Genomic DNA, 67052 nt, shown 5'->3' with positions numbered 1-67052 from the left:
GCTGCCCTCCCGCCGCCCGCAATAACAAACATCCCACTTACCGCTCTCGCCCCCCCCCCGGGGCTCGGCACCGCGGGCAGCCGGTACCCGGGGGACGCGGGTCCCCCCGGGGCAGCGCCCGCGGCTCGAGCCGCCCGTCGCCGGGGGAGAAGCGGCGCGGGGGGACCGGAGCGGGAAGAGCCCGGGGGATGCCCGGAGGAACCCCGCTCTGGCCCCGACACCCCCGCAAGGCCCGGGGGTGCCAGCCCCGGCCGCCGCCCCTCCCCCCCCGCGGCCCGCGCCCCCCCACTCACGGCGCGCAGCTCCCCGGTCCGGTCCTTCATCCTGCCGCTGCGCCCGGCCGCCGCGCGAGGGAGGGGCGGGAGCCGCGCGTGCGCGGAGCGAGGCCGCCACCGGGACCGGGGCGGGGGCAGCGGCGGACGGAGTGGGGGAGGGGGGTTCCACTGGGGCCACCCTCGGGGCCACCGGTCACATCGAGCCCTGGATGTATCCAGCATCCACGGGGTGGCCAGTGCTGGGGTGCTCCTGGTGCGGGGCTTGGGCCTCGTCCTCCCAATACTCCTGGAACAGGCTCCAGAGCCACCAGTTCAGGGGGTGGCTTTGCACAGGAGCAGCCCTGGGTGTCCTAAACAAGCCAGGTGAGAATCAAACAGAAATGTCATCGTAGAATCAGCCTGGTTTGGGTTGGAAGGGACCTTAAAGCTCATCCAGCTCCAACCCCCTGCCACAGGCAGGGACACCTTCCACCAGAGCAGGTTGCTCCAAGCCCCGTCCAACCCGGCCTTGAACACTGCCAGGGATGCCCCAGCAAAACCCTACTCCTGTTCCCTGCAAAATGTCCAGCCATCCAACTCCAAGTGTCTTGGCAAAGATCTCTTCCCATGCTCCTCCAGGTTCATGCGCTGTGCAGATAATCCCTGGAACCAGAAGCCTATGTCTCAATGAGAAACGGCCTTAGCAAACCCTACTGAGGTTTAAATGTCCCTGTGGGAAAGCTAAGATGCCTGGGGCCCTGACTGATCCTAGAGAATGAAAATGGCAAGAGCTTGTAAGTATGGCAAGAGCTGAGACAACGGGCAGAGCCGCCTCTGACCCCAAGAACTGAGACATGGGCATCTCCAGGGCTCTTGGGAGAGCAGCCCTGCAAAAGCCCTGGAGATGGAGGGACCAAGCGGAGGAGGCTCAGGCCGCTCCTCCTTCATGCTGTAAGCCACAGGGACCACAAAGAAACAAAAGTCAGAGGCACACGTGGCTTGAGCAGCGGCTGTGTCTGCAGCACCTGATGGACTGACGAGCTTTCAGGTGAGTGAGGCAGCTGCCAGCAACTGCAAATGCAGCAGAGCAGCCGGAGGAGTCGCACATGCTCCACTTACACACGAAAGATTACCAAGGTCTTTTGAGCAGAGGTTGCAGGAGGATGCTGGTGGACGCTGCGGCTGGTCTAACATTGACCCTGCTCTTCCTGAGGATGTGCCTCCATCAGGAGAGACTGGACTGCAACTGCTGCTGCGAGAGCTCCAGCATGCACAGCAAGGGGTACAGAATTAAACCTCCCCAGCAATGCAGAGAAAAGCAAGCCCTTGGCCCTGAGCATGGCTGACAGCATGGACACAACTGAAACCTAGAGCTTAGCCAGGCTCCCCGTGACACGGGAGTGGGGCAGCAAGACCTGCAATTTGGCTGCGGCTCAGAAACCACCTGAAGTTGTTAATTCATTCTGCATCCACTGCTGCCACTTCAGGGACACTATTCCCTTTGGAGGCACAGGACAGAGATCCTGGAGCAGCTGTCAGAAGTAATATGTCGAGGAATAGACTGGAAAGCCAAGACTGGAGCCACTGAGTGCAGCAGTGCTGAGGGAGCCAGGGAGCCTTCCTCAGTGCCAAGAACACAGGCTAAGTACTGGGCCACAGGAGAGGCAGGATCTCGGGGGCAAGGCAGGGATGAGCCGGTTAGGATGGGCCCCTGTGCCCCAGCTCCCTGCATGGGAGCCTCAGCGCAGCAGTCACAGCCCATGCTGCCCATGGCCATCAGGAGATGCTGGCAAGGGGAGGAGTGCAGCACGTCTGATCGAGTCACAAGCCACACGTTCCTTCTCCCCGTGCTAAGGGAGCAGAGATGATGCCAACAGCCATAACTCCAAACGCTTGTCTCCATGCCAACGGTCACTAAAAAGTTGCTTTCGAAAAGCCTGGATTGTCTACAGCCTCACCTGCCCGAACAACAGGAAGATGCTTCGCCATCGCTTTTCCCAGGACAGGAGTCCCGTCTCCACCCTGCCCATGTCCAGGAGTCCAGCCAAGCCCCAGAGAAGCAGTGACACCAGCAAGCAAGGAGATTATGTTAGCAGGGAAGGGAACCTGCCCTATGACTTGCAGTGCCTGAGGCAGCGCTCCTGGAAAGGCACCCGACTGCTGTGGGAAAAGGGAAGCGCTGTGCCCGGTGCACAAGGGGCCTCTCCACTGGCTGCAGTGTTGGATGGCCCGCATTGGTAGGACACATCGCATCCAGCCCATCCTGTCCTGCACACCTTGTACTGTTCTCAGAGCGGTTTTGCTCAGCCCTGTTCAAGGTCAGGTTGGACACAGGGGCTTGGAGCAACCTGCTCCAGTGGAAGGTGTCCCTGCCCATGGCAGGGGGTTGGAACTGGGTGAGCTTTAAGGGCCCTTCCAACAGAAACCAGCCTGTGATTCTGTGATTCTATGACATGCACAAAAAGAAGAAAAAGTCAAAATGGGACAGAAGAGGGGAAAGGCTGGAGAAGGAGAGGGGAAAGGCTGGAGAAGGAGAGGTGACCAAGGGGAAGAAGGAGGGAATCCAGGCCTTGCAAGCACAATTGCAGTGGAAAACACGGGACATTGCGGATAAAGTGTTGAGAAGCAAGCTGGGCTCAGTGTTCCCAGCAGCAAGAGAAGTGGCCACTCATTTGGGTCTACAGTTTGTCTGATCTCTCAGACTCCCGATACCACCCCCAGAGCCGTGATAGCATCACAGTGCTCACAAGGAGACCAGCAGAGAGAACAAGATATCACAGCACTGGCAGTGTGGGACGGGAACCCCCCAGAGGAACAATAACCACCTGGCAGGAATCACACACTCCCTCCTCTTCACGCCTCCAGCAGCAGCCCGAGAACAGGCTTTGCTCAGCTCAGGCACAAGCTGCCACTGTCAACTGCTCTGTACAAGAAAATTTGCTATATAAAAAACAAACCAAACCCCATCTGGAAGGGGTGATCTGTAGTCTCCATCTTCATGTAAAGAACAGGTTGAACAAACATCTCTTGGGCTTTAAGTCAAGCTGATGTTGCCTGAAGGAAAGCAGTGGACTAGATCTTGGTATCCAACTTGACCTTTGAGGTTTTCCAAGGGCAGGTGAAGTCACAGGAAGGCCACCGTTCACTCCTGCCCAAAGCACCAGTCCCTCTCCTTGTCAGATCTGGAAAGCTTGAAACAACCTGGAATCACACATCTCCAAGACAAGTTTTTCTTTCACACATTGCAGAAACCCTCCCAACTGTTTTGAAAGTCAGATTTTCTTTAAGAACTTGTGAATAAATTACAGAGAAGTCTGATTCCATCAGTTCTGAATTTTTTTGTGTTACTCTAGAAAACAATCTTGACATGAGAAAGGGAAGCACCTCCAGTCTACACAGCACTAGGGTTCACTTTCAAAACCTGCTCAAACCAAAGCAGCGAGGAAAATTCAATCAAACTAAAGCAATCATTTGAGTGCAGGAAAAGGGGCCCACAGACACCTTATTCTTTGACTGATTCAATGGAGTGTGATTTTGCTTGGGTCAGTTGTACTTTGCCTTGCACTGAAACACTGACATCAGCTTTAGGAACACAGGCTGCACCCTGAAAAGACAATAAGTGTAATAAAAAGGCAGCTGGGGGTGAAAGGCAAAGCAGCCCAGTGCTTCACATCACTGCCAGGAGAGCACCTGCAGGGAGCTCTCCTCTGACACTCCAACCCAGGGGCTAAGATTAAAACACACTGAGACAAGCAGCAGCCACCAGTAGTTGTTTAATAAGGAGCACTGAAAGCGCACAGCGCAGATGAAGCACCCCTCTCCCTGCCCATGTGCTACACAGCAACGAATCTCTGCAGGACACGTGCCTGCTGCAGCTCCCTTCTGCCCCAGGGCAGCCCCATAAGGAGGGGAGTGCTGTGGCGGGGCACTCACGAGCACTGGGATGGGACCAAGCCAAAGGAGTGGTTGAAGTTTGCTGGCAAGGCTCTAGTTTGAAGTTATCATAGCCCAATTCTTCCTCAGCTGAGAGCAAAAACCACTCCTGCGGTCTGACTTCCTCAGTGGAAAGCTGCTCCCCAGTCACCTCAATGACTCGTTTCTCCATTTTCTACTTCTGTTACGTTTACACTGGAATTTCTAATAGCTGCTGATTTACATTGCACAAGCCCTGCCAACTGCCCACAGCCTTTTCATCCACCTAGGCACCATTTCTGCCAACATTCCCCTTTGTTTGCCCAGTTTATTTAATGAGATGCCCAGAAGGCCCCTAGAGACTGTCAGCTGGCTCCTGCCCCCATGCAGACCACACTATGGGTTAAGGCTGCAGGATCCAGCCTCAGACAGGTGCCCATTCAGGCTGGAAGTTCAGCAGGGTCTCAGAAAACCATCCCAGCTCCAATCTGCCCTGAAGGAACAAAGCTCAAGAGAAACCAGCTACGCTGCTGCAGCCAGAGCTGAGGGGCTGCTGGCCATGCACCCCCAAGCCTCACTGGCAGACAGCTCCAGTGCCTGCAAGGGTCTGCGGCACTGCCTCGCCTGCGCCCTCCTGCCCCACTCCACCTTCAGTTCACGGCATCCCCCAGCCTGCCAGGCTCCCATCCTATCAACTAGTGCCCTCCTGTCCCAAGCTCTGGTGCACCCAAAACTGTCTCTTCCTCTCCCTTTTCCCATTGAGTTTCACTGCAAAGGCTCTGCAGAAGGGAAATCGTCAGGGCTCCAAGGGAGGTCACTGGCCTCCGCCTCCGCTGTCCCCATGGGCCATCTCCTACTTCACCTGTGCATACCTGGTGGATGCACAGCCCCTGTTCCAGCTGCCCGGGCTCCTTGGCAAGCTCAGAGCACAAGCCCTGCACCAAAAGCCAGTTTTGACTAAAAGATCAGTGACATTTCCATACATGTATATGTACCTGCTGTTTTAATTCATGAAAGAGCATATGCAAAGAACATTTGCTGAAGGCTTTCTCCAAAACAAAATTTATGAGCACCCTTTTGTTCTGTCAGGCCAAGGAGGCTGCAAGTACAAAGGGGAAAACCTGCTAACAATGCCTTACTTTGGAAGAATTGCTTCTTTGGTTAAATTTTGCTCTCCTGAGTTCCTGTAAGATTTTACACTCTTCAGTGTAAAATTAACTACTTAACTGGCAAAACTCCTACCATTATGTAGCCTTAGTGCACCTCTGTGTGACCTTAACAGTCACTACACTCAATACACCAAATCCTGCCTCATAAAAGCATTGAGCAACAAGCATGTGTCAGAAGAGTCCACTCTGTGATAGCCTCTGCCACTGGCACCATCTCCATCAGCAAGATGTTCTATTACTGTATCGATAAAAAGAATATTCTCTTAACCTTGTAACTCAATCCTGAAAAGGGTCTCTGAGACATGCAATTCAGCTATTATAAGCTGAATTATTATTATAAGCTATATAAGGACAACAGAAACACCCAGAAGGAAATCAAGTATTGCTTAGACAGCCTGCAATAAACACACAGGGCCATGATGTGAATGATGACTAAAAAACAAGAGATAGCAAGTGCTGCATACTCCCTGAGTGCTTCTCCCCCTGGGCATGGAGCGGGTCAAGCTCTGCAAAATGTGACTGTTAAAGACCATCATAAGCACACACCTCAATTCTACTGCTCCAAACTAGACATGTGCCTTCACAGCCACCACATCAAAAGTGGAGACCTGACTCATGCACAAGACACATCATCCAGCTCGAGGCCAAGGACACTGTGCTCTGCTTAACAGGCCATGCTATCTAATCCATGCTGGCAGCCTCTGCCATCAAAATGGAAGGGCAGTAGGCGAGGAGGGAGAGCAAAAATCCTGTTGTACTTGAAATCACCAGACGTCCAAGCTGACAGACACACGTAGAACTTACAACAAAGGTCGTGGAGGAACAAACCCAGTTTGGTTTTCCCAGTGAAGGTTGGAACAAGATCAAAACAGCAAGAAGGGAGCGAGGAAGACAGAAGACAACAGAGCACCAGGGAAGAAAAGAATGTTTTAACAATCACACAGAGCTGCAACCATGAGCCTCACATTCCCTGCAAAGGAGGAACATGCAGAGCACAAGGAGGAAGGCCAATTCCTATTCTATATTCTGCCTGTGAATTCTAACTTCACAGAAACACTCAGACCTGCATGATCTCAGCCTAAGATTTTCTTCTTACCCTTTGTGTTGGGAGCAGAGAAGAACAACACATGGAATGGTGACTTGTGCGTAAATCAACACAGCACTGTCAGTCTGCAGGCAGCCTTGAGACAGGAACAAAAATGAGGACGGGGGAAACCAGAGAGAACAGAAGAAACTGGGTAGAGACTGGGTACACACACGCTTCCCCAGGAAGCAATGCAGCATCCTGCAACCAGAGATGGAACAATGAACCACAGCTCAAATGAACAGCTCCAACAGTTCAAAGTTCAGCTGCTGTGCAAATGTTAGAATCTGCTCTTATCTGCACCCCGTCCAACCCCAGCCACAGTTCTGCTGGGAACCAAGGGGAAAGCATGTTTTCAGCTGGATTTTTGAACAAAAAGAATCCTCCTGATCATCACTGCAGAGTCAGAAATGTGCACATACAAGGAACCAATGTAAGCCTGTTCTCCAGTTCTCCATCTGCCAAACATCATTCCTTTAGTTTGATTTCATATATTACATGTGGCAGAAAGCTCTCTCTCGAGGAATGAATCAATCTTAAGGCACAAGTGGACACATTCATTTTACTATTGACTGATATATAGCTACAAATACTGACAACAATTATCAGAACTTCTCCTGACATTCTCTCCTCATTTCATTAAATCTCAAACAGCATTTGCACCCCGACCTTCAACAGCACCCTCTTCTTTAAGAAGAAAAATAAACATACCACATCATGCAGACTTGATTCTTTTCTAATCATTTACTATTCAATTCCTGAAAAGGTGTTCAAGGCTTCACAGGTCCCATGCCATTATTTTAGTCTGCTCAGTAGAAAAGTGAACAATTGGCTGTATTGTTAGGGCCTGGGAACAAAATGCCTTGATAAAATGGAGCTCATTCCACAGCTACCTGTGGAAATGCATAGATTCAGGATGTGCTACAGACTCCTACCCTCATCCAGGGAAAACGACAAAGGAAGGGCTTCAAAAGCTTCCCAGCACCAGCACTGTGACTCCTGCTGAACAATGGGAGCTTGTGTTGGAGAGATGTTAAATGCTCGCAGGCAGCAGAGGTGGTTGATCAAGGTTCCTGCGACTGGTGCACAGCGGAGGCAGAGGCGCTGATGAGGTCCTGAGGAAGGCTCTCGCGTGCTTCCTGCATCCGGCGTCGTGCTCTCTGGAAAGCCTCTATAACACAGCAGGTGACAGCAAGCCAGAATGCATCAGACAGCCCCAGGGAAGGGGCAGGATGACCATCTATGAACATCATCTCTCCCGGCCCTGGAGTCTCACTTCCTATTTCTAGGTGCCACCAAAAAGCACCTGGCCCTTGCAGCTCTCTTCATTTATTTCTAGCACTGTCTTTGCTCTGTGCATAATGGAATCGGAGGCAGAGCCTGTGCATCCACACCACAAGCTACGCTCAGTGCCCAGCAAGACTGGGCCCAGCCTAGGCTTTGTCCTCACGGAGTGGTTATCCCTCATGCCTCCTGAAGCTTCCAGCTCAGATCAAAACATTTAATCTCTGTTATGGACTCAGAGAGCTCATGATTCAGGGACCAACTATCCTCACAGCAACAGATTCTCCTGAAATATCCTGCCCTCTCTGTAAAAATGGGGTAAATGTGAGCCAAAGGCTCGCCAGGGAGAATGACACTGAAAGCCCTACCCAAAACACTGTAGACAGAGCCCTGCTGGCTGAAGCCTCCAAGCCGGTCCAGGACACTCTGCATGCGCTGCCTCATGGCACTGGTTTCCAGAAAGGCTCTGCACGGAGGGACAGGAGGTCAGGGCTGCCAAAACACAGCACACGAGGTGGAGCTCGTACCCCGCTGCACTTACTTAGACTGCTGCAGGCAGTAAAGCCGGAATGTGACGCTCCCTGTTGTCTCCGTGCGAAAACCAAAGCGGCTCAGACGCTCACCCTGCAAAGGCAGCACAAGCTAAGAGAAACCACAGCCTGCAACCTGCTGCAGCAGGCAGAGCCCAGTGCAAAGGAGCACTGCCCACCAGCAGCATGCACTCCTGTGGGGACAGCCTCTCCCTTCCCTGCTGCACACAGAACGGGAGGTCAGAAAGAAGGGCTGTGCTGGATGCAGGTCCCAAACACAAGCAAGCTGATAGTGTAGTGGAGGAAGGTTTCAACAACTGCATCAGGGTTTGTTCCCACACAAAGCTGCAAAGGCCAACTTGCTCATTACACCAGCAAGCAGCTCTGCATCTTTCTTAAGAACATGAACTCTCTGCCTGTCTAACACCCATCAATGTCTTGCTTCAGGAAACTCTTCCAGGCACAGTACAGCCCAGATTCCTTACCAAAACACAGGAGGAAGTCTATAGCTGGTAACAAATGCTGACCTGACAGACACTTTTCAGACAGGGCCAGCATAGGCAGGGTAAGTTTGTCGATGTTCACCCACTTCTCTAAGCTGCACACACTTGAGAAGGCAGAAGGCTCTGCCTCAGCGTTTGCCCATTCCTCTGTTCATGGCCACAAGCCTCACAGAGGAGACACTTCTTTACTCAGAGGGACTGGGCCAGCGCCTCATCCTTGTTCAAACCCAATCTAGGCTGTCTGAACAGCCACAGACATCTGAAGCTGAGAGCATAACCTACCATCTCCGAGCAAGAGCAATGCCCTGGCAACTGAGCCCACCTTGAAGGTTGATGGTGTCCTGACGTAGGTTATGTCCTCCAGCTCAGGAGATCCACCGATGAAAAATCTCCTCAGCTCAGCAACTGTTCCCAGCTCCACAGGGCGCCAGGTAGGGATGGTGAGGTTATGGAGACCTAGCCCAGGACAACAGGACAGCCTTAGCAGCTATGACCAACAACCTATGCCCAGTCACTAAGGGCAGCGTGGTAGATGGATACCTGCTGACTCAAACCACAGTAGGCTGAAAATGGAAACACTGCACAGTATCTCTAGAACATTTTCCCAATGAGTCAGTCCCATCAGTCACACAGTCAGCGTGGAAAGAACCGCCTGCCCATGAAGAGCATCTCCTTACTACACATGAGTGTCAGAACGATTGCAAACCTCAGACTCCATGTGGGACAGAGAGGGCTACTGCTGTGGTAAAGATGGATACACAGCATCACCCAGGAGCTTTATCACAAAAGATTTGGTGACAGAACCACCAAAGTAGCAAAACCAGCAACACTTGATGTGTCTCCACAAGGCAGAATGGTGTAGGATGCAACAAATCCTTCTTTGCTGCCCCACAGACAGCTAACTATGCCCTGCAAAGCCTCCTCAGGACCAGCTGAATCCATCCCCAAGAGAACCACTCAACTCATTCTGCTCAAGTATGTTTTACCTGGAGATGCTGGCAGCACCAAAGAACCATACCCTTCAACACGGTATCTCTGCCAGAAATCCAGGGACAGCACCTCAAAGTAGAGAACAGGCCACTGAGGGAGACTATCTGCAAGAAAGGGGAGCAGATCATAGCTTGTGAGAGGAAACTATCACAGAGGAAAAAAGTCAAAACACTAAATGCCCAACTCCACTAATAGGACATCCTTTCTGTATTTCTTCTACAATCACTAACTGATTGTAGACATATTGGTCATTATTTTCCCCCAGAAAAGCTGAACCCTCACGTTTGAGGATGTCCTGAGTTTGGCGGTTAAACCACAACAGAGGATGAAAACAGAATTACTGATAAGATCTTAAAAATTTGGGAAAATTCTTTGCTCTGACAGCAAATCCAAACTGGTTCCTCAGTTATCTTTGAGCAGACAAGACAAAATTTGTCAGTGATCTGACACCAAACAGGGAAAACTTTTTATCTCTAACCTCTCCCACCGTTACTGGCAGATTACTATCTTGGGTTCTCCTATGGGTCTCCAAGCATTTCTTTTTTCCACAGTGAAACAACTCATAGAATAACTAGGCTGAAAATTCATTAGTGCTGGTTGAACACTCAAATCCAACACGTGCACTGGATTCAAGGCGTGCCGCAAAGCTGTCCCTAGCAATTGCAATCCAAAGAGCAACCAGGGTTGGTGAGGAAGCAGCAGCAGCACAGTGAAGGAGCAGGAACAGGCAGCAAAGCCCAGCTTAAAACAGAGCTGGAAGTTTCAGAGTGACATAAACTATACAAAGATTACACAGGTCACTGAGTGTGTCTACAAATATAAGGCTTAGCACAAAGCTTCAGTTGTGCACAAAAAAGCTGCCTGTTTTTTCTGCTGTGGCATCCCAGGGCTCTGTGCAGTACATGGGGCATGGCAACACTGCCCAGCATGCCAGGTATCCCGAGACAGACAAGGGATCCAAGTTGTTTTGCAACTGAATATAGCTGACTACAGCCTGGAAGCAGAGCAACATCAATGCATGTGTACAAATGCTAATGCACTGCTGGGCAGGGCAAATACCGTATGCGTCCAGAGGCTATGTCGTGACAAAAGTGAACATTTGCTGAAACATCAAGAGTTCCCTTTGCTTAAATCCATCCTTTCATCTTGGTGAGGGGCCAGCAAAGTGCCAGACAGCACGATGTCTACACTGCATCAAAAGATTTCAGTTTTACATGTCAGAGCAATGAGGAAACACACCTTGTGATTCAACTCCTTGGGTGAAAAACATCTCCAAAGTGAAGAGGTAGCTGAAGTATGCCACGTTCTCCTAGAGAAGGAACAAAACAGAGATCAAATGCCTGGACAAGAGAATTCATCACCAGCATTGCAGGGGGGACAGACAGAAGGGAGAAAGGAACTAATGGTGTAAAACAGGTAATGATGTCCAAACAGTATCAGTCGCATCACACTAACAAACACCTGACTGCACAGTGCACCTCTTGAGTACACTCCTGAGTGCCACGTCGATGGAACAGGCTGTTAAAAACAATGAAAAAGGGGAAAGAGTAGTGCCCACAAATGACAATTCAGGCAACTGTGAAAGTACTACACTGCCACAACCTTTACAGGAGCCAAGCAAAATACCTCAAACACGGGTAATGACCGAAATGCTGTATGGTAATTATTTTTGCAATATGCAAACTAGCTCACATAAAAGCCATTTAAAAGTTGATAAAATTCAAATTTTCTAAGAGAAGAGCTGGAGACAGCAATGGAGCCAACTTCCCACACAGCAGGAGGGGTTCATTTTGAGAAACCAGTTTACACTTCATGCACTTCTGCCCCAGGCCAGCCAGAACAATGCTTTGTTAACTGAACATCTGAGAACACAAAGATCAAAGCTCCAAAGGCAATCGATCAGCCAGAAAGAAGGAAAAAGTGAGGTTCCAGAAACTGCTCTGAAGCAGTTTCATTTGATCTAGTTTTATTTGGAACCAGTGGCACCATGAAAAATGGCAAATATAACTAGAATGAGGAGAATCCCAAACATGCTCTGCCCTTGAAAGGAGGTCCCAAGTCAAGACCTTTGCTAAATATATCTGTAACTTGTTACACATGTTCCACTTCAAAGAACGCGTGTTCAAACTGCTCTGCAGGTCTGAAAGTGTCCTTACCCAGCCCAATGCCTTGGTGGCACAGGTCTGCGTCACTCCTGATAGCTGCTGGAACGCTGGGCTCGACCACTCTGGGAGAAGAGGAGAACATGAGCACAGCAGTGAATGCGCTGGGTGACAGGGAGGACTCACAAACCAGAGCAGCTCAAAGGAGAATGTCAGTCTCAGATGACTGGGATAACAGGTAACATCACCCACACTGAACATCCCCTAGATGTGTCCCACCCTGTCCTGTTGCAGGCAATGGCTGTTCCCCACAACCTCCTGAACAGTTGATGAAAAGCACCAACCCTTTCTTAAGAAAAAAGTACAACCTCCTCTAAATGCACTGAGTAGCAAAAGTAGCACCTCTTCAGACAAACATCGGGGTGTAACCAGAGAGGGAAACCAAAGCCATAGCTTCAGGGGAATTAAACAGGCAGCAGGATGTGCATGTTAGTGCTGGAGTCAAAATTTAGTGTGTTAGTGTCAGCACAAAACATGGAACGTGATGGCAAGCACTGAAATCAGGCAAGGTCACTGCTGAGGTGGAAAAGACAGTAAGACTGTTCTCCGCAGGATAAGGAATGAGCTTTGGGCAGGCTGCTGGACACCATCACCACTGGCTGAGAAGCCAATGGACCTCTATGTCCCAGCCTAATTTGGAAGAGACGAGAGAGGAAGATGCTGCTTTCTCCCAGACATTAATTTAGTCCAAAGAATTAAGTTATGCAATTTTAGCTCTGAAGACCTCTGACTAGATCCCAGCCCAAATATTCACTTTTATTGACTTTTAGCAGACCTGATCTGATGGACCAGCTGAAGCACATTTCATTCCTTAAACTGCTGTGATATGGCTGGAAATGTGAACACTTACGGTTTGGCAGCTCCACAAAGAAATGAACATAGAGGTTGTCATACTCATAGCCTTGAGCTGAAACTGAGAAGAGAGAATGAACGTCAGCTGCTCACTTCCACACAAACTCCTCCAGTACTCACTGTAGACTTTTGGGAGAGCCAGCACCAATAACCTCAGGTTTCTTCAGTTACTGCTGGAAGCTGGGAAAAGCCAGGGCCTTCAAAGTAACAAAATATGACCCTCAGAGAAGACTCTCTAGACTAGTCCTGTCCTCATATCATTAATCAGATTAGGGAGGTCACACATTTCATTGCTTTCTTTGCTATAACCTCTATTGACTTCCCAATCTGCTCTCTTTTCCAGATCTGTTTGTCTTCCTAGAACAGCTGCAGTATCTGTAACCTCCAATCTGTAAATGCCACTCAAGGGCTTAGTCTGCAAAAACAGGAGAGGAGGAGAAGTAAAGGATTCTAGGGCTAGAATCACCTTCTCTGGACGAGCCTGTGATCCAAGAATCCTTGGACCCTTCATAGCCTCAGCCATCCCAGCAGACCCAGATCTGCCCCTATAGTTATCATTTAGAATAAAGACTCACCTATTTCTCCATTCACAAACAGCCGCAGTGTACCAGGAAGAGTCTGTAAGAATGAGCAGATAAACAAGGTCAAATGCTCAGTGACCACTGGTGGAACCTCAAACAATCCCCTCCCAGCAGGTCCTCAATAGATATTTCACAGATGTTTGTACATGAATGATTCAGACTGCTGGCCAGGTAGGAGTCACGGCTTCTCATATCACTTTCCAGAAGTGAACAGTGCCTCTGGAGAGAGGCTCTCCAGAGAGACCAAATTCCTTGGCTGCAGGAGTTTACTGTTCTGTAAATCAGTCTCTTACAGACTTCAAAATGGATATAAAATGTAGCAAGAAGCCACTTGCAGAAATCATAGTCCTGTTTCTCCTGAGGTGTTCCTGCGCTTGCCCCAAGTGGGGGAAGCAGGAGAAAGCACAGGACAAGCTGAGACACTCTCAAGTACAAGAAAGTAGAACTCTCACATTTTGGCAAACAAGATTTGAGCAAAAAAAGACTGTAGTCTGGGTAATTCAGTGAGAGGGGAAACTGCAAGAGTTTGGAGGTGGGAAGGGCTGTTTACCTGAACAAAGTGGCATGTGGACATGTTTGACATTCAAGAAGCTAACAGCAATCACTACCCCAAAAGATATAAACCTTCCTTTCTTCTTAAGTGTTATAGTCAAAGGCCTTCAGACAAAGCATGTGGTCTCACAGAGACGGCAGTGCTCAGCACGTGCTGCTGCTGGCCCGACAGACACAGGAGGGACCTCTGCTGGGCTCACATCCATTGTAACCCATCCCTTTTGACCTTTACTACAAGATAAAGGCTGCCAACACCCTAGAATGAAACAGTCTTTGGAGGCTGTGGTACAAACAGCAGCCACGCTAACCAGGTCAAGAGCCTCCAAGGGCAGCAGGGCTCCAGGTACTCACCATTTCAAACTCTGAGCCTACAAGGCCACTGAGGTATTCCTTGTACCGCCCGTACAGCTGCAACCACAGAACAAATGGGTTAGAAAAAGTGTCTTTCTCATTATATTTTCACTTACTGCAAAATTGTAATGTATGTAACTTAACCCCAATCTAAGTTGCCAACAGGCTTAGCACACAGGGTGTTTTAATTGTTATAGCAGATATAGAGCATATCAGAATCTAAGAGAACAAAGACGTATAACTGCTAACACTGCAGGGAACTTCAGCTTCAGAGATGACCTCACCGAAGGCCAGTCTAAGGGAAAAAGCAGCTTTGAAGAATCAGATCTTAAATGATACGTTAAAAACACAGGCATAAACTACTCCAATGAAATCAACAGATGGGAGCTCAGTGTGGTGATATCATTACTTCCTTATCGACCACAAAAACAATAACGAAATGTACTAATAAAAAAGTAAAACATTAAGTACATTAAGAGAGGATCGGGTTCAAGATCATCTTAAGAACCTGAATGTGCACAAGCCCATGGGACCTGATGAAATCCATCCGCGGGTCCAGAAGGAGCTGGTGAATGAAGTTGCTAAACCACTGTCCATCACATTTGAAAAATCCTGGCAGTCAGGTGAAGTTCCTGATGACTGGAAGAAGGGTAATATAACCCCCATTTTCAAGAAGGGGAAAATGGAAGACCTGAGGAACTGCAGACCAGTCAGCCTCACCTCTGTGCCTGGCAGGATCATGGAGCAGATTCTCCTGGAAAGCATGCTAAGGCACATAAAAAACAACGAGGTGGTTGGTGACAGCCAACATGGCTTCACTAAGGGGAAACCCTGCCTGACCAATTTGGTGGCCTTCTATGATGGAGCCACGGAACTGATGGACAGGGGCAGAGCAGTTGACGTCATCTACCTGGACTTGTGCAAAGCGTTCGACACTGTCCCGCATGACATCCTTGTCTCTAAATTGGAGAGACATCAATTTGATAGATGGACCACTCGGAGGATAAAGAACTGGCTCGATGGGCACATGCCAAGAGTTGTGGTAAACGGCTCAATGTCTACTTGGAGACCAGTAACGAGTGGTGTCCCTCAGGGATCGGTGTTGGGACCGGTCCTGTTCAACATCTTTGTCGGCGACATGGACAGTGGGATTGAGTGCGCCCTCAGCAAGTTTGCCGACGACACCAAGCTGTGTGGTTCGGTTGATAGGCTGGAGGGAAGGGATGCCATCCAGAGGGACCTTGACACGCTTGTGAGGTGGGCCGATGCCAACCTTATGAAGTTTAACCAAGCCAAGTGTAAGGTCCTACACCTGGGTCAATCCCAAGCACAGCCACAGGTTGGGTGGAGAAGAGATTCAGAGCAGCCCTGCAGAAAAGGACTTGGGGGTGTTGGTTGATGAGAAACTTAACATGAGCCGGCTTCAGTGTGCGCTTGCAGCCCAGAAAGCCAACCGTATCCTGGGCTGCATCAAAAGAAGCGTGACCAGGAGGTCGAAGGAGGTGATCCTGCCCCTCTACTCTGCTCTTGTGAGACCTCACTTGGAGTACTGCATACAGTTCTGGTGTCCTCAACATAAAAAGGACATGGAGCTGTTGGAGCGAGTCCAGAGGAGGGCCACGAGGATGATCAGGGGCTGGAGCACCTCCCGTATGAAGACAGGCTGAGAAAGTTGAGGCTGTTCAGCCTGGAGAAGAGAAGCTGCGTGGAGACCTCGGAACAGCTTCCAGTATCTGAAGGGGGCTACAAGGATGCTGGAGAAGGACTCTTCACTAGGGACTGTAGAGATAGGACAAGGGGTAATGGGTTCAAACTTAAACAGAGGAAGTTCAGGTTAGGTATAAGGAGGAAGTTCTTTACTGTGAGGGTGCTGAGGCGATGGCACAGGGTGCCCAAAGAAGCTGTGAATGCTCCATCCCTGGTAGTGTTCAAGGCCAGGTTGGACAGAGCCTTGGGCAACACGGTTTAGTGCGAGGTGTCCCTGCCCATGGCAGGGGGGTTGGAACTAGACGGTCTTAAGGTCCTTTCCAACCCAAACCATTCTATGATTCTATGATTCTAAGTACCTTTATAAACTGCCACAGCCAAAAGGGCAATTCAGAAAGATCAGGACATAAAATGAGATCCAAATATCCTGGCACATTCCGGATAACAAGAAATCATTCAGTAAGTATATAGGCAGCAAGAAGGAGACCGAGGAAAGGGTCTGCCAACTGCTCAAAAGGGAAGGAAAACCATTCACAGGTGATAGTATAAAGGTACTAAGGAATTTAGGTGGTTTCTTGCATCACTTCTCACTACATCACTGCAGTCAGAGGGCAACACAACTAACACCAGGCAAGGCCTCTACATACAGTAAGGAATGAAGCAGTCGGAGTATTTGCTGGAGTTTTCAATTGCTGGGCCTCTCTGCGAGTGATATTCGTTTTGTCAAGTTTAGGTGTCTACAGCACAATTACATCTCCATAAGAGTCTGAGCTCCCTCTGTCAAATCAGCAGGACTAGTCAGTATGATCAGTGGAGGCTGGTCCTTACATCTCTGAACACACGCTGCTCACGTTCCTCCTCCTCTGGTTTCATTTGGACAGATGCGTTCTCAATGGTGTATTTCCACACCTCTCGCTTCTCTCCATCCACCTCAATCCTGCAGAGCCCCAAAACACATGGGCAAAATTCCCCCACTACACAGAGAATAGGCAGCAACAACACCAACTGTGCCAGCAGTCCTCCCTCCACCACGCCCGTGCAGCAGCACAAAGGCACTAATGTCCCTCTCCTCACTCCCAAGTGCCTGCTAGCATCAATGACTCAAAAAGGGAGACTTGCTTGTGTCCAGTATATGCATAAACTGCATCCCTAGGGACTGGCACCAAAGCCCCACACATCCCCCACATGCAGTGACACCAAGCACAAGCACAGAATAATCTTGTCTTAGAACAAGTTAATAACAAAGTTATATAACATGGAATAAAGTTAAAAAACACCCCTCAATTTAAGTGCTGATCCACTGCCTGAAGCAGGATCAGGAACCAGCCATTCCAGCCCTCTGTATCAGTCCATGGAGGTACCAGCCCTGCCCCACTCACTGGTAGGCTCCTTTGGTGTCAGTAAAGTCCGGCTTCACTGTGATCACCCCATTGTCGTCCACCTTGATTGTGCAAAGAACATGTTCATACTCCCTGCGACCAAGCCTGATGGAAGACATCAGGAAACACGATCTAAATAGAGACCATGCACACTCTGTTGCTCTGGAACAGCAGAGCTGGTAAAGGCCCATGGGGGTACAGAAGAGAACAAACACAAACATACATTAGCTTTAGAAGCCTTTTGAAGGTAACTCAGTTACCTCCCAATCGAGGCAAGAGGCAGAAATAGCAGCCAGAGTTACTGAACTCTTGGAATTCTCTCCCCTTAACTAATACAAGAAACAAGGATTTGAGTAAGGAGGGAAGACAAGTTTTCTTCTGGGAAATCAAGGTCACTTCAGGATTTTACTTACTTCCCATAAGGTCCCAAGTCCCCCATGATGTACATGGTCTGGACAGGAGTGTTAATCACATGGTTGTTCTTTATAAATTCTTCTGAGGGTTCCCAGGTGATGATTTTCGACTTCAGAGAACTTGCTTCTCTGTCAACAACAGAACAGCACCGGTCACAGCTCACCTCAGCAGCCCGGCACAGGCAGCACCACTCGCCCATAACAAGGAGTGAAACTGCTGGATTCCAAGTGTGACACAGCTCAAGCCACCAACTTTCACAGACCAGGCTGCTCCATGGCTGGGGCGCCAGCCCCAGGAAACCTGCGTTAGCAAGCTCTGAGCCCCTGTTTGCACTCACGTTGGCCTACAGTCTTGTCTTCTCCTCCTCACATTGGCCATCCTCTCTGCCAGATATGATGGCACCTCATGATCTGAGTCAGTTACCTTCTGGCAGTGCTGGAGGAGAGAAACAGATGGGCACTAGCTTAATTGTAACAGGACATCCTTCCCAAACACAGCTCCACTCCTGGTGGAGAGAAGAGCGCACCCACATGCCGAGACAAACTGCTAAAAGACTGTAGATTTTATTTGCTGTTCCTGTAGTAAACTACAGCTAAACTCCACCCAGCAAGTCACCTACAGAGCAATGTTACGAAGCCAGGTCCCTCCAAGCTGAGGGACCATCGTTCTGCAACAGGAAGATCTCATCCCAGGGCTGGGGCACCATGTGAAGCTGCTCTGCAGAAGCAGTATGCTCTCATACAGGCTTGCTGCTGCACGGCCAAGACCTGACAAATGTTCCCTCTGTGGCAGGTCCAGTGATTCTGACAGACACTGCTGTATAAACGATGTGTAACTACGAGTGGTACCTCCTCCAGGTTGGTGAATCGGTCGTGGTCCGTGTAGGTGAAGATGCGACAGTTCTTCCGGCCTCCAGCCTTCTCCAGTTTGAGGATCTCCTCCCGGTACTGCCGGTCCAGGGGTGTCTGGCAGGCCGACTCATTCTGGTACAGATCCACCTCAAACTGAGCGCACAGCAGGTTAAGCACCACAGCTGCCCTTCCCCAGCACAGCAGAGCCGCAAACACTTGCCAGCTGAGATTCCCAAATCCATCACAGAGAGAGACAACATCCTTTGGGAATCCCAGCACACAACCCGAGAAGCGGCTCCGGCACTGCCCGAGTGCCCGCCTGGGGCGCTGGGGCATCGCGGCTCCCCCCGCAGCGGGACCCCGCCGGGGGCACGGCAGGAGCACCCCCCCTCAGCCGCACGCCCACCTGGCTGAAGAGCTTCTCCTGCCACCCCACCTCGGCCTCCTCCTCCTCCTCCTCCGGGGGCCGCCGCGCACCTGCGGGACAGGGCTCGGTCACCGCCCGCCGCTCCCGCTCCCGCCCCGTCCCCTGTTCGGGCCGCACGTACCGGTCCCGGCGCGGTCGGACAGGCCCGGGAGCGCGGGGCCTGTGAGCAGCGGCGGCGCCTGCGGCAGGAGCGGCCCGGACGAGGTGCCCCGCTGGAGGCGGACCCTGCGGGGAAGGAGGGAGCGTGACGGGGGCCGATGCGGGCCGGAGGCGGGCGTGGGGCCGGGACCGGCCGCTCACCGGAGGCGCAGGTTGCGCACGGGGTCGCGGGACCGGTACACGGCCCCGCCGGCGCCGCTCGACACCGCCGCCATGGCCTGGGGCCGCCGCCTCGCCATGGAGACGGCGCGGCGCGCACAGCGCCTCCCTGCGGCCCGGAGGAATGGCCTCCCCGCGGCTCCGCCGGGAGCGTTTCGGTCCGTTCCCATTGGAACGCTGCAGGAGGCTCGCTGAGGCGGAGCCGCGTTGGCCCGGCGCGCAGCAGCCTGCAGTACAGACCCGGAGGGGTCAGATCTTCTCCAGCCCGTTCGCTGCGGTGGACACTCCTTGGTCCGCGTTCCCAGGTCCATCAGCTGCCACCGACACTGGAGATTCCAAAGTCAGGAAAAGCCATTTCTTACAGAAAAGCAGGAAGCTGATAGAGCTGTACAAACGTCACAGAGAAATATCGTTATTTATATCCCCTGGGCAAATACAACATCATAACATCACTGTTCAGCTCTTTTAAATCTAGTATCAGTAAGCGATAATGGGACTTACACTACTATACAAATGTGGCACATCTCTGGCATCTGAGACAGAAAGAAAAGGTATAATTATGTGGTAGATTCTCATCAGGTTTTTGCACAATCAGAGCCTGAACAGCCCATACTGCGTGTGTCAAATTTGACATGACAGTAAGGATCGGGCTGTCAGCACACACATTGTATCGCAGCAGCTCGTTGATTTCAATACTTCAATAGTCCCAGATAGAATGAGAAAATGTCATTGACCACTGCAATGTCTAAACAGTTTGAGTGGGTACAAATGTGAGCAGCTACCAAAAGAGAGGACAGAGGTGAGAGGCATCAACAAGGGACCTCAACAGGCTGGAGAAATGGGCTGCGAGGAACATCAGCAAGTTCAAATGGGAAAAGGGCCAAGTCCTGCCCCTGGGGAGGAACAGCCCCAGACAGCAGTATGTGCTGTGCACCGACCGGGTGGACACCAAGATGAACGTGAACTAAGCATGTGCCCTTGCAGCAAACACTACCGACATCCTGGGCTGCATTAAGAGGAGCATTGCCACCAGGTCAAGGGAAGTGACCATTCCCCTGCGCTCAGCACTGGTGACCACCAACCAGTTCTGGGCTCTGCAGTACAAGATAGACATGGTCATACTAGAGAGAGTCCATCGAAGAATGAAGATAAAGGGACTGGAGCATCTGTCCTATAAGGAAAGGCTGAGAGAGCTGGTACTGCTCAGCATGGAGAAGGCACAGGGGGGCCTGACTGATGTGTATCAATACCCAAAAGAGGCGTGCAAAGAGGATGGAGACAGGCTCTTTCCAGCCGTCCCCAGTGCGGGACCAAAGGCAATAGGCACAACTGAAACACAGGAGGTTCCCTCAGCATGTGGAAGCAGTTTTTACTGTGATGGTGACCGAGCACTGGCATGGGTTGCCCAGGGAGGTTGTGGGGTCTCCACCCATGGAGATATTCCAAAAACAAGTGGCTATGGTCCTGGGCAGCCTAGGTGGCCCTGCCTGAGCAGGGGGTTGGATGAGGTGGCCCACATTGTCTCTTTGTCCAGGAAGCACATTCCTGCTCCCCCTCATGCCAGCACCAGTACGTGTGCATCAGATACTCTCAAGAACAATGATGTTTTCTGAAGCATTCTCCATTAGCACCAAGAACAACCTCTCCTTGCTTGTCTTTTTAGCTGCAGTTCCAACACCCAGGATGTGTGCTTTGCACTGCAAGGACATCAGTGCCTTGCTGGATGTAGCTGTTGCACTGCCTGGTCACGTACTCTGCCATTGCAAATGTTTCTGTATCTTCTTTTATCATGCAGTTATCTGACAAAGAATGGGCACATTCAGCCTGTTTAAACAACTCTTCCAGCACCTCCTAGGGCAGATCTGTGCAATGTTCTCAGAGGATTTTCTTCATTAGATAAAACATGACATCATGTATTTGCTCGGCAATACGGACCATCTTGGCCAACACTTCCTGAGGGTGTAGTTCTGGAAACTCGAGACTACAATCACACGGGTGAGTGCACTGGAGGAAATCCAGGGACACCCAGGACATGCTCCTGTTTTCCTGACTAGCTCCAGGCACATTGGTGCCAGTTTTGTTGAGGGTGAAAATTCTGAGTTTCCTCAACCACAGTGTTTCACTTCTGGGAAGTTCCCACTTTAGAAGCAACACGTGTCACAGACCAGCACATCTCATGTCTAAAACAAACCACCAACCCAAACCAGCTCCCCCAGAAAGCACGTGGGAAATAAAAAGAAGATGTGAGCAGACAGATCTGCGTGGCTGCCTGTTTCTCTGTTTCTTGGTGGGTTCTTGGAGGCTATTGCTGCTTACTGGCTAAAACTGCAAACACCCTGTCTCAGTGCAGCTGTATGATTTCCTGGTGGAACCACTGATTCCGATGACTGGCTGTGCACAGGCATTGCTGCGCAGCCCCCACCACCCTTCGGAGGAGACTCTAGCCCACCCTCCTATGCAGGGACACCCTCACAAGGCTCCCAAGGGTGTCCCTCCACCAGGGAAGGGGCTGATCTCCCATGGGAAGGATGGGTTTCCTTTCCTCCCCAGCGAGCAGCACTTCTGCCACAGCCAGGACCTGCTCCAGGAGCACCCCATGCAAGGTGCCCTGTCCCTGTAGTGTCTGGCTGACTCCTGCATGCTGACACAAGTGGGAACACGGCAGGAGCAGGGCTGGGGAACTGCTCTGCCTGAAACCCTCTGCACAAAGGGTGTCAGCTTCTGTTTTCCTTGTCTCGATGGCCCTGCTCCAAGGTCCGGTTCCCAGCACAGATTGCACCAGGCCCAGTGCACGCGGTACTGAGGCAGCAACAGAGAAAGGCAGGTGGATAGTTTTGGGGTCAGCACCAGCCCTAATAGACTGTTAAACTAAGGCCATTGTCTTTCGAAGGTCTAACACAATTAAGCAATCACTGACGCTGGGATTCTCACTGCAGCCAGCGAACGCTGGATCTGGGCCCGAGCTCAGCTCTGTGGTACTTTCAATATTAACAACTTTCCTGAGATGATTATTGTGCATTTGTTATATACTTTGCAAACAGATGCAAAATGGGCAGCGTTTGTGCTGTATGTAGAGAGAATGGAATTCTCTGGGAACTGGGTACAAGCTGGCGCAGCCACATGGGCTTTTTTCATTTTCTTGTTGGGGAACATCACCCCCTGCAACTTCCATCTGGCTCCTTGTGCCTTCCAGGTGTGGGATTTGGGGCATCACACATCCTTTTGAAGCATATTCCACAGCACTGACTAGTTTCTGCTTCAATGCACATGCAGTTTCTCCCAAGTTTTCACAGTCAGCAGAAGCAGCATCTTTGCAACATGTGGGACGGGATGCACATGTTGAGCTACTAAGTGAACATCACACACAACATCCTGCTTTTTCCCACAATCCAATGTCAACAGCCCAACTCCCTGAAAACATCAGTAGCCCCATGTTAATTGGATGGATTTGGTTTTTATCCTCTAATCCAGGACGCTGAGAACAGGCAGATGGTTTCTGGCTTCCATTTGAGTTCCTAGAACCTCACTAAAAAAAAAGAGATTGAAAAGTAGAAAAACTACAGCACACACGTTGCTCAACACCCCAGTTACACGAGGTCAAAGTAAATGATTGAGTGTGAGTAAAAAATTCAGCATTGTCGTGATAGAATCGTAGAATCATAGAATGGTTTGCATTGGAAAGGACCTTAAGATCATCTAGTTCCAACCTCCCTGCCACGGACAGGGACACCTCACACTAGACTGTCTCACCCAAGACTCCACCCAACCTGGCCTTGAACTCTGCCAGGGAATGTGGTATGGTACCTGGCAGTACATATGTAAGGATTTTTTGTATGAATAAAAGAGAAACTCCACACTGCAGGCATGCCTTCTACATGGAATGAGAAAAAGTCTCTTTGGAGGGATCTGCCTCCTTTCTATCTCCTCTCTCATTATTTATGTGTTCCTATGACAGGTATGTTGCTGCCACAGTGGGAGACCAGTGGTTGGACCAGATGGAGAAGCCCACTTGCTGCACCTCCTACACCCCTGACTGGTAAAGCACAACGTATATAGCAAGGGAAAAGGCATCATCAGTCCCTTGATGTATAGATACACATGCCTATGTGTGTGGGAAAACATCTCATCGCAGAGCTAAACTTGGTGCTGCTCCAAAATAACAAATAACAGCAATTTTAAAATGTATAAACACAAATCATCTCTCAAATGTGCAGCTTCAGATGACAGCTCTGCCCATCCCCAACACACAGACAGACCTCAGTGCAAGCATATCTTACACTGGCTGTGCCACAGCCTTCCTCTTGAAAACCACATTCTCATCAAGCAATTGGATATCCTTCACCAAACACGATCAGGAAATCCATCACCTGAGAGTGATCCTGAAAACACATGTGAAAAGAGAGCAAAATTATAACAATGAACAGAAAAATCAGCAATTCCCACAGACATCCATAGGGCAGAACTTGGAAACGAATAACCCACAGGCTGTGTTTAAGAAGAAACTATCTGTTTGCTACTGATGGGAGTGGTTCTGATACTGTACAAGGAATTCTGTACCTCTCCCATGTGTGTCAGAGCTTGACCTAAAGCCACAGCCCAACTCCACAGGAACACTGTAGGATTCCCACTGCCCTTGGCTGCTGCTGTGCCCTGGTCTTTCAGGGCCTGGCATCTGGGAGTATCTGTTGCTCAGCAACTGTCGTGGCTTTTATAGCTCGAGTGGCTCTGAAATAACCAAAGACTTCACCTACAACATAACCCCCAGCGCAGGCTCTCCCCCCTGCACAGCAGGGCTGAGCTTTCCTTTGCCCCGTGTCCCAGCCTGAAGCTCCCTGTCATCCTGAGCAGGCTGCAAGCATTAACTTCCTGGCCGAGATTGATGGTCTAGTCAGGCTCTGACACACACATCCTCATGTGCAGCCCTGCAGGGCAGTGATGCAGCACCACGAGCACCAGCCCTGGGCAGTGCTGGGTTTGCAAGGCCTCGGGTCGGAGGCTTGTCTGGTTGCTTTGCTTGAAGTTTTCTTGCCCTGTTTGGGAGCTTTGGTTTTGCTTGTTTTGCCTGGATCACGGAATCGTGGAATCACTGAAGGTTGGAAAAGACCTTTAAGATCATCAGTCCAAACTTTACCTCAGCACTGCCAAGGCCACCACTAACCCATGGTACTGAGGGCCTCATCTACATGGTTTTGAACACTTCCAGGCACAGTGACTCTACTGCTGCCCTGAGCACCCTTTGGGGAAGGAATTGTTCCTAATCTCCAACCTTCCCTCGTGCAGCTTGAGGCTGTTTCCTCTTGTCCCATCACTTGTTACTTGGGAGAAGAGAGCAGCCACCTTCTAATAACCAGGTGGCTGGGAATAACAACCATGACTTTACACAGGCAGTAGCAACAAGCAGATTTTCTGCACAGGATGAGGTCTGGTAGGACATGAGAGGTCTTGAGATGTGTGGGATAGGATGCAGGGCTGAATCCAGGTGTGGGGATGTGAGAGGCAGCACAAGAGATCCCATTGGAAACAGCTCTCAGATGGTCAGATAAAGAAATGCAGCCCTGGAGCTGAAAAGAACTGGATTTAAGGGTAATGGAAAACAAGTACTTTACTTGTGTGACACATGCCGTGTGTACTGAACTCCAATGGAGAAGTGAACTTGCAACCACTGAAGAAAGAACACGGTGCAAAAGCGCGTTAGCAAACCTACAGCAAGTGACTCCCAGCAGATCCTGGTGGAGGAAAAAGAAACCATCAGCAGCAACCACGTACTGCCAAGGAAGGAGCCTGCGATGCTGGTGACTTGCCCTAACAACCCCCAGCAGGCTGGAGCCACCGAACAGCAGGACCCCGAGTGCTGGAGATACAAGAAACGCGCACGTAACTGTTGTTGTTATGATGATCATCACTTTTTTCACGGTGGTATTATTCATTTTGTGTCTTCTTTCCCTGTACTAACTAGATCTTGACTAATAACAATTCTTTGATTAAACTACTTAGGCTTCAGTTATGCTAGAAATAAATTCTTCTCTCTCTTTGCTGACCTTTGAGCATAACAGAGGGCGGGCAGTGTTCAACCCCGAGCACCCCAGGTGTTATTCGCAGCAATTGTGTGCATTAGGGATTATACTTACTGGCTAAAGCAGGAGAAGAGATCAAAACAGCTGAAAAATCAGGGAAATCATCATCACTCAAGGACAGGGAACCTGCAGGAAAGTTTCATCTTCAGACTGAACAACTCTTCTTCAAATCCACAGTCGGAATAAACTCCCCAGGACCTGCCCCACAGGGCTGGGGGGTGCTGGAACAAAATAAGGATATAGCTTTCAAAAGGGGAAGGATTTCACAGTGAAACACGACAACATGCCTTGAAACAAGCAAAGCATCACACCCTGATCCTTCAAAACAACCTTTCACATCCAGGGCCACACTGGATGGGCAAAGGGATGTTTCGGTAGGTGTCTCGAACGTGCATGAATCTTGGGATGGGGCAGTGGTTTGCAGCCTGCTGTGTGCTGAGCATTGCTTGCTGAGCTGCAGGCTTGAGAGGGCTTTCCTCAGCCTCAAGCTGATCTCTGGAGGGACAACTGACCAGGTGTTAGTAGCTACCTTAGTGTTGCTGACTTTGTTACAGAGGAAGGGGTTTTCTAACATATCCAGGGGGTTTTATCTAACTTATTTCAAGGCCAGGTTGGACGGGGCTTGGAGCAACCTGCTGCAGTGGAAGGTGTCCCTGCCCGTGGCAGGGGAGTGGAACTAGATGAAATTTAAGGTCCCTTTCATCTCAAACGAGTCTGTGATTCTATGATGACTGATATTCCTTGTAGAGTTCTTAACTTCAGGATGTGTCTCTGAAATCCAGGACCTCCCCAACCAGCAGTTTGTCCCTCTTGAAAAACCTGAAAGTAGCATCTTTTGTTGCCTTTTCTGATTACAAGAGGTCTTGTTTCCAGATCTCTCTCCTAAAACTGCATTCCCAATCTCTATCACCACCTCAGGCCAGTTCATTTTCAAACTAACCCCCAGCTGCCCTCCTCGTCCGAGCATCCTGATCCTGAAGCGATAAATGATCACAAACACTTCATGATTATACATGGCAGTGTGAGAAAACCAGAACACCTTGTGCTGAGGCTTCCACGCTCAATTTAACCAACCACAACATAAAAATCATTATCTGCAAAGCACAAGCAATTGGGACTGTTGCAGACACCCACGGAAGTCATGTTAATTCAGCTGATTTATTTGGCTCTTTTGCATGTTGTGATCATCTAATAGTTACCATTAAATGATTATTGAAGCCCAACATGCAAAAGGCTGGAGCAGCTCTGCTCTGGAGCCAGGCTGAGAGAGCTGGGCTGGGGCAGCCTGGAGAAGAGAAGGCTCCTGAAGGGGAGACCTTAGAGCAGCTCCAGTGCCTAAAGGGGCTCCAGGAAACCTGGAGAGGGGCTTTGGACAAGGGATGGAGGGACAGGACAAGGGGAATGGCTTTAACCTGCCAGAGGGGAGACTGAGATGAGCTCTGAGGCAGAAGCTCTTCCCTGTGAGGGCGCTGAGGCGCTGGCACAGGGTGCCCAGAGAAGCTGTGGCTGCCCCATCCCTGGCAGTGTTCAAGGCCAGGTTGGACACAGGGGCTTGGAGCAATCTGCTCTAGTGGAAGGTGTCCCTGCCCGTGGCAGGGGTTGGAGCTGGGTGAGCTTTAAGGTCCCTTCACACCCGCTCCCCTCCCTGGTTCTGTGACACGATCCTGCCCGGGCACCTGCTTTAGATTTAAAGACCAGTTCCTGCTGAGACCCACGGAAGCACCTCTGCCCTGTGCTCAGCACTGCCCTCCCGGAGGGGATCCGGGAGCCCCGCACGGGCCTCCCGGGCTCTGCCCACCCCCGACACCGGGCGCTGTTATTTCAAATAGTTTAATTTTAAAAATATTCTATTCAGTGCTAAAATAAGTTTCACTCCGCGCGCAGCCGCGCTTCGGCTTCGCCAGGCTCGATCACAGACTCGGCGGGACATGCAGTGGCGGCAGGGGGGGACGGGGACGGACAGGAGGTGGCGGGGGCGCGGGGCACCTTGGGCGTCCTTCCCCACCCGGGACACGAATACCAGGACCGGGAGGGGGGTCCCCTGGGCACGGGAGAGCGGCTGGAGGCCCCACCGGGGAGAGGTGGTCCCGCGGGGGCAGGGCAGAGCGGCAGCAGCCTGGTACCGGCCCCACGGGGTGGGGGGGAGCGCCCCCGCCTCCCCTGACACCAATGGCTTAAACGAGCGGGTTATTGCACAGCATCCCAGCGGGGCCGGCCCCCCCGATCGCTCCGGGCGGGTGGGAGGCGGCTCCCCCGTCCCCGGGGAGGGTGGGCAGGGGGGAGGCACAAGCGGGTAAAGAGCATCCACCGGCGTGGCAGGGCCACGGGGAGCCCCGGGACAGCCCTGCACGCAGCCACCCGCCGAGACCCCCGCAGCGCCAGGGCAGCGCGGTGCGGGGAGAGGGAGCCAATAAATAGAGGCAGATCTGCGGGTGCTGGCAGGGCCCCGGGAGCGCAGGCGAGGGCAGGGCAGGCGGGGCCGGGCGGGCAGCTCTGCGAGGGGCTGGCGAAGGCGCTCTCCCGGCCGGGCAGGCTAGCTCTCCGAGGCCGTGTGGCACACAGAGTTCTGATCGGCACAAAATCTCTTCAGGGGCGGTGCACCGGAATCCTCCTCCTCTTCAGTTACCTGCAAGAGACAGAGCTCACAGGGGCTCGGCTGCCCATCGTGCTGCGTCACGCTGCGGGGACACCCCACACTGTCATTCCTGAGGAAGCTCTGGGGCACCAGGAGCGTGAACCCACTTCAGCCCTGGCAGCTGGAGTCACTGTTTTACCATCCCCGCTGCATCCTTTCTGCATGCTTTAACACCTGACCCAACCTGCTCTAGCGGAAGGTGTCCCTGCCCGTGGCAGTTGGAACTGGGTGAGCTTTAAGGTCCTTTCCAAACCAAACCATTCTAGGACTCTATGACCCGAGCCAGGAGATGGCTCAGGGCGTTGGGAGATTTGGGGAGCTCCCAGAGGACACTAGGCACTGCAGAGCAAGTCCATCCATTGAGATGTTTCTGCTACGAGGGACAGGAATGAGAGTGAAAGGGCAAAAGCAGGCCTGTGTGTATTCAGACATGGTTTCAATGCTCCTTTCCTTACCTGAGTCTCAAGGGGGACCGGCTCTTCCTTTGTGAGAGTGGGAGGCTCATCTGCAACTTCTGAGGAAGGCAGGGAGGGCTCTGGGGAAAACAGGGGGTTAATGACACTGCCCAGGAGCACAGCAGATCCAGCTCCGCAATGAGCCAGGAGAGGAGACCTCCATCCCTGTTTCCCTGTCCACATCCAGCCACATCTCAGCTGCCCACTGGACAAGCAATGCCTCCGGCTGGACGCTGCCTGGGCCCAGCTGCCCTTCTTCCCCTTTCCCAGCCCAGCACCCACCTTCCAGCGTCTCCTGCCCCAGCGTCGGTGGCTGCGAGTCGTCCGTGCGGAAGTCGGACGTGTGGGCAGGACTCATGGACTCGCTCTGCTGGGGGCTGGGGCTGGAGTTGGGGCTGCTATCCACCTTGAGCTGGTAGACATCTGACAGCGAGCTCTGGTTGCTGTTCTCATCTGCAGAAACAGCACCTAGTGAAGAAGAGCACCTTGACCCAGGGACACGGGCAGCCGAGGGCGGCACCGAGAGCCGGGTCTTGGGGAGAAGGAAGGGCACAGTCAGAGGCAGTTTGAACACAGGATTCACTGCAACCTACCAGTTGCAACACAAGCAGCAGGGGCTGCCTCTGCCTGGGGCACTGCCACATCTCACACCTGCAGCTTGCGAGGGCCTCAGGCAGTTGAGGGCAGGAGGCCCCACGCCTGCACCAGGGCTTTGTACCTCTTCCCTTTGCAAGGCAGCAAACTAAGGCCAGAGCTAATGCTAAGCTAAAGCAAACTAAGGCCAAACTAATGCTCAGCGCCCGCCCCAGGGGAGGCTGCAGTCCTGGCACACACCTTTGCCAGGTCAAGTGTTCTCAAGCCGCAGACCTGCAGCAGCAACCCCCTCACGCCAGGTCATGAAGTGCCAACACACTCCCCCGTTTTCCTTGGCCGCGCTGAGGGCGAGGCCAGGCTCAGGCGTACGCTCCACTCCAGCAGCAAGCCCATGTGTTGCCTGAGCCCTGCTCGGCTCCACCAGATCCCTGCCTGCTTGTGCTGGCTGCAGTGCTCCGGGATCAAAAGCAAGGTGACCGAGATCCTCCTCCTTTTCCTTCTAAGGTCCTGCTGGAAGCAGCGCGCTTGGCTGCTGGCTCCTCCGCAGCAAGGGCTGTAAAGTGGGAACGGGAACCGCCATTCCCCTGGTTCCCCATGAAGCTTCCCACAAGAAGCAGCAGGTTAAGGTTTCCTCTTACAGCAGAAGTTAACAGTTTCTCAGCAGGGACAGCCCAGAAGCGGATCAGCTTCTCCAAGTCTGTCCCCAGCTTGAACGGGGCAGAGCCAGACTCACCTTGGAACTCCAGGAGGAGAGAGGAGTTGGCAGAGGTGTCAGCTGGGAAGCCATTGGGCTCTCGGGCATTGCTGCTGCTTGATTTGGATTTCTCTTTCTTGAGGAGAGAAAAGCAGAGACACAAAGTTAGAGGGGCCCGTTGCTGGCAGGAGGTGCATAAACTGCTCCAACGAAGCTGCTTCCCCCCTCTCTCCCAGCGACCCGGCGGGACGAGCCCGTGCAGCCTGTTCCCTGTGGACACTTTTCTAACTGAGCAGCTGTGAAGGTTCAGAATCAGGAGTGAAAGGAGGAGCTGACACCTACACAGGAGCACCACTGACTGGAACCAAGTTACAGAACCCCAGCCTGGTTTGAGTGAAGGGACCTTAAAGCTCACCCAGTTCCAACCCCCTGCCACAGGCAGGGACACCTTCCACTAGAGCAGGTTGCTCCAAGCCCCTGTGTCCAACCTGGCCTTGAACACTGCCAGGGATGGGGCAGCCACAGCTTCTCTGGGCACCCTGTGCCAGCGCCTCAGCACCCTCACAGGGAAGAGCTTCTGCCTCAGAGCTCATCTCAGTCTCCCCTTTGGCAGGTTAAAGCCATTCCCCTTGTCCTGTCCCTACAGGCCCTTGTCCAAAGCCCCTCTCCAGATTTCCTGCAGCCCCTTTAGGCGCTGGAGCCGCTCTGCGGGCTCCCCGCGGCGGGGCCGTGCCCGCGGTACCCACCTCCTTGCTGTCGGCCACCGGCACCCACTTGAATATCCGCAGCGAGGTGTCTCCCACCGTCACCCACTTCTTCTCCCTGCGGGAAGGCCGCGCTGCAGCAAGCCCCGCCCACCGCGCTCCCATTGGCCCGGGGGAACGACAATACGGAGCACCATCACCCCGCCCCCTCGCGCCGCACGCATCCTTCTGATTGGCCGCGCCGCCCGTCCGTCACCGGCGCTTCCGGCCCCCCCCCTTCTCCCGAGCGGACGGGGCGAACTCATTGGCTGCCGCCCGGCTCTCCCCGCCCGCTCACCCACTCCGCGCGCTGATTGGCTACTTGCCGCCGGAGCCCCTCCGCCGGCAGCCGTGTGGCGCGGTGATTGGCTGCGCGCCGGGCAGGCCCCACCCCCGCGGCCCCGCCTCTCACCATCTGCGGACGCGCTCGATGGCCGCCATCACTTTCTTGATGTCATCCTTGGCGCGGCTGCGGGTCTCGGCGCGCACCGACCGGCCCGACATGGCGCCCGCAGCCCCGGCAGCCCCGGCTCCGCCGCGCCCGCCGCCGCCCGCCGCGCATGCGCGCGCCCGCCCTGCTCCGTGCGTGCCGCGTCACCGCGCTCGCCACGCCCGGAGGAAGGGCGGGGGGAGCGCAGCGGCGCGCAGTGCGCATGCGCGGCTCGCCCCGCCCCTTTGCGGGCGCACGTGGGGCGCGTTCCCGCCCGGCAGCGGCGGCCCCGGGGTCCCGCATCGCCCCTGGCCCGGCGGCGGCAGAGCCCCCCCGACAGCACCGGCGTCTGAGCCTGGGCAGCACAAAACCCCTAACCCCTCTTTTCTGAGCCCCGAAGACCCGCCCCGGCCCCCTCTGACCCCTCCCTGGGGCAGAGCTCAGCAGAAGCCTGTGGCAGAGCGAACACAAGCGGCACCCCCGGGGCCTCGCTCTCCCCATCCCGGCGGCGCCGCGGGGAAGCAGGTGAGGGACGACCTGGCTCTGACACGCTCCTTTATTAGGACCAGTTCAGCGTTACCAAAACCCGCTGCCCACCGGCAGTGCCTGGGTGCAGGGTTCAGTGCTTCCGGCCGTAGATGGCGGCCAGGGCCTGGCGGGCGCTGGAGATCTGCTGCTCCAGGCGCTCCCGCGTGGCTTTGTTCCCAGTTCTTTTCAGGATGGCCTCCAGCTCCTCCACCACTGCCCGGTGCCCGGCCGTGTTGTGGAAGATGCGGATGGCCCGGTCCCCACACGACACCAGGTAGCGGCTGCTGGTGTCGAAAGCCAAGTCCGTGATGCACTGCCCGTGCACACCCACGAAGCGCTCCTCCTCCTCGCCCCGCCGCGTGTTGTACACCACGATGTCTGCGCCGCTGGAGATGGCGACGACGTGAGCATTGGGTGATAGGGCGATGCGGCAGGGCTCTGCCACCTCACACCTCCCTGTCAGCAGCAGGTAGGGATCCTGTTGCTTCTTATATTCCACATCTGTGTCCCAGAACTTCCACGTCCCATCCTTCGAAAGAGTCGCCATCCTGCAGCCAGGAGTGGAGCACAGTGAGTGCCAGAAAGCGTGGCGGCATCCCCTCCCCAGACATGCCTGCCAAGCTGGAATCCTCTGCGGAGAGAGGGCTCTTTTGGGAAGCGTGAGTCTGTACACACGCAGCCCTCGCCCTCTGTCCAGAGCACAGAGAGCAGTCACGTCCAGCAGGAAATCTACGGGGAAGAGGCAGACGGCACAAGCCCTCTGGGGTTCTATGCCCAGGGCATCGCTCCACCTTACCAGGCCGTGGAAGTGGCGAGCTCGTGTGTCCCAAGGGCAGAGCATGCTGTTTCAGGCAGCAGCGACAGAGCCTTACCTCCTCGAGTCATTGGAGAAGGAGAAGGAATGTATGCCAGCAGCATGGCCTTTCAGCTCAAACGCCCTGGCAACCTCCCGGAAGTCTCCGTTCTTGCCAAAACACACCTCCCACACCTTCACGTCGGGGGTAAAGCCGCAGGATGCCACAAACCTATGTGAACAAACAAGAGGTGACCCAGGGGATCCATTACCAGGCAAGGCAGGCTCGAGGGGCAGGCCTTGAGGTGCGCAGACAAGGCTCCACGGAGGCAAAACCATCCAGAGCCCAGAGTCAAACCATGGCTTGAGCCAGGTGAAAGCGCTAACACTTCCCACTGACAGCAGGCTGGGAAAGGGAATGCCCCCAGGAACCAGAGCAACGTCCGAATTAGAGACTCTCAGGCCAAACTAAAGAACCTAAATGCTCCTGATCTCCAAATGCACCGAGCTCAGAACACAGCAAGTCCTCCTGCAGCACCAAGTTAGAGGCAGAGTGAAGAACAAGATCTTCCCAGTAAACAAACCTCCCAGTAATAAAGATCTTAATTTTATAATTAACCTTTAAAAGGTTACCAACAGGTTGGAAATGCTGTTTGCGTTGTCCCACCTCTGCTCTCTGAGGAGAGTGCTGCTCTCCTGGCTCCCCAGGAGATGGCCAACGGGACAGCAGCACTGAGGCACAACGGCAACTGAGTGTCTGAGCTATGCAGGTGAGAGGCAGCGCTCCCGCAGGGCTGCTCCCGGGGGCTGGAATCCCTTTGGAAAATGTGGAGCCTTCAGAAAATCACATTAAAGTAGTAGCCAGGTGCAATGGGCTGAACAGGCATCCTCCCGTTCCCACCCTGGAACACCTCCTGCCCCTCACCTCCCGCAGGGCGACACTGTGGCGTAAGCATTGCTCATCTGGTTAGTGTTAATGCTGGCCAGGACTTCACCCTTTGGGCTCCAGATCACGATGGTAGTGTCATTGGAAGCTGTCATGATGAACTTTCCTGGAGGAAAAAAAGGCAAACATCAGGAGAGCTCCCACGCGTAACGCCATCACAGACTTAGCAAAGGCACAGGACAGTCCCCAGGCAGGACAACCTCTCCCTGCACCCACTCAAGAAAACCAAAACCAGCACCAAAAGTCAAGGAGTGGCAACCCCCTGGGCCAAAGCAAAGAGCCTCGGCTCCCAGTCATGCCTTGGTGTACCTTGGGCGTGCAGAGACCCGGTGTGCTCCTCACCCTGCACCCGCAGAGCTCGGCACTCCCCTGGTTCCGCAGCAGGAGTGCGCTGCTCGGCCTTCCCCAGGCGGTTAGAACACAACTTTCGAGTCATGGGTTGCGGGCGGGTAGGTGATTACAGCCCACACTGCTGTCGTCCAAGCTTACTGGTCCGGACAGCAGTCAGACCTCTGCTTGTCTCCACTTTCCCCTTTCCCCTCTCTCCCGGATGAGGAGTTGCTGATTTACCTTTCAGCTGGTTTTTGCAGGTGTAAGTTTTCACTCTCACAGCTGAGCAAAGGTCTCAGCTTACCTGTTCTCTGCCCTCCTGTTACAGAGGTGAACTCACATGCACCCACTTCCAACTGCCCGCTGTCTCATCAAGCCCTCACCATTAACACATAGCCCCCGCCCCCCTCTGTTCTAGAGGATCCCAAAAGTTTCAGATAGACGATCTGAACTCACTAGAGAGATCTGTGGTTAAAGACAGAGTGGTGGGCCAGAGAACAGTGAGCCTCTCACCACTGAGAGCAGACCTCTTTGCAACAGCATGCCTGAAAATGGGAATTAAGAGACTGGGCACACTGGGCTAGTTCTGTGCTTCCAGGAATACAATCTGTCTGAGAAGAACATCTTTCAGGTCAACTGCTAGTAAACAAAGGCTAAAAAGTGACACCTAAGGGACTACAGAGAATGAAGTACTGGTGCAGAAATGAGCCCTGAGAATGCCAAAACCTCCAACACTTCCAACCCAGCACAGACATAAAAGCTTTACACAGACATAAAAACTGATCTCAAGCCTCAACAAGTGAACGGATCATTACCATACCTGTCTCTGCAATTCCTATGTTGATGATGGGAGCCTTGTGCTTCTTTGGGAAGTCCCCAGAAGCTGCAGTGAAGGTGAAGTTTCCGTCATCCTTCTTGGTCATTTTATAGACACGAATCGTCTCGCTGTTTGCCAGCCAGACAATGAATGCCCTGTGGAAGGACAGACACTCTGAACCATTTAGAGATGCCTCAGTTCAGCTTGGCTACACCAGGGAAGCTCCCGGGTCACCCATTGGCACCCAGGGAAAGGGATGCACTGGCAGATAAAAAGCTGCGTGCTTCAGAAGGGCACCAAGCTCTCCCCTTGTGTGAGCTCAACTGCAGCACCGAATGGAAAAGAACAGGATTTGTTACTCCACATCCGGAAAATGAGATCTCTTCCTCTCTCTCAGAAAGGCCACTTGCAAAATGCCAAGGTGTGTGTTTCCCCTGGTGTTCCCAGCCAGCTCTCTTCCCAGCCTGCGCGAGGCTCAGCAGCCTCTGCCCAGCTGCAGGATGCGGGGAAGGACCTTGACAAGCCCCTTCCCTGGGTGCAGCAAGCTGGGCACTAGGATATTTGCCTGGAGAACCACATTAAAGTGCCAGCTGTTTTCATGAGAGGGCCACGAATCAGCGGTACCGTTAAGCCCTTGTGAGGGATGTCACCTCCATGCAGCCCACGGGACACATCACTGACTGCAAGCAAGGTTTGGGCTGTCTGACTGGCAGCTCTGTCCACAGGACATGGAGACACAGAATGTGTCCACAGCTGTAGGGAGACCTCAGAGCATCTCACCAGTACCTAAAGCGGCCAACAAGCAAGCTGGAGAGGAGCTTTTGACAAGGGCAGGTAGGGGCAGGACAAGGGGGAATGGCTTAAAACTTAGAGAGGGGAGATTGAGATGAGCTCTTAGGCAGAAGCTCTTCCCTGTGAGGGTGCTGAGGCGCTGGCACAGGGTGCCCAGAGAAGCTGTGGCTGCCCCATCCCTGGCAGTGTTCAAGGCCAGGTTGGACACAGGGGCTTGGAGCAACCTGCTCTAGTGGAAGGTGTCCCTGCCCGTGGCCGGGGGTTGGAACTGGATGAGCTTTAAGGTCCCTTCCAACCCAAACCAGTCTGTGCCTATGCTATGACTCCGTAACGTCCCGGTGCCGCTATGCCCCGGGTGGTGGCCGTACCGTGCGTCGGGGCTGAAGCGGACGAGCTCGGCGTGGTCCAGCCCCATGTTGGCACGCAGGCAGTGGTGCTCACGCGCCGCAAAGTCGCGGGTGCTCCACAGTCGGACCGTGCGGTCGTCGGCGCACGATGCCAGGTACTTCCCGTTGCTGCTGAAGTCCAGGCAGGACACATTGCCACTGTGGCCCTACAGAGAAGGCGCAGTGACCGCAGGGCAGAGGCCCTGCGGGGCAGGAGGCGCCGCGCCCGGTGGGGCACCGGCACTGGGCACACACGGTACCTTGAGGGCGGCGACCAGCAGCCGGTGGGTGAAGCTGTTCTGCTGCGCTTTGTCCCTCCGGGCCCGCGCCGCCGGCTTCGCCTTCTTGTGCTCCCCCGGCCTGGCGGCGGCGGCGGCGCCGTTCGCCCTGGGGCCTGCGGGGCGCGGAGGGTCCGGTGGGGCCTGGGTCAGCGCCGCCCGGCCCGGCCAGCCCCGCTTCTCCCGCTGTCCCCGCGGTACTCACCGTGGGGCGGTGCGGCGGGCAGCCCCCGCGGGCCGGTCCGGCGCAGCGCGGCCGCCAGCAGCAGCAGCAGCAGGATGAGGAGCAGGGCGATGGCGCCGGGCAGCACCGACCCACCGAGCGCCGCCGCCTCCATCTTCCCGCCACCGCCACCTCAGCGGGGCGGGACACTGCGCGCGTGCGCACAGCGCCTCGCTGCTGCCTGCGAGCGGCCCCTGGCGGCGGCTGCGTGGTACCGACCCGCTGCGGGCCTGCCCTGCCCCTGCCACTGCCCCTGCCCCTGCCCTTGCCCAGCCCTGCCCAGCCCCTGCCCGTGTTCTGCCCAGCCCCTGCCTCTGCCTCTGCTCAGCCCCTGCTCTCACTCCCCTGCCCAGCCCCTGCCCTGCCCCAGATCAGACCCGACGCAGGAAGAACCACGCTGGGGCCCGGGGGCAGAGTGAGCTCTTTATCGGTCAGAACAGCCGGGCACCGCCGCCTGGCAGCTCGCTCTGCCCCGGGCTCCCGGCCCAGGGCAGGGGGGACCCCGCTGCGCCGCTCCGGCCCCTGGCGGGCCCCGGGTGCACGGTCAGGGCCCGGCGCAGGCAGGGACTCCCGCGGGAGAGCGACCCCACGGCCCCAGGCTGCTGCCGGCCATCCCCGTCTCGAGCAGCCCGGCCATGGGCTCCCTGCTGGCGTTGGTGGGTGCTCATCCTTCAGCACCGAGGGTCTCGGCACGGCTGGGAAAGCCCGTCCGGGAGCAGCTACGAGGAGCCGCCGCGGCCCATCCCCGCCACTGCCCGCGTCGCCTGCTCGGGGATGCAGGCTGGGTCGCTCAGGATGGAGGTGGAAACGCTCAGCTGCCGGAGGGAGCTCAGGACGGCTGCGGGGAGATGGATGTGGGACATGTGAGCTGCCCCCATGCCTTGGGGGCTGGAAGGGTTAACCCATCCTGGGGGAGATGGCTTTTCCTGACACCTCCCTGGCACAGCCCACAGCAGAAAGGGTGAAGGGAAACCCCCGCTCTGAGCCCTGCCCAGCCAGGACACAGGCTCTTGGGTCAAGGCAGCATCAGCCAGCTCAGCTGGAGCGCGGGTGTGAAAGGAACGTGGAAAAGCACTGAGCACACAGCCCCAGAGCATCCAGCGGGCACTTCCCTCCCGTGTGGCATCAGCGTGGTGCAGCACCAGCACCACTACCCCCTGGGACACCCCTGTCCTTTTCCCCTCTGCTTTCCCGTCAGCCCATGCCGTGTGCCAGCCCGGCTCCTTCAGGGTGCTGCAGACAGGCACAGGGCCACCTACTTGGCCGAAGCGCTGGGAGGGAGCAGTGCTGGTCCAGCCAGGCCAGAGATGTCTGCGTGAGGCTCTCCATGCTGGCTGTGGAGACCATGCCATTGAAAGACTCAAAGAGGGGCCGGATGATGATACTGAACTGATGGGAGCAGAGGAGTTAAGGACCAGCCTTGCCAAGACCATGGATCCCACCTGTAAGGTTCAGGCAGCACCCTCCTACAGGCAGCAGGACAAACCTCCCTGCCCAGACCTGGGGCAGACCTGCTGTGTCTCTTTCTCAGCACAGCACCATGCTGGGCACCAGCCCATACTGCTGGGGCAATGGGGACCTGAGTGTCACCCAGGGAGGCAGTGGGAGAGCTGCATCACCCCCATCACAACTGAAGCTGCCAGAAATGGTTGATTAGACACAAGACAACTCTTCAAGGAGGCTATTAGCACAGTGTCCTCTGGAGTGACCAGGAGCAGGGCATAAGACCACTGTGTCCAGTGTGTTCCCCTGGTGGCCCCAGCCTGTAGGGACCACCACTGGGGCCCGGTGATTTTGTGCACCGCTTTGACCACCCATTCCCTGGCCCTTGGTCTCCTCCATTCTTCCCACCACTTGGAGCCCAGACTTGTGTCCCAGGCATGGACACACCTGGGTTTCCAGGATATGCCACATGGCCACCAAGACCAAGCCATCATGTCCCCAATGTTGTGTCTGGATCTTTCCTAATCCCTAGTTGATGGCTGCTGCCTCCCAGAGCCAGTTCCCACATTACCAGGAGCTCTTCCCTGCATGAGCTCAGCTCTGCCAGTGACTCCTCCCCGAGGACTGACCATTTACACCTACAGGGTTTGCTCCCTTGTAACAGAAGCTGCCTCCTAACCACAGCATCTCAGCGTGTCCCACCATGTGTGCTTGGCTGGGAAACATCTCCCCATGGAGCTTCTTGAGTTGGAGGGACCGCACAGACCCAGGAGCCATGGGTGAAGCAGAGGACCTGGTTTCTGGTGGAGGGTTCTGAGCAAGCTGCAGGCACTGGCCCCAAAGGATACGATCCAGAACTTCCAGTTCTGCAGCGTGGAGGAGCGGACGTACTCGTCGAACATGCTGCGCATCTGGTCGAAGCGCTGGCGTGTGATGGGCACCCCTGTGGCTGGCAGCTGCTCCTGGCAGAGGCTGTGGGGCACCAGCAGGGCTGTGGGTCCATGTTCAGGAGACTGGGAGCCACAGGGGCTGCCCTTCAGGGAGAGGCTCCGGCAGGACCTCAGCTCTCAGCAGGGGTGGGCAGGCAGCGTCCCCCTCCCAGGGCAGCTGTGGGGCATGGCCCCATGCGCTGGTCCCACACGGCACTGCCTCTTGAGCACCATCCCTCCTCCAAACAGGGTTTGAGGGGGGGCAGTGCCAAATGCAGGCCCTGGGAGGTGCTCAGTCCTGCTGTGTCCTGCTGCCTCCCCAGTTCTTGCCCTGCCTGGATAGCCCGATGCAGGCAGAGGCTCCCTCCTGCCTGCCCCAGCCATGCCCCCCTTACTTGATGGAGCCGTTGAGCTCCTCGATCTGCTCCCGCAGCCGCTGCGCCTCGTCCTGCAGGGCTGCCCGCTCGTGCTGCAGCTTGCAGATGTACTCGGCTGTCTTCTGCAAGGTGGTGGCCTTGCTGACCTGAGGGGCCGCAGGGTGAGACGGCGCAGGGAGCTGCTGGGACTGGCAGGGTGTGGGGCACCCAGCGCTCTGTGCAGCAGGGCTGGCAGTGCAAGAGGTGCCCTGCTCCTGAGCCTTGGCAGCTTCTGCCGCAGGCTCCAGTGCCCAGACCGCCCTGGCACGGCTGCACCATATGGGTCTCCATGTGCCTGCTGTGGGCTCACAGCCTCCTGCCCCAAGGGCTGGGGCGCACGACAGGAGCTCCCTGCACTGGGGCAGGCGGGGGATGCAGCATCTCCAGGGGACACATCGTGTCCCTCCATGCTCAAGGCTGGCCGGTCCATGCAGCCCTGGGCACTCACCTTGATGCTGGGCTGGGCGCTCAGCGTGCTCACCAGGCTGTGCAGGGTGTTGAAGCCCAGCTTGATGTTGAAGCGTCTCTTCTGCTCGGCGGAGATGTGTGTGATGCGGCGGCTCTCCACCTGCCAGTGGAGAAGTGCCATCAGGCACCTCCTGCCGCAGGGACAGCCCCGGGCCACCGGCCCCAGCAGGGCTGGGCTTGCCCCAAGTTTGTAGTAAGGGTGTGGGGGAAGCTTGGGGGGCAGCAGGAAAGGGGGGTGCATATGGAGATGGTGCCTCCCATAGCTCCTGGTGTACCTTGCTGGACTCAGGCCTGCCCCGGCACGACATGGGATGGTGCAGGGAGATGCCAGCGCCCAGCCCTGCAGTGGGTCTCGGGGAAGCCTGGCCAGGCTTGGGCCAGTCAATGCCTGGAAAAACAAAAGTGATGCTCTGGGGAGAGGGGCAGCAGCAGCTCCTCATGATGGGCTGGCACCAGGGTCCCGGGCTGGGACGGGCAGAGAAGAGCAGCCTGCAGCACTACCCCGGTCCCAGGGCAGCTGCCCTGCCCCAGTCCTGCATCCAACCAAATCTTATCACTTTCTCTTATCCCAAATCCCACTCATTTCTGCAACGGCTCAGAAACGGGAACATCTGGAATGTGACGTTTTAAGTTCCCAGTGTTTCTTGGGGTGGAATTTGCCAGGAGAGGGGACTGAAGGCAGCAAGGCTGTGGTCTGCAGCACCAAACTGAAACAGAGAGTGACACCAGAGCCTGGTTTCCAGCCGCCGCTCTGGTTTCTGTGGGTGAAAGCAGGGCACTTCCTGCTCGAAAACCAAGCTCCGGGTTTTCAAAACCAGTCCGACATTTTGCTCCTTTTTGTCTTTTCCTGTTTCTGCTTTTGCCCCTGTAGAAGGAGGCAGGTGAAGGGACTGTGCCCTCCCAACGCAAAGAACTCCTCTGTGCTCAGCTCGGTAAATATAAATAGCTGGGATTGAAGCCAAACTGAAACATTCCCATAACGTTTGGTCCAGGCTCCCTGCAGGGAATGCAGTGTCCTGTGGAGCTCCCTGGGGTGCCCCAGACTCACCACAAGCCGATGTGGGGGACAGCCGCTCTGCCTTGGGCACTACCAGTGGGCCCGGCTGGGTGCCAGCCAGCGGCACCGGCACCACCTGGGAAGGACTGGAGCCAGGAGCCAGCCCTGGGCTCATCTGGGCCATTCTGGAGAGGAAGGTGGCGGGGATGTCGGGCACAGTGCTCTGCTGCGGGGAGAAGAGGGAAGGGGGAGGTTGGGGAGCCAGCGCCCCATGTGCGCCGGGGACCAGACCTTCCCCTTGAGTTGGTTGGTGCCCAGGCATCGACATCAGAATGTGCAGGAGGGGACAGGGGAAGGGGACATGCCAGTCCTTCCCACCATCTGCAGGGGCAGCCCCAGCCCCATCGCCCCAGGAGAGGGGCCCTGCGGGGGGGGGCTTCCCACCTCCACCCTGTTTCTTTTCCAGGTGACTCCTGCCCCCACACGCCACCTCCTTCTCCCTGTGCCTTTCCAGCTCCATATTGCAAAAGGGACCCCACAGAGCCCCATCTCCTGCCCTGTCCTAGCTCTGCCCCTGCCCCAGCAACCAGGAGAAGGCAATGTCTGACCTGGGGAGGCATTTCCCAACCCGGGGCGTAGGCAAGTGCTTACCGGGGAAACAGGGGACGTGGGCACGAGTCCTGCACCCATCGCGCGTGGGGCATCCAGGACTGGCTCCTGCTTGGCTGCAGAGGGCAGAGAGCAGAAGGGAACTGCCATGTGAGGGTGCTGGGGCCTGGGGAACCTTTCCTGCCCCACAGGACAACCAGCCCCCAGCACAGGCATTGCTGCAGCCCTTCCCTGCCTGTCTGCCCCAGTGAAGGGTGAAGCAGCCCCTGGAGAGAGCTGCCTTTGCTCTCTACAGCAGGGATATCTTCAGGAGCCTTGGCACAGGCAGAGACCCCCAGCCCTCCCCAGACATCCATGACAGCCTCCGTGGGACCTGTCCCATCTCATGTATGGGCAGCAGGTCGGGCAGGACCCCTCAGCCCATCCATGCCAACAGGAGATGGGGCTGTGGACACAGGGACTCGGCAGCGGTGCCCGTGGCTGAGCCCTGGGGGGAGACCTCCCTGGGCATGGCTTCCCCCCTGGCTTTGGGGCTGCCTCACCATGGGGACAGCCATGCGCCCTGCCCAGCACCCCCAGCATCCAACCCCATGGAGGTAGTGGGGTCCCCCCTCCGATTCCCACCCATAGCATCTCCCCCCGCCACCGGCTGGCCCCGGGCCCCCTTACCTGCGGTCAGGAGCTGGCTCAGGCAGGGGTTGGGCATGGCCAGGGGTGTCGGTGTGGGGGGTCCCGGCAGTCTCTTCGCCTTGGTGCCATTCGGCTTTGCCTTCAGCCGCCCGCTCCTGCCCTGGGGCAGCCCCTTGGGGGGGGCAAACCTGGGGTCGCCCAGCAGGGTGGGGGGCAGGAGCTGGGGGGCAGCCGGGCCGGGGTACCCCGGGGGCACCATGCCTACAGCATAGCCCAGCTCTGGGGCATGGGGGGAGAAGCAGGGTGCTGAGAGGGGGGATGTGGGATGGATGAGGAGCGAGGGGCTGGGGGAGCTGGGGTAGGGGAACTTGGAGCAAGGTGCCGAGGTGGGGGAGAACAGGGGGTCCGGGCTCAGCACTGGTGTCCCAGGGGACAGGCTGGGAGGGGGATAGTGGGGTCCTGGTGGCTCCAGGCTGAGACACTTGCTGGCGGGGCCGTACTGCAGCAGGGGCTTGTGTCGGAGCTGGGGGCTGAGGCCGCTGGGCACTGTGGTGGAGGGTTCGGGGGGCAGCGGGGCTGAGGGGAGCTCGGGGCCCAGGAAGGCGCCGTGGAGGCCAAGCTGGGAGGCACCGCCGGGCTGCAGGAGACACAGGACGGTCAGAAGGGTGGCCAGGGCACTGCAGCCGCGGGCCATGGGCTGTGATCCTGCTCACCTGGAGGAGGGCGCCGGGGGAGAGCGGGGCCTCCGGGCTTGTGGGCAGTCCCCGAGCACCCATCAGGGATCCCCCATCACCGAACAGGGGCTCAGCCATGGGCACGAAGCAGGGTGGCTCCTGGTACACTGGTTGCATCTGTGGTGGCAGTGGCCGGTGGCTGGTGAAGATATCTGTGGGACAGAGCGATGGGCATCAGGGAACCTTCCCAGAGAGGGGACGACAAGCCCCAGGGCACACTGGGTCAAGCTGTACCCCATTACCAGCACTGCCAGAGGTTTGCACCCAGGGCCAGCCTTGCCACATCAAGGGGACAGGAAAACCCACCCAAGGGTGCCACCCAAGGTGGGGGACCCCATCCTGACACCCAGACAGGCACGTCATGCTCCAGGGCTGCTCTCGGGGTGTGTGGCTGTACCGCTCCTCCTGAACCAGCTCTGGTCTGGCGCAGGCACCGTGACCCCCGGGCTGTGGGGTAGCCACAGCTGGGGGCTTGGAGGAAGAGTTCATCCCCAAGCCATGGGGGACGTTCCCCTGGAGTCATGGCGAGCACTTACCTCCCCACCCCAGCAAGTGCCGTGCGTGCAGCCTGCGGCTAACCACATCCCATGGCCTTCCCGAAGCCGAGCCCCGTGACCCTGCTGTGACTCCCTCTCCCTTCCTCTCCCCTTCCCACAACCCTGCTCCTTCCGCAGGCCCAGACGCTGTGGCGCAAAGGGCTGGCCTGAGGCTTTGGGCCACTCTGGTGAAATGAGCTCCCTGGGCACGGCAGCCCCATGCACGCTTCGGCTTGGTGCTGGTGTGGCTGCCTGTGCCAGTGCTGGCTCGGGCACCGCCACCAGGAGGGTTTCCCTGGAGAGGGTGACTCTGAGCTGGGGATGGGGCTGCTGGATGCTTCGCGGTAGGACGGAGCAGGAGCACTGGCTGGGTTTGCAGACTGGCACAGACTCTGTGCCTGAGCAGGCACCCTGGGACACAGGCGCTGGCATCCCCTCTGGGAGCGCCCAGCCATGCTGCCAACCCCTTGGCTGACATGAGTATCGCTGCCCCAGGCTCCATCTCACTTCCTGCAGAGCCCGGCTGAGTCCACATGCTGGCTCTGGGCCCACATGCGCAGCCATGCCCCAGGACTCTGCTCTCCCTCCAGTGTGCCACAGCCTCCGGCACCCAGGGTGCCCCGGCTGGGACCTGCAAAGGTCTGAAACCCTTCTGGATCCACGTCAGAGAAGCAAACATGCCAGCAGAGTGGGGTGCCATGGAGCTGAGCATGGTGACGACTCCAGCAGTGCCATGTGCTGGCAGCCAAGGGTAACCCCAGTGTGAGACAGGGCAGTGCCACCCCTGAGCTGCCCCACTCAGCCCTCAGCCTGCCCCTTTCCCCTGCCAAGGGCACGGTGAATGCCAGGGAGCATGGCAGAGCCATCCCTGCCACTGCACTCATTGTGGGCCATGGTGCTACCAGGCAGGGTCTCAGCTTCCACATTGCCCCCAGCTCTCCATTGTGCCCACAGGGCACATTGAAGCTCTGCAGGTATTTATAGGCATTTCTGGTGCCCAGATCTGCAGATTCGATTCCTCTTGTGCCTCTCGCTCTGCTGCAGGGATGGAAGGTGGCTGGCAGCCCCTGCGAGCCCTGTCCTCCCTTTTTCCTACCTCTTCCCCACCCCACAGCTCTTGCCAATACTCCTCTCCACCATTGCATCACCCTGAGTGCAGCCGGCAGTGCAGTGTGGCCAGGGCACATCACTGCTCACAGGAGAAGAGCCCATGTGGATGGCACACCACACCTTTGGCATCCCGTTCAAACCCGGGGCTGGGATCTGGGCTACAGAGCCTGTTCCTAAACCAAGAACCCTTCAGTATTGGCCCCAGGCCCTGGGCGAGCCCTGCAGCATGGTGGGGTGATGCCATCCCATGGGATGCCAGCCCAGCCCCCTGCACCCCGGTGCCCTGTATGGGTCCTACCTGGAGTGCAGTGCCAGCAGGGCCTGGGGCCCGGCTGCTCCCTTGCATCTGCCATCAGGACTTCTCCATCTGCCCCACACCGTGGTCCGGCACCCACTGCGGACACGAGGTGCTTCCTCATTTGGGGATTGGTTTGCCCGCGCTGACTGACAGGCGCTGAGCTCTGCCACAGCCACCAGACACAGTGGCAGCTCTGTGAGCCTGTGAGCCCTGTGCTGACCGCTGCAGCGCCCACCCTGCGCCTGTGCCCCGTGGCCCTGAAAAGCCATCACACACCCTGCTAGAAAAGTGGTCTTGGGCACACGATTAGGTTGGCTCTGGCAGCCTGCACCCAGCATTCATCCCCCATCTCCTCTCCCCAGTCATCCCACAACCCTGTGGGTACATTGCCCAGCGCTGCCCATCACACGGCATGTGAACACCTCTGCTCCTACACCTCTGCCCCACACAGCCCCACTGCCCAGCGCACACCCACATCCACATCGCTGTCATGGGACTGTGATCTACGCAGCATCCCAGAAAATGCCACGTCTGGGACAAGACTCCCACTCATGGGAGCACACAAGCCCTGGGGCACATGAGCCATACCTGGGATGCTGTCTCTGACCATAGCTGGACTTGAGACCCTCCCCAGCCCCAGCAGTCCCCCCATGTGGATCTCCTGGGTTTGGGCAAAACATGAATTATAGAGTCCTAGAATGGTTTGGGTTAAAGGGACCTTAAAGCTCACCCAGTTCCAACCCTCTGCCATGGGCAGGGACACCTTCCACTAGAGCAGGTTGCTCCAAGCCCCTGTGTCCAACCTGGCCTTGAACATTACTTGGAAGGGATGCTCTCCTGCAATGAAGTGGCTTGCAGTAAGACCCGTTCCATTCCCAGGCAGCACCCTGGAGCAAAATGCTGGCCTTTTCCCCAGGAAACAAAAGACAACTTGGCTGCTAATAGAAATACATGGGTTCAGATGGGTACCCCCTGGCACTTGCCAGCTCCTGCTGAGCATGAGGCCATGCTGCGCTGGTGGCACAAATGACAGCTGGGCCCACAAATAGAGGTTCTGGAGCTGCTACTATGACACTGTTGTGGTGAGGTGCTGCTTGAGAGGGGTTAGTGCAGATTGCCAGCACTGTGCAGGGTGTCTCAGGAGAAGGGACACTTGTCATGTCTCAGTTTGACCCATTTGGAGCTGTCCCACCTACCAGTGACTGGCACCCACTTGGGGCAACTGGGGACAGGAGACAAAGAGCCAGCAGTGGGAACAGACCCTCTTCCCAGAGAGGGTCTCACTCTGATAGGACCTCTGGAAGGAATGAGCCAAGAAGGTGCTGGCAAGAGCCTTCCCACCACATCCCTCCCCAGGGCATCACCCCGCCTGCCCCAGCACATCAGTGCCCCAGCCTAGTCCCTGCCAGCATCTTGTCTTGCATCACCCCATAGCCATGTGGTGCAAGCACCCCCATTTCCTCCTGCCAAAGGAAGTGGAGATGGCTATGGAGCTCACAGGGTGCTGATGGATACACAGAGGGGTCTAGAGATGCTAGTGCTGCCCAAGGCCACCAGCTACCTGGCAAGGCTGCAATAACCAACCCACACTGGCTCCCACTCTGCAAAACATTCCCAGGCCACCAGCCCCGGCATGTTTGAGGGTAGCGCTGGTTCCCAGTGCAGCGTGTACCGGCAGTGCCTTGCCCTGGCATATGGGGACGCTGGGGACCAGGACATGTCCCAGCTGACCCCACGGCACTCACAGGTACAGCTCAAAGCCTGCACGGTGGCGCTGGTGGCAGCCCCATGGAAGAAGGCTGGTATTGCCCACTTCCTGGTGTCCCCTCAGCAGCCCCCTTGCCCCAGTTGGACATCAGTGCCTGGTTTGTCACTGTCCCTGCCAGGGGGCAGAGCACAGCCCAGCATTGGGACCCAGTTCTAAGCCAGCCCCCCCCCCGGCTGCTCAGCCTGGTGATGACGGGGGTGGGAGCTGAGGAGGGGGACACAGCAGCACAGAACCTGCTCTCTAGAGGTTTTCCCTTTCTCGTGGAGGACAGTTGTCTTTCCTCTGTCTGCAGCCACAAGGAGGTGGTTTGGCAGCCCTGGGAACCAAACCACCAGCTTTCTCTCTGTAGAAATCCTGAGCTGCTGAGGCTCTGCCCCCGGTGCAGGCAGGCAGCCAAGCCCCTGCCCCACAGCCTGCCCCAGCACCCTGCCCATGCATGCTGCTTTTTCCATGCCAGTGGATGTCTGGTGCTTTCTGGCCACCCCAGCAGCTCCTGCTGCTGCCTGGCCAGTTTTGGGCTGCCCTGGATGCAAGCCGTGCTGGGTTGTGTGGGATGTGGCTGGCTCTTACCTGAGACCTCCATATCATCCAGGCTGGGCTGCAGGGGTGCCAGGTCTGGCTGTATCATGTCAGCATTCCCAACATACGCTGGAAGAGGGCAGAGCTGCAATGCTGGGGTCCTGGCGCTGCATCCCCAGTACCCTCTTCACTGTTCCTCCCACCCCTGCCCTCACAGCTGCCTGGCTGCCACCCCTCTGTGGCACCTCAGAGTCACCCTGTGTTGCTGCTCCTTCCAGTGGCAGGGAGGTGGGTGCCCACCCTGTGGAGACCCAGGACCATCCCGTCCCCACCACCCTGCCCACCAGTGCGTCTGGGACCTCATCCAGTGCCCAAGAACTCCAGGGAAAAGCTGATCCTTGGCACAGGGCCCACCTGGTGCTGCAGGAGCTCCAGGGACCTGGCCAGGCAGGGACAGCAGAGGGTGGCCATGGAAGGCAGGACCTGCCTGCTACTCACCCAGGGCTGCAGCCCTGCCCTAGACTCTGGTGCAAGGTCCCTCATGGGGCTAGTGCTGCCTGGGCAGCTCAGCGCATCCCACCTGAGGCAGTCTGTAGGGAGCCACCCGAGGAGGGGATGCTCCCACCCTTCCCAAATGGAGCTCTCACTTTGTAGCTCTCACTCTGTTTGGGCAAGGCAGAAGCATCCCCTCCTCCTGCCCCGGCAGGAAGGATGCCAGGGGATCCTCTCTGCCCGAAGGACACAGGCAGCAGCTCTCAGGGTCTAAGCCAAGAGGCAGCAAGGTGCTATGGTGTGTGCTGCCCGCCTGGACCTCTTCCTCCACATCCTGCTAGGGCATGGTCTGGAACACCTACCATCCTCGGGGAGTGCCTGGTGGGCACTGGGCGTCTGTGTCATAGTGAAGAGGGTGTCAGAGATGTCTGAGAGGAAGGTGTCCAAGTCGAAGTGCTGCCTACCCCCTGGCTCCTCTTCCTCATCCCCAAGCAGCATGGGCACCACGTTGCAGAAGAGCTGGTTGCACCATTTCTCCATTGGCCTCCAGAGATCTTCATCCTGCGTGAGGAGCCAGGTGGGAAGGGTCCATGCCTGGCTGCCCAGCTGCTCTCCCTGGCAGCTCTCATGCTTCCCACAGCATTTATCACCCCAAAGCTTCACACCTGGCACACTGGTGCTTCCAGAAGTGTGAATCTGGCATCCTAAGGGCTTGGCATCCCCTCCCATAAGGCTTGCCATGCCCTGGTGCTTTCGCCTGCCCTTCTCCCAAGCCGCCCAGCGCAGGGGTTTGCATTATGCCTCCCTAATACCCCCTCCCCACCCTTCCCCAGCAGACTCACCTGCTTTGGACTGGACAGCTCTTCCTCCCGGGTGGTCTTTCGGAGCTGGAAGGTGAAGACAGCCTATGTCACCCCCCAGCCGAGGCAGACACGGTGTGGGGCAGGGCCAGGGGCAGGGCAGAGGGGAGCAGCGCTTAGGATGGAGGTCCCTGGAGGGCTCAGCGTGACTGCCATGAGTTCATATCTGCCTTTACTCTACAGGGTTTGCGCCGAGCAGCCGCTGCAGTGGTGGGACCAGTGCTGTGTGGCAGCATGAGGCTGCCAGCACCCTGCCTGCCTGGGGCACCCCAGCCTTTACCAGTCCCGAGCGAGTCGCTGGGGATGAGATTGGACCACGCTCCACCCCGTGTGGCAGGAGGCCAAGGCTGTGGTGCCATCCTGCCCAGAGCGGGCAACCAGAGCGGCGTGGATCCACCCAGCCTGGCAGCACGTGCTGGTGGGGTGAGATGTGGCTGTCAGCAGCATGCCAGAAAATCCCAGCCCAACCCGAGCGCTGCGGGGAAACCATGGCCCTGCTTGACCCACCCCAACACGTGTGCTGTGCCGCCAAACCCAGCCCCAGATGGTGCACCAGGCAGGGGACAGTCAGCTGGAGCACACCCAGCACCGCGGGCAGCATGGGATGGGGTCCCCATTGAGCTCCATCCCACCAGCACCGTGGGAGCAGCCAGCATCCCCTCCCATGCTGGCAAGAGCCGGCCACATCCTGCTCCCGGTCAGCCACGGCTCCATGCTGGGTGTGCTGGTGTCCTGCCCCACCACTGGCACCACCACAGGACAGGCAGCATCATGGGCAGAGCCACTCACCCGCTTCTTGTAGTAGATCCTCCACTTGTGGTACTCCCTCATTACCACCTCGATGCGGCGCTTCCAGTAGTTGCCCTCCAGCACGACAGCCTGGGGGGGCAGGACAGGGGGTGAGGGCTGATCCCTACAGCCCCTAGCCCCCCACGGCCAGGGCTGGTTTCCTTGTGCTGCATCAGAAACACCTTTCCCAGCAGATCTACGACATACAGCGAGCTCTGCCCCTGTGTGTCCCCAGCTCCCCCTGTGCCGCGCAGACCTGCTCCTGCAAGGGACCGTGCCCTACCTCTGGTTTTCGGTGCTCATCAGCCTCTGACCCCTCAAGTGGGGTGATGAAGCCGCACACAGGGTTCTTCCTCCGCTCCACATCTGCACAGGGGAAAACACAGCTGGCTTTACCCATGGTTCCAACCATGGGCAGCCTCATCCCGCCTGGCATCGCCTGCACTCGGCAGGCACAGAGGGGTCTGGCTCTGTACTCACACTGGATGTACCACGCTCTCCAGATAGCATTGTTGAGACGGATTTTATCCCGGCAAAGCAGCCGCAGCCCCTTGAAATTCTTCCACTTTGGAGACACCAGCTTCCCACTAAAATACCAAGCAAAGGGGAGGCTGAGGGCACCATCCCAGAGCCCGCCCAGTTCAGGGGCTCACAAGGGGGACGTGCCTTGAGAGATGACCAGGCCACCAGCCCGGTGGCATGTCTGGAGCAGGAGCAGCCATGTGGCTGTGCTGCAGGCTGTTAGCCAGGCACCTCTGGGAGCACCCATGAGAGCACCCTGAACTCACGTTCACCTTGGGAGCAGCACAGACCTAAACCGTGAGCTTCACAGACCCACACGAGGCTTCTCGAGCCCCTGGGATTAAAGCAGATTGGGGCTTCAACCCCAGCACCAAGGAGGGATCCCGCCACCCCAACCAGGACATCTCCATCCAGGCCCCGGGGCATGTGAAGAAAGTCTCCTGCCCAGGAAAGACGCCCGGGGAGATGTGCTACTGTGGTTCTTGCCTCATTGCAGCATCTCCCTCTCTGCTCTGGGGAGACCCCCCTGCAGCTCTGGGGGCAGCAGCACAGGAGGGACGTGGAGCTGTTGGAGCGAGGCCAGAGGAGGCCCCGGAGCTGCTGCGAGGGCTGGAGCAGCTCTGCTCTGGAGCCAGGCTGAGAGAGCTGGGCTGGGGCAGCCCGGAGAAGAGAAGGCTCCTGAAGGGGAGACCTTAGAGCAGCTCCAGTGCCTAAAGGGGCTGCAGGAAACCTGGAGAGGGGCTTTGGACAAGGGATGTAGGGACAGGCCAAGGGGAATGGCTTTAACCTGCCAGAGGGGAGACTGAGATGAGCTCTGAGGCAGAAGCTCTTCCCTGTGAGGGCGCTGAGGCGCTGGCACAGGGTGCCCAGAGAAGCTGTGGCTGCCCCATCCCTGGCAGTGTTCAAGGCCAGGTTGGACACAGGGGCTTGGAGCAACCTGCTCTAGTGGAAGGTGTCCGTGCCCGTGGCAGGGGTTGGAACTGGATGAGCTTTGGGGTCCCTTCCAACACAAACCAGTCTGGGATTCCATGATTCTATTTCTGACCCTCCTTTTAATGCCAGGCAAGGCTTGGAAAATCTCCCTTCAGCTGGGGGCAGGGGCAGGTAGCAGGGCGGGCAGGGGCAGCCATCTGCATGGGTCTGGGAAGGCGAGAGAGCAAACTGGAGTATGTTACAGACATTAAGGGGCACTTGCCTGTGCCCCAAGACAGGCACAGAGCAGGACCAGCTCTGCCCTCAGCCCAGCATTGCCCTGGGCTCTTCTCCGCACCCATGCCCTGCAAACCTGCACCCCTTACCACAGCCCCCAGCCCTCCCTCCTTCCTGTTTCCCAGCTCCCAGAGGCAGCTGTGTTTGTTCTGTAGCTCTCTGTGCTGCGGTGATGTCCCTAATGGAGCCCATAGTGCGGGCAGCCTCATTTCACTAATTGTTTTGTTTCCTTCCAGTTGAGGGAGATGACCTGGTGTGCACCAACCAGGGAGGTCCTGAGGGTCCTGCTGACCCAGGAGCTCCATGGGGGTGCTGGGGTCCCTCTGCCTTACTTTGAGGTCCTTTTCCCCTCTGCCTGCGAGCTCAGCAGCTGCCCCTGCTCTCCACCCATGAGGGCATGGCCTCGGGGCACCTTCAGCTGCCTGGAGAGGCCCTTTGGAGCAGGCTGGAGGCTGCACAGCATCCCTCCCCAGGAAGCCCATGCTGAGAGTTTGTCCCTTAAAGATTTTGGTGCTGCTCTGGGTCCCACTTACCCTGGGCACATGCAGGGAGGAGGAAGGGTAGATGCTGGGCTGGGTGTAGGGATGCTGTATCCCCTCGTTGCCAGCATCTCTCAGGTGCACCTCAAGACGCTGTCGGGCCATGCCCGCAGGGAGGTGCTGGGGACGAGAGCAGTGCCTGGCTAATGCTTTAAGTAGCCGCATACTTGTTCACTCAAGCTTGTGAAACCTCAGAGCACCCTTGAACAAGGACTGGCCTATTCTGCATTAACCTGCCTTTGAAATCTGCCCCCACGGCACAGCACAGCAAGTGGGGCTCCCTCCCTCAGCAGCTGCACCAGCAAGGAGCTGGATTGCAAACTGGGTGCTGCCCTCGAGGTTAGAGCCTTAACAGGCAGCAGTGCAGGCAGAGAGACCCCTATGCTGGTCCTTCACAGCTCTGCAGCTGGAGGGAGCATGCCAGGGCGGAGGGGAGAGGAGAGCAATGCTGTCCCATCTCGCTGTAGGGGACAAGGAGGCAGGGGGAACCTCTTCGGCTTCAGAGCCTGATGCAGGGATGTGTCTGGGAGTGGCTGCTCCCACCCATGGGGTGGACGGGGATGGTCTCCCCAGGGAGACCCAGCCCACCCCACGGCCCCAGGGGCTGGGGAAGGACCCATGTCACTGTGGCTCCAGCCTGCAGAGAGTTAAGGACTTGGCTGTGCACTGGCCACTCCGCTATCACCAGGAGTTTGAACTTTCCCCAGCGGCACAAGGCAAACAGCGCGGTGGTGCCAAGCAGAGGAGCCAATGGAAGGGACGGGTTTCCTGGGCTTGCGGCCAGATCCTGCCGGTCAAGGCTACGCGGCCACACTCCTCACTAGTGCCACCCACCAACAGCCAGGGCGAGGAGGCAACGGGAGCCCCGGACCACAGCCTGTGATGGGCACCTTGGCCATGCTTGGGGCTGGTGGTGCTGTGGCCACGGAGCTGCCGCAGGTGCTGGCACAGATGGGAGATGCCTTTGGGCTTTGCCATAACCGCCTTTTCTCCCCGTTAACAACCCTTTCAGTTTTGGGGCTTACTTATCAGGCTGATCTTTGCTCCCTGCTTTGCCTTGGAAATGGCCGCACCCTTCCCAGGAAGGTGAATGCAAAATGCTGAGACAGGAGAAAGGTTTGGGATTTCCCAGACAGGCTGGGGGGCCCACTGCCCCATGCTGCAGAGGAATGGGGACACAGATGCCACCACCAGCTAAGGGGTCATGGGGTGTGGTGGGAGCAGGGTTCAGCCTGGGACCAAACCTGGTGTGGGTCAGCACTGACTCTGTTTTGTCCAGTAGCTCCTGGTTTGCTCCATGATTCATTTAGCCTGTCCAGAAGTTTAAGGTGTTGCAGCTCCTCCTTTCATGGCAAAGCGAGTATTCTGCTCTCCATCAACAGCAGGAGGAGAGGGGAGGAGTGATCTGGTGAGATGCAGGGCTGTTGGGACACAGCATGCCCCGGGGTGGCTAAAAGAGGACAGCCTTCCTGACCGCACGTGTTCCATTTCTCACAGCTTTTGCTACTAAAGTCATGTTTTTTCCTTGAATTTTTATGCTTTTAAATTCAGAGTCTGACAAAGGAAAGTTAAAAATCTAACCACAATTTTCCTGAAAAGTGCCCCCAAGTGAAAAACCGACTGTTCAAATCTAGCTTCAAATCTCTACTATATAAATGAGCTTTTTTTCTTCACTGCGTTGTGCTGACGAAGAGGCTGCTGTGCCAGCTTGGCCACTCCTCACGCTGCCTGAGTTAACTCGAGGGCAGTGTTGTAACAAAGGTGTTAATAGGATGTACTGGGGATTAGATAGGGACCCGCTCTGTGTATTTACTCCCAGATTGGAGTGTCACTGACCTCACAGCTCTGCCTCTTGGGCAGCTGTCTTCATGCAGAGTGAGCATGGAGTGCCCCGGATGAGAAGGGAAGTTGTTTAAGTTGGACCTGCTGGAGGGAGTCCAGAGGAGACCATGAAGATGCTGCGAGGGCTGGAGCAGCTCTGCTCTGGAGCCAGGCTGAGAGAGCTGGGCTGGGGCAGCCTGGAGAAGAGAAGGCTCCTGAAGGGGAGACCTTAGAGCAGCTCCAGTGCCTAAAGGGGCTCCAGGAAACCTGGAGAGGGGCTTTGGGCAAGGGCCTGTAGGGACAGGACAAGGGGAATGGCTTTAACCTGCCAGAGGGGAGACTGAGATGAGCTCTGAGGCAGAAGCTCTTCCCTGTGAGGGTGCTGAGGCGCTGGCACAGGGTGCCCAGAGAAGCTGTGGCTGCCCCATCCCTGGCAGTGTTCAAGGCCAGGTTGGACACAGGGGCTTGGAGCAACCTGCTCTAGTGGAAGGTGTCCGTGCCCGTGGCAGGGGTTGGAACTGGATGAGCTTTAAGGTCCCTTCACACCCAAACCAGTCTGGGGTTCTATCATTTAAGTCCTCTTGCAAACAGTTGTCCGGGAAGCTGGATAGCTGCAAACCAAGCTGGGTATCTTGGCAATCCCTGGAGATATGAGCCCCCTGTGCATTAGAGTGGGAACAGACTTGCTTACCAGCCAGCTCCTTTGCACGCTGCTTGAGTAGGATTAGCCCCAAATCCTTAGGAAATGGCAGAGAAAAGGCACACATCTCCCTGCTACTAATGACAGCACAACCGTGCTCAGCATGGATGGGTTCAGCCCGAGCCTTTCCTTTCACCTGACCCACTATTGCCCATCGTGTGGATAATTCATAGCAGAAGCTGCCCAACCTGCCGCAAAGCTCCAAAGGGTTCCACTGCCATTGGCACCGGGCTCAGCTCCTGCTGCCTTCCAGCCAGGCACAGGCAGCACCCAGATGGTCTGAGGTCTGGATGAGTCCGAAGCCTCATTACGTGATGGGGATGGACCCAGGGATCCCAGGATGTGGCCACATCAGTGCAAGCCACTCCCAGCCAATCTGAGCTAATGCACAGGGCTGCGAGTGAGTGATGGTGAACTGTAGGAGACTGAGGTGAGGGATTTGCTGGGAGGGCAAAGGAAAATGCAGGCTAATCCTGAGAGCAGAGAGTGAGGAGAGGGCAGCTCAGTGTGTGCATCACTATGGTCTCTGCCTGGGTGCTTTCTGCCCCGGTGCATGAGTGTTTAAGGCACTGTGAATTAGAGAATCAATGAGAGAGTATGGCAAAGCTATATCAGCAATTCCTCTTCTAGGAAAGCCTCAGAGCCTGCTATCAGCTTGCCAGGGGGATGAATTAGGAGGGAGTGTAAGAGCGTAGTCGAAACCTGCCTCGTTTTAAACCACAAAAGGTGCAGAGTTAATACTCCATGTCGCTTAACAGCCTGATGTCCCTACCTGCTAAATCTCACCTCTCAGTATTTTCAGGGGAGAAGAGGAGGTTAAATCTGTATCCCACCCTAAGAACAGCTACAGAAGGCTTCTGAAGCACAAGACAGGCATGTGCAAGGTAACACCACGAGTGGCTGCAGTTTGCAGTTCCCATCTGCACCCAGTTTTTCTCTCTTCAGGAGGGCAGTTCTCCAGGTCAGGCATCCAGCGACTCCCTGCAGTGGGTCACAGGAAGGTGTGTGAACCAAGGAGACCTGCTCTGCAAGGTGGGACGCTGCGGAGTCCCACTGCAGTGATGGGGAGAAAGAGTTTGCTCAGGTAGGGAGACCATGCTAAGGCCAAAGTATGAAGAGATCCTGAAGGAGCTCAGCTCCACATGCTCAGCTTTTTCGGGGAATGAAGGCAAGTGGGCTGCAGGGAGGTGCACCCACAGGAGAAACAACAGCCTAAGGAAGGGATTCAGAAATGCAGCACGTTGCAGGAGGAGTGGAAGACAATCGTTAAGTCTTTGGCAGGAGAGCTGCTGGAAGTGTCCTGGAAAATGGGTACATAGGGCCTGGGAACTTCCAGGAAGACCTCGTTGGGGAGGAGAAGGGAGGTTGCCTCCGTTTGAGGGGTCTGAAGAAACAAGTTACTGCCAGAAGCCAGCCTTGATGTGGAGAGAGCGTTCCTTTCCCAGCAAGGGGATGATGCTCAGCCCAGCCCCTGAAGGGATAATACATCAGATCCTCATGGCGATTGCTCAAGCTGAGACAGGACTGCCATAAACATCTGTGAAGTGCCATGGAGTAATGTTGGAGAGGGGAGGAATTACAGCTGCCCACATGAATTTGGAGGGTTGGAACTAGATGATCTTAAGGTCCTTTCCAACCCAAACCATTCTATGCTTCTATGATTCTATGAAAATTCAGCTATAGCCATGGAAAATGATACTGTTTAGAGAGAGTTTAGTGAATTGCCATTGAAATTGTCTGAGCCTGGACAGCAAGGGATGGCTGCAGCAGTCACGGCTCAGCCAGCAGGTCAGAAGTGATAGTTTCCTCCACGCAGCACTGCTAAGGACAAGTTTGGGTATTGTGTCCAGATTGGAGTCCCTGATAAAAGAGGGATGCTCACAAACTGGAGTGATCCTGGAGGGGGGTGTTGAGATGGTTGGGGACTAATATACATGACTGAAGAGGAGGGTGACCGATTGTTCAGCGTGAAGAAGAGAGGGTAAAGAGAGGATCTATTTACTGCCTTCAACTACCCAGAGAAGGCTGTAGAGGTGATGGAGCCAGGCACTTCTCAGGCATGCACCAAGAAAGGACAAGAGGCAATGAACACAACTTGGAACAAGGGAAACTCCAATTAGAGCCATGGACAGCCCTCTTCTGTGTGAGAGCGGTGCAGCGCTGGGACAGGGTGGACGGGTGGTAGGTTCACCATTCTTGGTCTCCATCCATCAGTGATTGCCCTGAGCAACCTGATCTGGCTTTGGAGTTAGTTCTGCTCTGCACAGGGGTTGGACTATGAACTCCAGAGGTGCCGGCCAACTGATACCATTCTGCAGTTTCTGCTTCGTTAAGGAGTTAGTCCACAACATAACTGTGGATGCACTCCTGAAGACTGCAGGACATTTGGCTAGCTGCTCCAAGTGAGCCTGTGCTGCACCAACTTCTGAGGTACCTGGCTGTGAGGGAAGGTGCAAAATGGCAGATGATGCAGAAAAGTATTAAATCAGGTAATTCTAGCAGTAGAGGTGCACCACGTATCTTTTAACTCCACTCTTCCCCCCTCTGATACCTTTCTCCAACTACTGCTTAGAAATCTGCCAAAAATGTATGAGCAAAGCTGCCATGGGTTTCCAAAAGGAGCAGAAGCTAGCCAGCGGAGTGGGCAGCTCTAGAGCCAAAGTCCAATCCCACCTGTGGAGATGCATATCCAGCACTGCACCACAGGTCCAGGTTCACCTGAACCTGATCTCTGATCTGTGCTTGTCATCCTGTTTGTAGGGTGCTGGTAAGCTGCAGAGCATGACAGCTGAGAGGTGGGGGGAGACCTTCTAAGGATGGAAGGAACTCCAAGAGAGAACCGAGCTTGAAGTTTGGGGAACATCCAATGTCAATGTTTCCCTTGTTGGGTCCCACAGCCTGCAGCTACCCTGGCTCCACGGTAGAATAAGAATTGCTCCCACAGGTGCTGAGCAAGACCTAGTCCAAAGCTCCTAGACCGATGCAGCCAGTAGACACCTGGGGTGGCCATCAGTGGTGGCACTAATGCTTTGTAGCTGATGTGGATCCTCCTCACTGAGGGCTACTGCCCAACTACAGTTACAGTTTGCCATGGTGCTGGGTTTCATGCCCTGAAAGAGTCCAAGGGGTAGAAAGCCAGAGTGATGGAGCCCCATCTGCAGCGCCATGGCCAACCAGGGGTGGTATACAGCTGCTGCGGTCTGCTCCACCCGCCAGAGCACCTACACCCTGCCCCCCTCCCCTCTGCCGAGGGAGCACCAGAGCTCAGGGGCATCCAGAGGCTGTGGTGGACCTCAGGAGTCAAAAGCTTGAGCACCTGGGGTGGAGCAGTGGCTGCTCCTCCAGCCCCAAACCGCAAGGATCAGAATACAGCAAACGTGGGGCTCGGAGAGCGAAGGAGAGTGTGGCCAGCAGTGCCTTAGTATCGCCTCTGTGTGGCACTCAGGGGTGACTTGTCCCCCATGCTGAAGCTCACCATGCTCCCACAGAGTGCCAGCTTCACCAGCACCGTGCTGGCTGTGAGCAAACCCTGCAATCTGTAATGTGGCCATGGGCCAGATGTACACAGCTATGTGGCAACAAGTACCCTTGGAATGCTGTCCCAGTGCCCCATGTTACCGGGGCTGCTCTGGAATATGACCACATATTCCATCAAGTTGAGCACTTGAGGACTTCAAGGCATAGCTAAGAGGTCACAACTGAATGAGACCCTGTGTGAAACAAGGCAATAGGCAACTCCTGAAGCCTATTTTGCTGAGGTTTTGGTTTTGTGTGGCATCAGTAGGACATTGTCATTCCAGGTTTCCACCTGGACATTTTGGGAAAGCTCTGTAAGCAGTTTTGCACTGACACCAGTAGAGCAAGTCACCCTGATGCTATGCTTGAGAGAACTCAAAACCTTGGGGCCTTGGCAAAAGAGGGGAGCTGCCTCCAAGACTGTGGAGCAAGGCACTAAGAGACGTGATGCAGGCTCTGCTGTTGTCACCGAGGAGCTGCGGCATGAGCAGGTCCCTGCCATCCTGGGTTTGGCTGATTTGTGTGGCTGGGGGAATGATGCAGTCACCCATCTCATTTTGCAGGAGAGAAGGAGGGATGCTTTCAGAAGGCCCTGGGCAAAGCCCTGTGCAGCCATCCAGCCCCAAGTGCTGCTGAATGCCCTGGAATAACCTCAGGACATGTGGGCAGAGTCAAGGACGGGAAGGCAGGACTCCTGCTCTGGGCTGGATTGCCAAAGAGTGAGTGTTGGCTGCCCACAGGGTTACTGCTGCTCTACAGAGAGTGCAGGGTCTGGCCATGAGGGTGCCACAGCTGGGTGCAGTGACTCCAGATCTCACGGGAAGGTGGAGAAGGGTTAAGCTACATGTGAAGAGAGGAAGAACTTCCCATCTGGCTGCATGGCCAACAACCCAGCATCAGCTCTTTCTCCCCCAGACCTCCCAGGATGGTGGTTTTTGAGCACATTGCACATCACAGTCCAATGGAGAAGGAGAGGAAGATGCCAGTTTGCAACAAGTTTCTGGATGGGCAGTAGGGCTCAGCCACGCTCAAGCCTTCAAGCATGCGTGAGATGCATGCCAGCGAAGGGTGCCTGGGACTCACCTGTACTCCAGGCTCATGCACTCGAAGAGCCGGGTGAGGGTCGGGTCGATGCTCCGGGGATCAGCCGCTTCGGGCTCGGTGCAGTGATGGCGCCGTCGGGGCAGCGAGTCGCTGTGCGGGGACGACACCATGAAGTGGCCGCTGTGGATGACCTGAGAGGGGTTCTGTGCCCTGGCACCAGGTCCTGTGCCACCCACAGCCGCGTCCTCAGAGTCTGAGTCAGAGTCAGAGACAGGGCATGGCCCAACCGGGGGCTCCGGGAAGGGTCCCGGGAGCCCCACCTGAGCTCTTGCCATCACCTTTATCGGCCTGCCCCCATGCTGAGGTCCATGTCCTGGTTGTGCCAAAGCCTTACAGAAGCTGTGCTGGCACTGAGCACGTGCCGCTGGGCTCCCCAGCGCAGGACACCCACACCACACCACACCACACCTCCTCCTCGGCTCCGCTTTCCGTTCCCCGGACCACTCTGCCTCCTCCACGCTCCAAGGGTCAGCTTTCGTTTTGCTGAGCAGCTCGTCACCAGCCCTATTTATAGTGGTGGCAGCTGATCCCGCCCATGGCGCGCTGTTGGCCAAGACACAGTGCCCGGTCACCGGCCACCGGCCACCAGCCACCTGCCACGCGAGCTTCAGCTCCACTCCTGCTCCTGCCGATGTGCCCGATGCCTTTTATTTGCCCTGCAAAGCCGGGGCGGGCGGCCGCGGGCCCCTGTCCCCTCCTCGCCAGCGGCTGCGGGTGCGCTGCAGTCGGCTCTGTTTACCTGGGTTAATCACTGCTCCCGGCGCGCTGGCGGTATTTACCTAGTGCCTCTGCCCTAATGTATCTCCCTGCACTTCCAAGGGAACAAATACAGATTAAGGGACACAAACAGGTGAAATTATAGCAACGGGCACCCAGCTCAGCACAAAGAATGCCGAGTTACCGAGCCATGTGCCACGCTGAGAAACAGCCCAGACAAAAGCCTGCTCCAAGGGGTGACCGGCAAGAGGGGGGATACAAAACCTGAATGCAAGAGACGACAACAGTGGGCTCAGGTGTGGTGAGATTTACACACCTTGTAGTCATGCAGTCCTTCAGACGGGTTGCCTTCACCTCTGATGCCTCCTGAGAGATGCTGGCAGGCAGGGCTGGACGCACCAGCCCCCTCCCCTGCTCTTCTTTGCTAAATACCGAGACCTGTTGCCATAGCACGTGCCATGACCGCCAGACCTCTGCCACAAGCATCTCCTCACTGACCAGAGCCACAGAGAGACACAGTGGATGTAATTTCAGGCTTAAATCACATTTTTTTCTCTCTAGTTTCTGGCAACTTCTTCCCCAGCTCCACAACCCGGCACAAGCACACATGCCTGGAGAGCATCCAGGCACAGCTTTTGGGCACCTCTGATGAAAACGCAGCACAAACGGTGGCATAAAACTAACACAGCACCTGAGCTTTAATCCAGCTTGCAGGTGGAGCAGAGGACCCTCCATACCACACTGGTGGGGCCTTTTGCTGCTCCAGAGGAGCTCCAGGATCTTTTTCAGAGCTGTAAGAAGCACATGTACAAAGAGCTGGTTTGGATATTTTCACGCTGATTGGTACAAACCTCACTGAGAACCGGATTCTTTGCTTTTCAGCCAGATCTGTGCTGCTCCATAGCTCTTTCCCCGCCCTGTGATTCAGCACCACCACGTCAGCCCACCCCGAGCTGCCTGCCAAGATGATGAAGAGAGAAGTCATTTTAAAGCTACTGTCTGCAGACATTGTAAAGCGATGATCGGCATGTGGGTGTCCTGGGAAACTAAGAACTAGACAAGCCAGAAGAGAAACAAAGATAGCGGAGATACACTGGGTTTCTGGGAGCACTCCTCTTGGCAGGGCCACGCTGTGCAAAAGGGACTTTCCAGGTTTTGTCCCAGGATCATTTGCCATCTGCTACCATCGAAGGCAGACTTTGGTCCTCTGGGACAGTGTATGTCTGAGGGAAGCAGAGAAATACACCAGTGAGGCTTCTAGGGAGATCGTAACTCCCTCATCACTGGTCCAGCAGCTCTTGTGCTGCAGAGGAGGGAAATCTCTTGGGTGAAAGGCACTCATCCTGGGAAAGGGGCTGATGGTTCCCTCAGAAGAACCTTCCCCATGAAACAGTGCCCCAGAGCAGGGATCCCACAGAGGAATGGGCAGGCTGCAGTGCTGACGGGTTCTGTAACTGGCTGTTTGGACCCTAATATGTGCGATGCCAGGTACGGCCATATGGATGCAACGCAGTCTTGGAGAGTGTGGCAAGGGAGGTGTAGTCCTGAGTGCAACACAAAGTGGATGTCCCAGAGGTGTCCCAAAATGTGCACTGCCACATGGGAGGTTAGAGATCAGAGTCCTCACAGCAATCCTCCAAAATGATCCCAACACCATGCACAGACGCAGGGAGAAACCACCTCTGTGTCTGGGAGGAGAATGGTGCTGGGACAGAGAGGTCCCAGGAGCCCTCACCAAGCTCCACCAGGACATTTCGGATCTGCTGACAGCCGCTGTGACCTGTTACTTGCCTACCAAGGGAATGGAGGTGGCACAAACAGACAGTGTCCGCTTTTGAAAGGCTTGGTCACCCATCTAGGGATCTCCAGGGTTAGAGGTCTCATTTCTGTACCAAGTGGTAGGAACTGTAATAAACATGGAATTTGTGGGAACTTGTGGATAAATACAATAACTTGAGGAAGAGGCAAGTTGTGGCTCAGAAATCTGTTACAGTTGTTGGAAGGAGAGGTGTTGTATGTGGACATCAGTGATCTGATCAACATCATGTAATCCAAAAAAGCTTTTAAGAAGATCCATCATAGAGTTTCAGAGACACTGAGCTGTAACAGATCAATAGCTTGCAATGCTGGAAAGCAACAATAAGAGGAACTGGTAAATTTTCACAATGCAGCCTATTGGACACTGCAAGTACCTCTGCTGGGGCTGGGTTTTTCATAAAGGCAGTAAATAGCCCAGTGACAACAGCTTCTGGTGAAGAAAATAATTCAGAACAGGCATATGCAAAAGTGTCTGTGGAAAGCTTCAGAAGGGTTTCAGGCTGCAGAGGGAGTGGGTGATGAAATAGCAAATGAAATTCAATGTTGGTGAAGGAAGTGCATCCCTAAATGTACACAGTGGTGGGCTCGAAATTAGCTATTGCCATTCAAGAGGCAGATCTGAGGGTAATTGTAGGCAATTCTCTGAAAACATCAGCTGGAGGCTCAGGAGCAGTTAAAAAGTAAAAAGGCTTCAGAAATTGCAGGGAAAGGAATGGATTTTGAGCAGAAAGCATCACTTGCCACTGTATAAACTGGAGGGTGCTCACAGCTGGGTGCAGTTGTGGTGCCTGGCTCAGAACAGACATAGAAGAACTGAAGAGGTCACGGAGATGAGGAATCTGAGTGATCAGAGGCAGGAATGGCATCCCTGCAAGAAAAGACTGAATAGATTAGGGCTGCCTGTGTTAGGAGAGAGATGAATGAGGTGGAACACACTAAGGGTGTAGACACTGATGCAGCAGAAATAGAGAGTGGTTAGAGAATGGTTATTCAGCACTTTTCACAGCACAAGAACAAGGGGCACCAGGCAAAGCAATGTCTGGCAAGTTCATCTCAAGATGTATTCCTGAACCCCATAACCCCTGCTTGTGCACACCACATTTCCTGAAAGACAACTCTGAGAACCACATTTTCTATGAGGAAGCAGATGAAACTCCTGAAGGCTGGCTCCATCCCAGACACTAAATGGTGACCAACGGAGAGGACTGGATTAAAGCTCAGAATCGGACTGCAGGATGCTGGCAAGTGGATGCAGTCCAACGAGCAGTGCCTGCAGTGGTTCTTGCTTTGCAGGGGTGGGTGAAGGAGATGGTGCTATGCTGGTGCTCTTACCAGATTTCAGATTTCATCTGCCTTCAACAAGGCAGTTGAAGAATGGAAGAAGAGACTGAAAACTGTTGCCAAATGTTGGGCTCACTGTACCCACTTCCCTCTGGAGCTGAGGTCCTTCACAAGCAGCTGGCACGGCCATCCGTTCATTTCCAGGAACACCCAACCCCTCCTCAGTGCTGCTGCATGAGGCCACAGTGGTGGCAGGAATGAAATCCTGAAAAAGATGCAGCCCCATCTCAGAGGCTGAGGACCCCTGAGTGATGGCAACTTCCAGTGTCTTGATAGTACGGCCATCTGCAATCATGCAGCAAGAATGTTCATTTGGGAAGGCTGGATCATCAGATTGCTGCAGCAGAAACCATGCGCACCCCAAACAGCTCAGAACCAGACACAACGTGCCTGTTGTTGCCTGTTAGGATTTTTTCAAGGCCAGGTTGGACACAGGGGCATGGAGCAACCTGCTCTAGTGGAAGGTGTCCCTGCCCGTGGCAGAGGGTTGGAAGTGCGTGAGCTTTAAGGTCCCTTCCAACCCAAACCAGGCTGTGGTTCTATGATTCTATGATTTTCTGCAATAAAATGTCAACAGCTATCCCAGAAGCCATTACCATCCCAGAGCTCATTTAGCAGAGATTGGAGGAGGTGGAAGCACAAGGTACCGGTGCAGTTTTGCCGCCTAAGACTGCAGCCTGTTGGCTCGGTGCTGTGTTACAGGGATCAGATTTAAGGCTTTAATCTTATGACACTTTCCAAAGTAACTGAAGGGTGCAGGTGCCAAGGCAGTCTCTCCTTTGGTGTGGCCAAGTACCACATACATGAGAAGGTCACCTCACAAGATCTTTGCACATCATCAGAAAGGGCTCTGGGGACTGCCTGGGAAATGCATGGCTGTAGGGCCCAGATAAAGCACAGCATTCTTGCTAGAAGCAAAGAGCTCATAATTATGAGCAGCGAAAGTGAAATATGGTCTTAATGAGAATGAGTAGGCAAAGGAGAGCAGCTTTCTCAGCATCACTGGCGGCTTTTGCTCTTAAAATGTGACGATGTGTGTGACTCACCACGGGGACCTGGCCCTGTTTCCGTCTCTATGTGCTGCTGGAAGTGCTTTCTCCTCTGGGAGGGCTGCCACATGTCACACCTGTAACAGTCCCAACTGTGGCAGTGCTGCTGTATCATGCCTACAGCGCATCGCTTCTCTGCTTCCTCTGCCTGTTAATGGGGCTGGCCTTTGCTTGCCCTGAGCGTGTGGGTGCCCATGGGGCAGGATTTCATAGAATCATCACAGACTAGTTTGGGTTGGAAGGGACCTTAAAGCTCATCCAGCTCCAACCCCCGCCACGGGCAGGGGCACCTTCCACTAGAGCAGGTTGCTCCAAGCCCCGTCCAACCTGGCCCTGGACACTACCAGGGATGGGGCAGCCACAGCTTCTCTGGGCAACCACTGCCAGTGTTTATTGATTTATTGATCTGGGCAGGATTTGAGCAGGTTGCTGTGAAATGAAGGAGAAAAGCAACCCATTAGAGGCAAATTTAGGAACTGGAAACACGGCTCAACAGAGCAGGCACTTCCCAGGAGGCACAAAGAAAACCAAGCAGCCACTTCAGCCATGGCAGGAGCCTGGCTCCTCCTGCAAGCTTACAGGAGGAGACCCCAGGGATGGAGTCCCTCTGTGCCAGAGCATTATGGCAGACACAGGCGGACATGTAGCATAAAGCATCTGCATCACACCGTGCTGTGCCTCACTCTGCTCGGACGGGTGCCAAGAGCCTGACTTCGCACAGACATCACTTGATGTGGCCTTGGAAGGAACCAGGGAAGGGTGTGCTGGCAGGGATGGGAAGTGCCAAGGGCAGGGTGGAAGTGGGTCACATCACAAGGTAACAGCTAAGGGAAAGTAGCAAAAGCTTTTTGGGGAAGGTTGAGTATCAGTTTCTTCTCCAAACAATATGGTGGCATCCCAAATAATTAAATTCTTTGGAAATGGTTGGGAAACCCTAGTTCAGAGAAAGCTGATTCCCTCTGCCTGGAAGGAAATTTTCTGCTCTATATCCATGCAATGAGATTCTTGGTGCTTCCCTCCTCAGATGGCCTTGCTCACAGGCTCTGTGTGTACAGCCCATGCTGATGGACTCTCAGCTCTCCTTGCAGCAATCAGACAGAGCATCAAAAGTGGAAGAGAAAATTGCAGCCTGCAGTTAGGCTCCTCAGGCAATATTTCTGGGCTCTCCTTGCCTGCAAAGACTTGCTTAGCACTGGGAGCTGCCTGGGGTGAGAGCACCCTCTGGGGACCAGGAGAAATGTAAGCAATGAGACTTTACATTTCTCAAGTCACTTCTTTTCACACTGAGTTTGCTGTTAAGTGCATTTCATGACATCCATGGGTGCGAGCTTGCCCAGAGGAGGACTCTGTTGGAGAGGGCGAGCTTGCCACATCGCTTCCCTGGTACTGCTGGACAAGGTGTCTGAGCCTCTCTGGAGAGAGCAGAAGAGACCTCAGGACACACAGGTTATGTTTGCCCTGTGTCTAAAACTGTCTTAGAAAAGTCATTTCATAAAGGAGTGGTACAGGAATAGGAGTAACTGGAGCTGGTGCCACCGGGGAGGGACCCAGGACAAAGAAATGGTCCAACGGTGAAGTTTGGTCTAGGGTCTCCTGGTCTATCATTGGGTTCTTTCATGGTCTTGAGGTGGGCTGTAAATTCCTTTTTCTTTCTCCAGTAGCTGCTCCTTGCTAAGGATGCATCTCCTTTATCTTCCACTTTGCACTGGCCTCGAGGCTTTCATTTGCATAACTAAGCACAGGCTGTTGCTGCCTGAGGCTCCAGTAGCTTCAAGTACCCATGCTAATTGACTACTCATGCTAAGCAAGACCACCCAGTCAAAAGAACTCAGTTAAAGGAATTCAGCTAACTAAATTAATTCACAACAATAGAAAAAAGCAAGTTATCACTTGATGCAAGTCACACTCTTTAGGGATAACAAGAGTACATGGTATGAAAGAGATTTTTCTGCATCTAGCTAAGGAGACTTCCCACAAGGATGGGATACCTGACAGTATTGTCCTTCCAGTTGTGGAAGTGAAAGGTGCTGATGGGAACACAGTGGGTTCACAACCATGGGGTCCTGGAGGGGAGGGCATTAGCAGCGACATCCATCTCAAGGCAAGAGACCTAGCCAGAGAAAATAAAGTAAAATCTAAATGCAACAAGAAATTCTGCAGTTTGACAGCTGAGAAGATTTTATTTAGGTTATTATCTCCTACACTGGGTATGGGCTTCGTTCTGAGCTGGCAGCTGCCTCCTCTTGCCTGTCATGCACCTCATGACTCACAGCAAAGGGAGCCTGAACAGGAGGTGGTAGGAGCCAGGGAGAGAAATACCACTCGGAAAGGCAACCATGCAGCCCCAGTAAAACCAGAGTGTAAAAAAATCCCCCACAAACAGAACAAGATAATAAAAGATCTGTTTTCACCAATCGTTATTTGCTAGCCCATGTTTATTTATGAGGAAGACAGCTCTCATTGCACTGAGCCAAAGACGCTCTAGAATTCACATGTCATTTAGCACATTAATACCACAGTGGCTGGAAGCTGGCTGGAAGCTGGAATGGACGGCATCTGCTGAGGTGCTTCTTCCTTCAAAGAAGAGAGCTTCTTGGTCCTTTCAAATCATTAAAGCCATGATTTTTGTGGGAAATGGTGCTTTGCCTTGGTGGGCTGATGGTCTAAATGATGGATTTATAGTATCCATAGGCTTGACCCTGGCAGAGTCATTGTGGCCTTGGCTCAGGAGACTACACAGCACTTAGAGACATGAGTTGCATCGACTACAAACCCTAAACCTCACTGCTGCTGAGAGAAGTGAACAGGCTTTGACATTTCTTGTGCTTAGACAGAACTGCTGGGTGCAAATGGGAAGTCTGCATGGAGCATTTCAAGTTTTCTTTCCACACTGCTTTTGCCCTGCAGTCCCCAAGGCCTGTCCTACAGGAAAGTTGAGCTTCAGTGGTGGAAATCTTCTACCACATGAACCTCCGTGAGCACTTCAAAGATTTGAAATAGACTTTTACACCTGAGGCAGGTTTTGGATACAGGTTTATTTGAATATTTAAAAACTATTATGTAAAAATAGAAATGAAATGTAGACAGTACAGAGTGGGAATTTGAGTGTGTACATGAGTATCTTGAGCAAGATCTTGAGCACGTGAAAATTAGGCAGTTTGCCTGAAGTTAAGGATGTAAATTAACTTACAAAGCTATATAGGTCCACTGGTTTGGCCATTTCACATTTCATATGAAGCACACTACAGATCTGGAAACTCCTGATTTTGCAAGAGACTGTTCTGATTATTAATATAATTAAAATGATCTGACTCTGAACAAAAGGATAAAGGCACAGCTGAGGAGTACAGGGAATCTATAGGAGGAAGAGGAAGTGGAAAATGCCTGCCTTACTTCAGTAGCTAGGACATGACCAACCTCAGCAAAGACCTGCTAGGACACTAGGCTTGGCTGTGACATGCTTTTGCCTTTTTCCATCTCTTTGCAGAGCCAGAATTAGCCTAAGGTTGGACAGAAAGGAAATTAAAATGCAATTAGCAGTAGGAAGCTGGTTTGATGAGGACGGCAGAAGCTTTGCAGTTCCCACTGCACAGGCTGTTATGCCCCCTTGATGTTCAGCCATACTGGGCACCCTGTGCCAGCGCCTCAGCACCCTCACAGGGAAGAACTTCTGCCTAAGAGCTCATCTCAGCCTCCCCTCCAGTAGTGCAGCTAGATTAAACCCAGATTGGATCCAGAAAAGGAGGGGTGACACAGGCACACCTGGGGGGTGCCTTGCCACCAGCAGCAGAGAGAAAGAGCATCTCTAGCATCAACATGGGATCTGCATCTATCGCATGTGCTAGGGGCTGGGCAGCCCTCACTGCCACACGGAGAGAGGGCTGGTGACACTGGTGTAATGCGGGGACATCCCTTGCAGCACTCTGTGCTCCTTGGCGTGTGATGGGGCCGGGATTTTCCCACAGTTCCTGCGGGAACACTCAAAGATGTTCTCTTTGCAGGTGCTCTGTGCAGCACCACATCAATAACAGCAACACTAATGACTGTCTTTCCAGAACAATATGGGGTTGAAGAATACTG

At 55.0% G+C, this 67052-nt stretch overlaps 5 protein-coding genes across 14 annotated transcripts in view; all 5 read right to left on the bottom strand.

Annotated features, from left to right (window-relative positions):
• The window catches only part of STX1A (syntaxin 1A), a 55508-nt gene extending 55141 nt beyond the window's left edge, over nucleotides 1-367 (bottom strand). For 2 of the 3 annotated variants that reach the window (XR_003989523.1, XR_003989522.1), the window contains exon 1: nucleotides 294-361. Coding sequence is in view for 1 of the 3 variants with exons in the window: in XM_030472233.1 (XP_030328093.1) it covers nucleotides 294-323 (30 nt within the window). In the remaining 2 variants the exon portion in view is untranslated. Of the gene's footprint in view, nucleotides 1-293 lie in introns of all 3 variants that reach the window. The other variant, XM_030472233.1, reaches the window with a different exon arrangement.
• A 6600-nt stretch (nucleotides 368-6967) lies between these two features.
• On the bottom strand, nucleotides 6968-19417 carry MKS1 (MKS transition zone complex subunit 1). Of its 5 annotated transcripts, none has more exons than XM_030472229.1 (18): nucleotides 19303-19417; nucleotides 19124-19227; nucleotides 18982-19052; nucleotides 18573-18728; nucleotides 18062-18159; nucleotides 17724-17852; nucleotides 17311-17415; nucleotides 16760-16868; nucleotides 14225-14281; nucleotides 13316-13358; nucleotides 12739-12801; nucleotides 11883-11953; nucleotides 10966-11035; nucleotides 9723-9830; nucleotides 9059-9192; nucleotides 8245-8327; nucleotides 8072-8169; nucleotides 6968-7590 (listed from the first exon to the last, which is right to left on the bottom strand). In XM_030472229.1, the coding sequence occupies exons 1-18, from the start codon at nucleotides 19398-19400 to the stop codon at nucleotides 7484-7486; spliced, it is 1704 nt and encodes a 567-aa protein (XP_030328089.1). In that variant the 5' UTR covers nucleotides 19401-19417; the 3' UTR covers nucleotides 6968-7483. The 5 variants fall into 5 exon arrangements, with proteins under 5 accessions (XP_030328089.1, XP_030328088.1, XP_030328087.1 ...); XM_030472228.1 differs by having other exon boundaries at nucleotides 17311-17442; nucleotides 19303-19399; XM_030472227.1 differs by having other exon boundaries at nucleotides 6968-8169.
• Nucleotides 19418-27208: 7791 nt separating this feature from the next.
• BCL7B (BAF chromatin remodeling complex subunit BCL7B) lies at nucleotides 27209-31108 on the bottom strand. Of its 3 annotated transcripts, none has more exons than XM_030472239.1 (6): nucleotides 30928-31108; nucleotides 30519-30594; nucleotides 29812-29908; nucleotides 28767-28937; nucleotides 28485-28564; nucleotides 27209-28020 (listed from the first exon to the last, which is right to left on the bottom strand). In XM_030472239.1, the coding sequence occupies exons 1-6, from the start codon at nucleotides 31017-31019 to the stop codon at nucleotides 27928-27930; spliced, it is 609 nt and encodes a 202-aa protein (XP_030328099.1). In that variant the 5' UTR covers nucleotides 31020-31108; the 3' UTR covers nucleotides 27209-27927. The 3 variants fall into 3 exon arrangements, with proteins under 3 accessions (XP_030328099.1, XP_030328098.1, XP_032775602.1); XM_030472238.1 differs by having other exon boundaries at nucleotides 28767-28952; nucleotides 30928-31100; XM_032919711.1 differs by lacking the exon at nucleotides 30928-31108 and having other exon boundaries at nucleotides 28767-29016.
• A 381-nt stretch (nucleotides 31109-31489) lies between these two features.
• TBL2 (transducin beta like 2) lies at nucleotides 31490-36203 on the bottom strand. Of its 2 annotated transcripts, none has more exons than XM_030472231.1 (7): nucleotides 36021-36203; nucleotides 35798-35931; nucleotides 35520-35704; nucleotides 34363-34514; nucleotides 33192-33318; nucleotides 32346-32498; nucleotides 31490-32021 (listed from the first exon to the last, which is right to left on the bottom strand). In XM_030472231.1, the coding sequence occupies exons 1-7, from the start codon at nucleotides 36151-36153 to the stop codon at nucleotides 31565-31567; spliced, it is 1341 nt and encodes a 446-aa protein (XP_030328091.1). In that variant the 5' UTR covers nucleotides 36154-36203; the 3' UTR covers nucleotides 31490-31564. The 2 variants fall into 2 exon arrangements, with proteins under 2 accessions (XP_030328091.1, XP_030328092.1); XM_030472232.1 differs by having other exon boundaries at nucleotides 35520-35666; nucleotides 36021-36128.
• Nucleotides 36204-36737: 534 nt separating this feature from the next.
• Nucleotides 36738-58634, bottom strand: MLXIPL (MLX interacting protein like). Its single transcript, XM_030472865.1, has 17 exons — nucleotides 58027-58634; nucleotides 49117-49223; nucleotides 48920-49002; nucleotides 48637-48726; nucleotides 47830-47874; nucleotides 47350-47548; nucleotides 46547-46624; nucleotides 42244-42416; nucleotides 41570-42167; nucleotides 40943-41016; nucleotides 40343-40517; nucleotides 39570-39682; nucleotides 39275-39394; nucleotides 38806-38933; nucleotides 38330-38453; nucleotides 37298-37427; nucleotides 36738-36876 (listed from the first exon to the last, which is right to left on the bottom strand). The coding sequence occupies exons 1-17, from the start codon at nucleotides 58320-58322 to the stop codon at nucleotides 36758-36760; spliced, it is 2652 nt and encodes an 883-aa protein (XP_030328725.1). The 5' UTR covers nucleotides 58323-58634; the 3' UTR covers nucleotides 36738-36757.
• Nucleotides 58635-67052: the final 8418 nt, after the last annotated feature.

This window comes from Strigops habroptila (genome assembly GCF_004027225.2).
Source record: "Strigops habroptila isolate Jane chromosome 13 unlocalized genomic scaffold, bStrHab1.2.pri S16, whole genome shotgun sequence".
NCBI lineage: Eukaryota > Metazoa > Chordata > Aves > Psittaciformes > Psittacidae > Strigops > Strigops habroptila.
Note: the sequence above shows the minus strand (reverse complement) of the source record. Positions and strands in the feature narration are given on the sequence as shown.

What these genes read in the sequence shown, in the direction of transcription:
- MKS1 (XM_030472226.1), bottom strand. Translation starts at nt 19,400, where the DNA reads ATGGCGAGGCGGCGGCCCCAGGCCATGGCGGCGGTGTCGAGCGGCGCC. An exon ending in GTGCGCAACCTGCGCCTCCG is followed by an intron (nt 19,228 to 19,302) that starts GTGAGCGGCCGG and finishes CCTTCCCCGCAG; the next exon opens with GGTCCGCCTCCAGCGGGGCA. An exon ending in CTTTGTGGAGCTGCCAAACC is followed by an intron (nt 11,954 to 12,738) that starts GTAAGTGTTCAC and finishes CTCTTCTCCCAG; the next exon opens with AGTGGTCGAGCCCAGCGTTC.
- BCL7B (XM_030472238.1), bottom strand. Translation starts at nt 31,019, where the DNA reads ATGTCGGGCCGGTCGGTGCGCGCCGAGACCCGCAGCCGCGCCAAGGAT. An exon ending in TCTCCTCCTGGAGTTCCAAG is followed by an intron (nt 28,953 to 29,811) that starts GTGAGTCTGGCT and finishes CTTCTTCACTAG; the next exon opens with GTGCTGTTTCTGCAGATGAG. An exon ending in GGGGCAGGAGACGCTGGAAG is followed by an intron (nt 28,565 to 28,766) that starts GTGGGTGCTGGG and finishes TGTTTTCCCCAG; the next exon opens with AGCCCTCCCTGCCTTCCTCA.
- TBL2 (XM_030472231.1), bottom strand. Translation starts at nt 36,153, where the DNA reads ATGGAGGCGGCGGCGCTCGGTGGGTCGGTGCTGCCCGGCGCCATCGCC. An exon ending in GCCCGCCGCACCGCCCCACG is followed by an intron (nt 35,932 to 36,020) that starts GTGAGTACCGCG and finishes CGCGCCCCGCAG; the next exon opens with GCCCCAGGGCGAACGGCGCC. An exon ending in CATAGGAATTGCAGAGACAG is followed by an intron (nt 33,319 to 34,362) that starts GTATGGTAATGA and finishes TTTTTCCTCCAG; the next exon opens with GAAAGTTCATCATGACAGCT.
- MLXIPL (XM_030472865.1), bottom strand. Translation starts at nt 58,322, where the DNA reads ATGGCAAGAGCTCAGGTGGGGCTCCCGGGACCCTTCCCGGAGCCCCCG. An exon ending in AGCTGTCCAGTCCAAAGCAG is followed by an intron (nt 47,549 to 47,829) that starts GTGAGTCTGCTG and finishes CTCCTCACGCAG; the next exon opens with GATGAAGATCTCTGGAGGCC. An exon ending in AGAACTGGAAGTTCTGGATC is followed by an intron (nt 37,428 to 38,329) that starts GTATCCTTTGGG and finishes TGCTCCCATCAG; the next exon opens with TTCAGTATCATCATCCGGCC.